The 60948-nt window shown below is 42.9% G+C and overlaps 1 protein-coding gene across 1 annotated transcript; it reads right to left on the bottom strand.

The window, feature by feature from the left end:
• Window positions 1–217: 217 nt before the first annotated feature.
• On the bottom strand, window positions 218–37961 carry LOC124007074 (tumor necrosis factor receptor superfamily member 10A-like). Its single transcript, XM_046317356.1, has 10 exons — window positions 37712–37961; window positions 17704–17875; window positions 16248–16379; window positions 12535–12646; window positions 6978–7111; window positions 5802–5894; window positions 5639–5697; window positions 5035–5340; window positions 4563–4599; window positions 218–3136 (listed from the first exon to the last, which is right to left on the bottom strand). The coding sequence occupies exons 1-10, from the start codon at window positions 37742–37744 to the stop codon at window positions 2835–2837; spliced, it is 1380 nt and encodes a 459-aa protein (XP_046173312.1). The 5' UTR covers window positions 37745–37961; the 3' UTR covers window positions 218–2834.
• Window positions 37962–60948: the final 22987 nt, after the last annotated feature.

Raw genomic sequence — 60948 nt, 5'->3', positions numbered from 1 at the left:
TGCAACAAAAAAAACTGCTAATATCAGTCCAATGACTTGACTGGGATTTGTGCCACAAATGCTAAAATGTTAGCATGGGGAAATATTGCCAGGGAAACTAAACCAAAGCACGAATTGCTGTTATACCTTATGCTTATAGGATAAGGAAACCAACGTGTCACTTTATAATTTGGGTAAACTATCCCTTTAATACAAGATTCAATACATAAGGCAAAGATGGGATATTTGTACAAAATGTTTATTTCAAACGGACATTAAACAAACACAATGGCTTTGACACATTCTGAAATCCAGACGCAAACAATTGTCGAAGGGAGAAAATGACTTAAATAAGAAAAAAGAAGAGTTTTGGAGCTATGCAACTAAATAAACAGAAGTGAGGTGTGAGACCGCACAGCGCAAACATGATATGAACGCCAATGTATAATCCTAACTATTAAAAGTTCATGAAAAAAAGAGCCAAAAGCCGTCTCAAAGGTAATATTATAATGGAAGAGGGGTGTTAAAAAAATGTTGGTAGAAAAGCATTAAGAAGAATTAGAAAAAAATAAAGGTCCATAGAAATTGATGCAGGCTGTTTTTTCCATTGTCCGTCAATAGATGGCAGTGCCAGCACTGTAGCTTCAAATCCGTCAGCTTTAAAAAAAGAAGAATTCTTCGCTCTTTTACATAAGTGTAGCCACTAGACTAGAGGGTAAAAGGGGCTAAACCAAGTTTAATGTGCTCATACTTAGTAATCATATACTAGTATTCCTTCAGCTTTAAGGCTTTTCTTTTTTGTTAATAAAACTCTCTCTCTATATATATATATATATATAATGTGAAGCACATAAAACCACTCTTGGTAATGTATGTACAAAGGATGCTACAGGTAATAACCTTGGACTTTACAGAAATGAAAAAAGAACTTGGACTGAAATATCCAGAAAAGCTTTCCTTCATCTTCTTGACAGAGCCAAACAATGAGAAACAACGTGCTTTGCGTACCTGCATATTCATGTCTTTGTTGACATGTATAAAGGAGTCCAACTTTTTTAGCAATACATTATTACCCTTTTCACACTACTGAGCCCAACCCGAGCAGAGCTATACCGGACAATGTGAAAAGTACAGTGTGAATCAGGCAGAGAGAAAAACGTTTTTCAATAGTCCACAAATGTTGAGTTAAGCATAATTACAAAAGCCCCAACACAAAAGTGACCTTATGATGACCACCTTGACTGAATAAGAAACTCTATGTGCAGAAATGGCATATATACTGTAACTATTGAACTTCTATGTGCACTGACTGAACATAGTCTTTGATCAGTGGGGCGCCATCGAGCAGGACAGGATGAACCCCAAATGCAGGTCAGCCACTCCCGTCTGTCTATTTGATTTCAGTCATGTTGCCCTCTAGATAAATGTAGTCGTGATAACGTAGCAACACATTACTGCCCTATTTAGTTTTCCAGGGTTGCTGTGTTGGTAATTGAATAAATAATGAAACGTAATTATCATCCGTTTAAAATAAATATGTCAATAAATAAAACAGCTATGAAACCTTGAGGGCTCTGAGTGTTTGTGGGAAATGTTTGAGAAACATTGGACGAACAAAAGAAATAGTGACGGAAACTCCTTCCAACAAGTGCTGTGCATCAACGCATTAACACTGAAAAACGAAATAACTAACAACGCAGTCTATAAAACATTCAGTTTAGTCACTTATGCATTTTTAAAAAAAAGAATAATCTTTGCCCTTGCCTGCACTTATACACTTTAAATGAGCCTATGGCACGTTTTAAATCATAAACGAATCCCGAAACTTCAAAAAACAAAACAGTAACAGTAATGGACTACCGTATAACACATATTTACACACAAATATGCAAATATTATGACTCATACCAACTTGCATTTTAAACTAACATAGTACAATATGGTCTGTATTTTACTGTAATTTTTAACAGCATTATGCTTAAATGGCCTATCTCTACCTGTACTTCAAACATATAACCTTCTGCCTAATATGGGCATTTGTTACCTGTATCTCTAAACCCTACACGTGCCAGAGGCAAGTGCATCAAGTAGACGGAGTATCAGTGACATAGTGGTTGCGTTCCCTTGCTCAGACGTTACATGCACCAACCAATGGTTGCGTGCCACGCCATCAACTCTGTCATCGACTGACAGATTGGTATGACATATGTTGTGATTTGCTGATACTTAAAATACCTATCCAGGCATTGTAATATCTGGCAGGCGTCAGCAACGCCTGGGCATAGGAACGCGCAAGCTAATGCCACTCCTACAAACCAGTGTATGTCCCTGTCCCAGGGTTCGGTATTGGCCTATAAGCCTAATAATGTCGGTCGCTCAGAGAGAAGGGGTGGGGCGTAAAATCATGGAGGTCAAAGCTGAGCTCCAGACCTCACCCACTGGAAAACATCAACATCCATCAACAACATCGAACTCTTCTACCATTTTATGTTTTTGAAGACCGGACACACCAGGCCGATAATGCTATCTTCAAAAGAAAACAAGGTTTATCCCCAAATCCTCCATTTTGTTTTTTAGATTTTGTTTTAGAAAGCACAGGCCTTTAGGCCAAATACACCAGACCATATTGGCAGATATTCAAAAGACAACATTGTTTATCTCCAACTCCAACTCCAATTGGTATCTCCAATTGGTATCTCCAATTGGTGTTGTTTTAGAGGCACAGGCATATAGGCAGAATACATCAGGCCAATTCGGCCGATAAGAGTTGAGGTTGTCTTTCATCAATGTTTTTTTATTTCATCTCAATCCACACATGTCTCTGAGGCAGCGCCCCCCCCAGTGGGCTGGGGGTGTCAGGGCATGTCTGCATGTTTGTAGTAGCCCTTCTGGATGGCAGCGAAGGCAATGCTCTCAGCGGAGCGCCTCTGGTCCAGACTGAGAAGGGCCTGGAGCAGGGAGTTGATGTCCGCTTTCAGGCCCTCCTTCTGCATCCAGTTCTTCAGCAGGTCATACACCTTGTCGCCAGGGGGGGCACTCTCCGCCATCTTGATGTGGTTGTCATGGACGCCGATGTAGCGAAAAAACTTGTTGTGGATCCGCACGTCCAGGCACTCATCGAAGAGGTCAAAGCTCTTCTTCAGGGACGTCTCATCCCCTGGGGAGAGAAAGGAGAAATGGTACCTTGGTTCATTGTTGCTGATATCAGAAATAGGGGAGTTTTTCCTCTTTTCCTGACCACCAAGAAAATATGGGCTCTAGTTATAGACACTAACTAAGGTTCAAACTTTTTTCCTGAACCAGTCATCAGGAAAAAAACTCCCACCCATTGTCTTAGAAAACACAACTCTTTATCATGATATTTCCTTTTAATTATTATTGCACTTTAAATAATACATTTAAAAAAAAGGTAAGCAGCAAAAAGAACAATAAGAGAGTTTCTATAGACAAACATGTACAGTCCTGCACTGATTTAATGGTGCTCCGCATCAACTATTATCTATTTAAGAACCTGTGGTGGTCAATAATGTTTGTTGAAATGTATGTAAAGTGGTGGTTTTGTCTTTATTCTTCTTTTTTCTTTATGTTGAAGTTTGGTCCCAGCCAATGTCATGTCTAGTTTTGGGTCTATGTTTTATCTGTACATTTGTGTATTGGGGTCCTGAGTGGCACAGTGGTCGAAGACACTGCATCTTAGTGCTCGAGGCGTCACTACAGACACACTTGTTCAAATCCAGGCTGTATCATAACCAGCTGTGATTGGTAGTCCCATAGGGCGGTGAACAATTGGCTCAGCGTTGTCTGGGTTTGGCCAGTGTAGGCTGTCATTGTAAATAAGAATTTGTTCTTAACTAACTTGCCTAGTTAAATAAAGGTTAAATAAAAACATTTTTTTTATATTTTTTTATCTGTAGGGGTCTGTTCAGGCAGTGTGCTTCCCCTGTCACATTTTGTCCATTTTCTCAGCCTTACAATAGAGCTCCTTGTTAGGGTCCAAATTGTAAATGGTTGCTAACCTTATAGTGCCGGAGAGTTAACTCATAAAGCAATCAACCACTGAACAAGTAACGAGGTTTAAACGTGGAGCCGCCAGTAAATAAGCGCTAGACAGAATTTACTTCAGGGAGAGAAACAAACAAAGCCAAGCTACATTGACCACATATAGTTCAGTAGCACACACTCTACTAGTTAAATACCTTATAGGGGAGTCTCTATTCATCTAATTAAAATCGTAGGATGAAAGGACCACATATAAAATCCAGAATTAAATAATGGATCAAATTCATGATTGTTTTGATTTTCTGAGGCCTGACTTTAACTCAACGGTATTCCATCTCTATGGGGTGTATTCAGTGAGGTGAAACGCTACAAACCTTGCATATAGAAATGTAACTAGTACACCCTATTTACCTGACAATCACACAGTATTTGTTCTACCCAATAGATTTCTATCTGACCGTTCAGTAAAAATTCTCTCTTCTAAACAGACCCCAGTCAGGACAGGACGTGTTGTTTATGGTGTGTGTGGAACCCCTCCCTACTAGGACCCGGCCCACCCTCCAGCTCTGTGTGGGGTCTCTTACCTATCAGGGCCACAAGTCTCTTCTGCAGAGGATCATCCTGAAATGCGACAGAAGGAAAAACAAGAGTTAACCACCCACCAGGGGCCACCAGGAACAAATCTGTTATCCGTTTAGAAATATGTCAAACAGTATTAATATTATGAAAGTCTGCCTTGGTTAAAATACTGAAAACGTTGATAATGTTATTCCACTTCTTAGGACGTGTCTGTTGCAGGAATGCACAACTCCAGTCTCTGCCCTCTAGAACTGAAGTTGTGCTCACATGATCTGGTGCACGTAGGGTTTGTGTGGTTTTGTGTCCTAGGCCAAACCTAGCCCCAGGGTCCCTGCCCTCTGTCCCCCCCTCCTGCTATAACTGTATCCCCTACATTCCCCCCTCTCTGGCTCTGGTCCTCGTCTAACCTCCTCTGCCCCCATATCCCTCAAGCTCTCCTACCTCACAACCCCCAACCATCACCCCTGCCTCACTCACCCTGGCTGTGGGCTGCAGTCTCTGGGCGGAGGGGCTGTGTCGGGGGGAGCTGCCCGACGAGGCTGCCCCGGCGGTGGGCAGGGCCGACAGGCTGGTCTGGGAGGAGCTGGTGGTGTTGGGTAGGCTGTCACCCAGGCCCCGGTCCTCGTCCTCCCCCAATCCCAGGGGAGGGGAGGCCTTAATCAGGCCGCCCTGGGTCTCCTGCAGCAGGGGACGTGACTCGGGACGGACCTCCTCCCCCTCCTCCCCCTCCAGGCCAGCATTCTGGCTGTTCTGTCTCTCCTCTGCTGTGGGTCCACTCTCACCCTGAGGAAGAGATAAATAAAGAGAGGGAGTAAGAGAGAGAGAGAGATATAGAGCACGCGAGAGAGAGCGAAAGAGAGGACGAGACAGAGAGAGGGGTGGTGAGGGAGATAAGGAGATGGCATGGAGAGCGAGTGTGAAGCATGGAAGTTCACTTAGCAGATCAAAGTACACTCTGAGACGACAAATTAAAAATTCACCACCAGAGATTCATATCAATCCAACAGACATATATTGATCTACACTGACGATATATAACATAACCCCAATAGCATAAAGGGATAGAGATGGGAAAACTTACAATGGCAATCTTCACAATGTCACTGGAGTCACAGCGACTGTCTGAACCTGAGAGACAAACTAAAACACAAAGAGAACTATTAGAGAACCAATCTAAAATATTTTGAATCAATATGTATTTCAATACACAGGAGTGGCAAGGGACATTTATTTTGGTTACTCACCTGGCCGAAATGTACATGGCCTCTTGATCCAAAGCCACACACCAATCCCGATGAAGAGGAGGAAGAGCAAGAGCAGAATGACCAATGGCGTAACTTTTGGGAAGGGGAAATGAGGAAACATCCATTTAGAACATTGGTATTCAAATATTTTCAGCGGGGACCCCATTTTTTCCGCCAGAATTCTGGGGACCCCATTTTTTCGCCAAGAATTTCTTGTGACCCCACCCCAAATCTAATGACACAACTTTAAATCTGTATATTCAGGTTTTTAAATCAACAAATGACCTTCAATTCATTGCATTTTTACCTCTTATCAAAATGAAAAGAAAACAATAAATACATTGACTCAATATAATTGGATTTTTCAAATTATCTTTCTCAAAAACGTTTGCATATTATCCCATACAATAATCCGTACTCTTAATTTGGTGTACATAAAATAATACAAATATGTTTGACACCACTGCAATTCCCCCGAGACTCCACTAGTGGTCGCAACCCCGAGTTTGAATACCACCGATTTAGAATCATGTCTCATCATGATGAGCATATGACATCAATTGTATGCTGTTCATTCTCTTTATTTGATTGGTCCTCAATAAAAATGATTCAGAGCCTATAAAACAGAGCGATAAAGACTTATGTACAGTGGAGTAAACTACTTACGTAAAAATACTTTAAAGTACTACTTAAGTAGTTTTTTGGGGTATCTGTACTTTACTTGACTATTTATATTTTTGACAACTTTTACTTTTACTTCACTACATTAATAAAGAAAATAATGTACTCTTTACTGCATATATTTTCCCTAACACCCAAAAGTACTTGTTACATTTTGACAGGAAAACGGTCCAATTCATCCACTTATCAAGAGAACATACCTGGTCATCCCTACTGCCTCTGATCTGGCGGACTCACGAAACACAAATGCTTCATTTGTAAATTAATTTCTTAGTGTTGGAGTGTGCCCCTGGCTATCCGTAAATAAGAAATAAAACACAATTTGTGCTGTCTGGTTTGCATAATATAAGGAATTTGAAATGATTCATACTTTTACGTTTGATACTTAAGTATATTTAAAGCCAAATACTTTAATATTTCATTTTCTATTAATCTTTACTTCAAACTCAAGTATGGCTTTGAGTCCTTTTTCCACCACTGCTTATGTACACCTACCTATGGTCTCTGCAGAGATGGGGGCGGAGGTGGGGATGGCAATCGGGTGGAGGGTAGTGGAGATGTCTCGTTTCCTACACGCAGTGTTGGAGATGGGGGTGCATTTCTTCACCTCCTCCTCCCCCGCTTTACACCTGGGAAGACAAGAAAAGAGATAGAGGAATTAGTATTTTATTCTTTGATGGGGCTAGTGTTACTTCAGTAGAGAATTAGTTCAAATATGACAGTGCTGATCTCAGATCTGTTTGTGTGGTCTTGCCAACACCTATGGTCATGCCAATGACCATAAAGTTGGCTATACAGCACAAACAGATCTGGGACCAGGCTACTGTTAAGTATGCCTAGTGGTGTGATCTCTGGACTGGGGTCTGGAGGTGTAAACAGGGCTCTAAATTGTGACAATTGTGGTTGTATATGCTCCTAAATATTTGTCTGTGCAACCTGGAATTTTTATTTGTCCCTGTACCACTATTTCCAAGTGCCCTAGAGAAAAAAGCGAGCGCAGATTCGTGACCGTCATGATTGCACCATTACTATACTGCAGAGAAAATATGTCTGGGCGATATGGCCAGATATCATATCACAATGTTTTTCTCATTTTTTACGGGATGATGCTATTTGACAGTATTTTATGTTTTTGAATAATACAAGCTCTAAATATGCTTAATGAGTAGTGCATGATCCTAGGGTGGACAACAAATACATTGTAAGTGGTTTAATAGGGTTTTCTCTCTGTGTTTTATACTGTTCAATCAAACTTCAACCCAAAATAACTTTTTACATTTCTGGATTTCCTTCATTCATTTGTTATAATTCCCACACTGTACCACATCTGTTTTGTCTTTGTATGCCTCTATTAGTCACTTTTCTTTCTCCCTTTTTATTATTTATAATTCTCATCTATAACCGTGTATTTTCAATGGATTCAATGGCAGTTGCTACTTTAGCCACAAGGGACTGATTTGTAGCGTGCCAGCGCTGCCTCAAAGGCAATATTCTTCGAAAGAAAAACCCGAAGCTCTTGTCAAATAATTAGCAGTTCTCAACTGTTATCAGTCTAGTACTATTTCAAGTTTCATCACTCAGTGGTCCTTCTGTAGCTCAGTTGGTAGAGCATGGCGCTTGTAATGCCAGGGTAGTGGGTTCGATTCCCGGGACCACCCATACGTAGAATGTATGCACACATGACTGTAAGTCGCTTTGGATAAAAGTGTCTGCTAAATGGCATATATTATTACATCTACAGTGGGGCAAAAAAGTATTTAGTCAGCCACCAATTGTGCAAATACTTATTTTCCACCATAATTTGCAAATAAATTCATTAAAAATCCTACAATGTGATTTTCTGGATTTTTTTTCTCATTTTGTCTGTCATAGTTGAAGTGTACCTATGATGAAAATTACGGGCCTCTCTCATCTTTTTAAATGGGAGAACTTGCACAATTGGTGGCTGACTAAATACTTTCTTGCCCCACTGTATATAATATTAAACAAACCAGACATTTAAATACCGTTATGTAAAGTAAAGTAAAAAAATCTGAACCAGTTCATCATCACCCTTACAAAAAAAGAGTAAATGTGCAGTAATTGCAGAATAACTGAAGTAAAGGTTGACCGATTAATTTGCAGGGCCGATTAATCTGGGCCGATTTCAAGTTTTCATAACAATCGGTAATCGGCCTGGTTGATGATATTACTAGTTTAACTAGCTTGTCCTGTGTTGCATATAATCAATGCGGTGCCTGTTAATTTATAATCGAATCCCAGCCTACTTCAATTTCGCCAAACGGGTGAAGATTTACCAAAAGCGCATTCGCGAAAAAAGCACAATCGTTGCACCAATGTACCTAACCATAAACATCAATGCCTTTCTTAAAATCAATACACAAGTATATATTTTTAAACCTGAATATTTAGTTAAAATAAATTAATGTTAGCAGGCAATATTAACTAGGGAAATTGTGTCCCTTCTCTTGTGCTCACTGCAAGCAGAGTCAGGGTAGGGTATATGCAGCAGTTTGGGCCGCCTGACTTGTTGCGAACTGTGTGAAGACCATTTTTTCCTAACAAAGACCGAAATAAAGTTGCCAGAATTTTACATCATTATGACATAACATTGAAGGTTGTAATGTAACAGCAATATTTAGACTTAGGGTTGCCACCCATTGGATAAAATACGGAGCTGTTCCGTATTTCACTGAAAGAATAAACGTTTTGTTTTCAAAATGATAGTTTCCGGATTTGACCATATTAAATGACCTAAGGCTTGTATTTCCATGTCTTTATTATATTATAATTAAGTCCATGATTTGATATTTGATAGAGCAGTCTGACTGAGAGGTGGTAGGCAGCAGCAGGATCGTAAGCATTCATTCAAACAGCACTTTCCTGCGTTTGTCAGCAGCTCTTAGCAATGCTTGATGCACAGCGCTGTTTATGACTTCAAGCCTATAAACTCCCAAGATTAGGCTAGCAATAATATAGTAATAATATAATATAATATAATAACTACAACCTAAAACTTCTTAACTGGGAATATTGAAGACTCATGTTAAAAGGAACCACCAGCTTTCATATCTTCTCATGTTCTGAGCAAGGAACTTAAACGTGAACATTTTTTACATGGGACATATTGCACTTTTACTTTCTTCTCCAACACTTTGTTTATGCATTATTTAAACCAAATTGAACATGTTTTATTATTTATTTGAGACCAAATAGATTTTATTGCCGTATTATATTAACCTCTCTAGGGGGAGTGCGACGCTACCGTCCCACCTGGCCAACATCCAGTGAAATTGTAGAGCGTCAAATTCAAATTCAAAAACAGAAATAAAAATTCATGAAACATACGTGTTATACATCGTTTAAAGATCAACTTCTTTTAATCCAACCACGGTGTCAGATTTCAAAAAGACTTTACGGTGGAAGCAAACCGTGCGATTATCTGAGAACAGCGCCCAGCAGACAAATCATTACAAACAGTAACCAGCCAAGTAGACGAGTAAAAGTCAGAAATAGCGATACAATTAATCACTTACCTTTGATGATCTTCATATGGTTACACTCACAAAACTTCCAGTTACCCAATAAATGTTTGTTTTGTTCGATTTATTCCCTCTTTATATACAAAAACCTCCGTTTTGTTAGCATGTTTTGTTTAGTAAAACACTGTCAAACAACATCCGGTGAAATTGCAGAGCGTGAAACTCAACAAAACAGAAATTCTCAGAATAAACATACATAAAAGATACAAATGTTATACACCAGCTTAAAGATCTTCTTCTTGTTGATCCAACCGCTGTGTAAGATTTCAAAAAGGCCTTACGGTGAAAGCAAACCATGCAATTATCTGAGAACAGCGCCCAGTAGACAAATCATTACAAACAGTTAGCAGAAATAAGAGGAGTAACAAAGTCAGAAATAGCATTCAAATTCATCACTTACCTTTGATGATCTTCATATGATTGCACTCCCAAGATTCCATATTACACAATAAATGTTAGTTTTGTTCGATCAAGTCCCTCTTTATATTCAAAAACATCCGTTTTGTTGGTGCGTTTTGTTCAGTAACCCATTGGAACAAAGCGCGGTCATAACAGACAGACTAAACATTTAAAAAAGTACCATAAAGGTTTGTTTTTAACATGTCAAACGATATTTTTGTCATAAATAATCAATCATATTTCAATCAGACAAAAGCCAATAGAAAAGAAAAACAAGAAATGTGCGCTCCCGGTCACAATCTGGACTCGTGTCTGGAAATTTCCACAGTCCTTTCATTGAACGTGGTGTTTCGCCCTCATTTTTCATAGTAAAAGCCTGAAACAATGCCTAAAGATTGGCCACATGTAGAAGAAGCCATAGGGATCGTGAACTGCGTCATAAGTCTTTGTATGATGGATAGGATTTCAATGGAAAAACACAATTTCAAAATAAAAGCACTTCATTGCTGGATTTTCCTCAGGTTTTCACCTGCCATATCAGTTCTGTTATACTCACAGGCATTATTTTAACAGTTTTGGAAACTTTAGAGTGTTTTCTATCCAAATCTACCAATTATATGCATATCCTAACTTCTTGGCTTTTCATAAAAAATTCCGAATGCTGCCCCCTACCCTAGTGAGGTTAAGTTAAAATAAAAGTGTTCATTGTTCATTCAGTGTTGTAATCGTCATTATCACAAATATATATATAAAATATTTTTTGGGTCCTCCAATCATCGGTATCGGCATTGAATAATCATAATCGGTCGACCTCTAAACTGAAGTGATACTGCACTGTTTCTGAAGTTACACTGCAAGAAACGTGTTATTTTGGACGCAGTATTTTCAGCAGACACAGCACTCTAACAGCAATCTTTTTTCGTAAGCGCAATACACTGAGTGTACAAAACACTGCTCTTTCCGTGACATCGACTGACCAGGTGAATCCGGGTGAAAGCTATGATCCCTTATTGATGTCACCTGTTAAATCCACTTCAATTAGTGTAGATGAAGGGGAGGAGACAGGTTAAAGAAGGATGTTTAAGCCTTGAGACAATTGAGACATGGATTGTGTATGTGTGCCATTCAGAAGTTGAATGGGCAAGACAAAAGCCTTTGTACGGGGTATGGTAGTAAGTGCCAGGTGCACCAGTTTGAGTGTCTCAAGAACGGCAACGCTGCTGGGTTTTTCACACTCAACAGTTACCTGTGTGTATCAAGAATGATCCACCACCCAAAGGACATCCAGCCAACTTGACACAACTGTGGCAAGCATTGGAGCCAGCATCCCTTCCGACAGCTATTCGAGTTCATGCACCGACAAATGAGGCTGTTCTGAGGGCAAAAAGGGGGTGCAACGCAAAAGTAGGAAAGTGTTCCTAATGTTTTGTACACTCAGTGTATAGTAAAATATGGTTTCTCCGCCCAGCCTGAGAAAACTTCTTGTTTCCTAGCCCAAACCGTTCAAAAGTTCCACCCATATTACCAGCGCTACGTTTTTTTCTTCCATCACGCTTTAGGCGGCCGATATTACATTCATAAACCGATATTCATATATATTTATATATATTCATAGATATTTACATTCATAAACCATGTTATTGGCCGTTCTAAAACTACTCGCGGAACATGAACCATTTGTTTACACCTTGTTCAGTCATGATACCTCATTAGCTAGGTAGCTAACAATCTGGTCATTTACCAGCATATCCAAACATTATGGGGCACAGAAAGAAGCTTCTGACAGATCTTTTGCATGTCTTCACTCACTCCCTAGCTTGACTATCTTAAAGAAACAGTGTACAATCTCAATAGGAAATAGTGCTTTTTTTCACAGTATTCCAAAAATGGTATTTGTATCAACAGCTTTATAATAAACATAGACGTATTCATTTCATATTCGCTTCTAAAACGTGCTTCAAAAAGTAGCTGGAATTCTTATAGGCCCAATATAACCTGTATCTCAATCAATTTTGTACAATTTCATGCGGTCCTAAATGTTATGTTGTGTGCCTAACTTTGATTTGTTTTTATTTAGAGGCCTGGGTGTAAATGTTTAAGCTGGCACTCACTTGGCACATCTCTTGCAGACCTCACAGGCCTGCTCTGGCACACAGAAGGTGCCCGCTTGACACTGGCACTGGGTGTCTGCTGTACTGGTACAGGGCACTGTCTGGCTCTGGTCTGTGAAGGGAGAGAGGGAGAGAGTACTAATATATTCTACATTCAATAATACAGGTAGCAGTTTATTGTCAGTTGGTATACAGTGCCTTCGGAAAGTATTCAGACCCCCTTGACTTTTTACACATCTTGTTACGTTACAGCCTTATTCTGAAATGGATTACATAAAACAATGTCCTCAGCAATCTAAACACAATACCCCATAATGAAAAAGCAAAAACAGGTTTTCAATTTGTATAAAAAAATAAATAAATACCTTATTTACATAAGTATTCTTCTACACCTGCACTGCTTGCTGTTTGGGGTTTTAGGCTGGGTTTCTGTACAGCACTTTGAAATATCAGCTGATGTACGAAGGGCTTTATAAATACAATTTGATTGATTGATTGATTCAGACCCTTTGCTATGACACTCTAAATTGAGCTCAGGTGCATCCTGTTTCTACTCATCTTCCTTGAGATGTTTTTACAACTTTATCGGTTGTAAATTCAATTGATTGGACATGATTTGGAAATGCACACACCTGTCTATATAAGGTCTAACAGTTGACAGTGCACGTCAGAGCAAAAAACAAGCCATGAGGATGAAGGAATTGTCCGTAGAGCTCAGAGACAGGATTGTGTCGAGGTACAGATCTGGGGAAGGGTACCAAAACATTTCTGTAGCATTGAATGTTTCCAAGAACACATTGGCCTCCATCATTCTTAAATGGAAGAAGTTTGGAATCACCAAGACTCTTCCTAGAGCTGGCCGCCCGGCCAAACTGAGCAATCGGGGGAGAAGGGCCTTGGTCAGGGAGGTGACCAAGAACCCGATGGTCACTCTGACAGAGCTCCAGAGTTCCTCTGTGGAGATGGGTGAACCTTCCAGAACGACAGCCGTCTCTGGTGGACTGCTGCAATCAGGCCTTTATGATAGAGTGGCAAGACGGAAGCCACTCCTCAGTAAAATGCACACGACAGCCTGCATGGAGTGACCATGAGAAACAGGAATCTTCCTCCAGACCATGAGAAACAGGATTCTCTGGCCTGAATGCCAATGCCAAGCGTCAAGTCTGGAGGAAACCTGGCACCATCCCTACGGTGAAGCATGGTGGTGGCAGCATCATGCTGCGGGGATGTTTTTTCGCTGCAAGGACTGGGAGACTAGTCAGGATCGAGGCAAAGATGAACAGAGCAAAGTACAGAGAGATCCTTGATGATAACCTGCTCCAGAGCGCTCAGGACCTCAGACTGGGGTGACGGTTCAACCTTCCAACAGGACAGCGACCCTAAGCACACAGCCAAGACAACGTAGGAGTGGCTTTGGGACAAGTCTCTGAATGTCCTTGAGTGGCCCAGCCAGAGCCCCGACGTGAACCCGATTGAACATCTCTGAAAATGTTTGAAAATAGCTATGCAGCAACGCTCCCCATCCAACCTGACAGAGCTTGAGGATCTGCAGAGAAGAATGGGAGAAACTCCCCAAATAGAGGTATGCCAAGCTTGTCGCGTCATACCCAAGAAAACTCGAGGTCATAATCAGCCAAAGGTGCTTCAACAAAGTAATGGCCTCCCGAGTGGCAAAGTGGTTTAAGGCACTGCATCGGAGTGCTAGTTGTGCCACTAGAGATTCTGGGTTCAAGTCCAGGCTCTGTTGCAGCCGGCCGCAACCGGGAGACCCATGGGGTGGGCGCACAATTGGCCCTGCGTCGTCCGGGTTAGGGTAGGGTTTGGCTGGCTTGGATGTCCTTGTCCCATAGCGCACTAGTGGCTCCTGTGGCGGGCCGGGCACAGTGCACGCTGACACAGTTGCCACACGCATGGTGTTTCCTCCGACACATACAGTTCATGGGTTAAGTGGGCACTGTGTCACGAAGCAGTGCAGCTTGGTTGGGTTGTGTTTCGGAGGACGCACGGCTCTCTGCCTCCCCTGAGTCCATACCGGAGTTGCAGCAATGAGACAAGACTGTAACTACCAATAAGAAAAGGGGGTAAAACTAACGATTTAAAAAACATATATTTAAAAACAAAGTACTGAGTAAAGGGTCTGAATACTTATTGATATTTGTGATATTTCAACAACAAAAACGTATTAGCAAAAATTTCTACAAACCTGTTTTTTGCTTTGTCATTATGGGGTTTTGTATATAGATGGATGATGGGGAAAAACTATTTAAGGCCGTAACCTAGCAAAATGTGGAAAAAGTCAAGGGGTCTGAATACTTTTCGAAGGCACTATATATCACTAAGTTATTCTTATGCAATTACCTTGCAATATCCTTATCAGGCATTTTGAAAAATAAACACCAGGTATTTAGGGTATTGTTTTATATGAGTCGGACCAATAAACTAAACCGATAAACTAAACCGATGCCAAGGTCAAAAATAGACTACGTTACTCAAAAGATCATAGTGCGCTCATAAAATCTTTTAAAACAATGACCCAACAAGAACCATAAAAAACTATTTCACAACATGTGAATGATAAGAAAATGAATTCTAAGTAATCCTGCAGAAAGTAACTTTGTAATATAGCTGGCTAAAGAAAAAGACTAACAAGATGATATAGTAGCTGGAGGATACATTTTCTTAGTTTGATTTAAATCGGTCTTTTCTTAGATGCTCTCTCTGTATACGGCGTGAGAGACTATTTGATGAAAGCCTTCTGAAACATCATTTTTTACACCACAACTTAATACAATTGTGCTTTTGAGCGAGAGTTTTAAGACAAAGATTTGTCTGTTTACACAGTGTGGACAGTGTGTATGCACCGATGCACTCGCATAATAATGCTCTTTCTCAACACCTCAGTGACTAGCCACTGGGCACAGACGTCTACTTTTGATTTTTGCATTTGGCTGAGTTGTCAACTAACGTGAATTCAACATGAAATCGACAGACACATACCACGTGATTGGATTTAGGTTCAAAGTTGACTAAATGCCCTTACGTTGATTACTGTTTGCAAATCCAATTCGTTTTCCACACCATCACATTGATTTTTAGCGTTGAAATAACACGGAAACAACGTTGCTTCAACTAGTTTTTGCCCAGTGGGGAAGAACAAAACATGTCAATCTCCTGTAACAGTAGTCGCCATAGTCTCTTTTCTTTGGGTCAGGCCTTTCATTTGGCACAAAGACACACGGTGTGGGGGACAATACAACACAACCACATCCAACTGCTGTGCAAGGTAACGCAACCACACACATGACTCTCCTGAGACAGGTAACAAAAAAATCTGCTTTCAGGGTGTGTGAAACAAAACAACAAAGACCCACCCACATGTAATACCACTGGATCATATTACCATACAGGGAGAAAGCCACAATGTATTATTCTGCCCTCTCTGGAACAAAAGTCTATCAAGTTAAACTGTGATGCTCCATGAAAAGACTTCTGGAATGGTTGTCTACCTTGGTTAATCGTTTATGAATTGGCAACAGACAAAAGAGAGGGTCACTCTGCTTGATTGACCAGAAATAGCTAACTTCATGTGAAATGGATGAGTCTCTTCTTACAACGACACAATCCTTTAAGGACAGCTAAAAGAGGGCAGATAAAAGGTAAAACAACAAACAACAGTTACAGGACTACAAATAAAAGTCAGAGGACTCCATTACCCATGCGACAGTGGGTGCAGGGCAGGCAGCGGTTCATCCCGTTGGAGTGTTCTGTGTAGGAAAAGCCATGTTCGCAGGGCATGCACGTCCCTTGCTCCATGTCCCGGTCGCACGCCCTCAGCATGAATGTACCTGTTGACCAATAATCTAATCAATTCAGAAAAAATGTACACAAATACAAATATACTCTGATATCGCCTTTCTAATTGTTTTATTTAACCTTTAACCAAATTTAGGACACATTTAGCCTGTAGCATTTCTTCGCGTAACACAGAGGGTGGTGTATTTATGTATGTGTGTGTTGAGATGGTAGTGTGTGTGTGTGTGTGTGTGTGTGTGTGTGTGTGTGTGTGTGTGTGTGTGTGTGTGTGTGTGTGTGTGTGTGTGTGTGTGTGTGTGTGTGTGTGTGTGTGTGTGTGTGTGTGTGTGTGTGTGTGTGTGTGTGTTTGCTAACTGCCATGGCATATGTAAACTAAATACTACGGTAGTGGTTTTGTGTCTACTTTCTTGGTTGTAATGTAACATTTGCATTTTTTGTGCTCTGTTCATGCATGCAATGCTTTAGGCACCTTATTATCATGTGTTCAGAGAAAATATACTATCACACCAGAAAGAGAAGGAAAGAGAGTGAAAGAGGGAATGAGGGAGCGTGAGAAATATACAGAGGAAAGAATGAAAAGGTAATTGCCATTTCTGACTAACTAGCTACAGATAGAGGCAGCGCAGTTAGCGACAAAATGCTATCTTATTGCAGCTAATTTACTAGTGTACATATTTAAACTGTGGGTGTATCTCTACACCTAGGCCTGTCTCTTTCTTTCTCTATCTGTCTGTCTGCCTGTTCTTATCTGGCTGACCCAAAAGGTCAAAACAGGTCATCTGAACAGAAAAGTATTCGCTAGCTTGCTAATGCTAGCAATAGTAATAGCTTGTTAGCAGTAGCTTCCTAGCAATAGCAAGAATATAATGTCCTTGGCTCATTCCACAGCGCTGGCAGCAGTAAGGCAGTGGTTCGGTTTTAATGGGACTACTGCCACTTTTAAAACAAACCCTACTCCTTGAATGTTTACTACTGGGTTTAGTTAAAAAGCATGGATTGGGTTCCCAGCTGCTAGCTTGGGCATGGGTTCTGCTTTGCTATCCTCACATATTTGGCATTACTCTGACTCTTTAAGACCCTGTCCTAAGGCACAGACTCTAATAGGAACCATGTTAAAGAAGCTGTAAACCCAGTCCGAGTTACCTTCTCTCTGGAATGCCTGCTTATAATTTATCATAAGGACCGGTTCTATATTGGGTTCTAGGTTCTGTTCATAAGAGGTGGTTCTAGTTCTGGTTCCGGGCTCAGGTTTTAGAAACTGAGATTTGTCTGGCCTTGACTGTTAGCCTGGCAGCGTATAAGACCAACATTCTCACTTGGGTTCTAGATCAGGTTTTGGGACTGGGTTCTCCTTACCAGCCTGGCAGTTGAGACAGCAGAGGCCCTGGTGGAGGTACTGCTGGTTCTCCACACAGTTTTTGTGTTGCAGCGTCCGGTTCCTGTCATCGCCGGACCACTGGGTCGCCACCACGCCATTCAGCTCTGCCCCACAGCACACCAGCCAAGAGCACAGCAGGAACACCACCACCTAGACAGGAGAGGGAGAGAGAAGGGGATTGGGGGAGAAAGAGGTGAATAAGAGATGGAGGGGGGAGACAGGGGAGAATTGTATTTATTTATTTAACCTTTAGTTAACCAGGTAAGTCAATTAAGAACACATTCTTATTTACAATGATGGCCTGGAAAGAGGTGATTGCCAGTGCAGCAAGAGAGAGAGAGAAAGTGAGAGAGAAAGTGAGAGAGATAAAGTGAGAGAGAGAGAAAGAGAGAGAGAACAGGAGGGAGGGACGGGTTCACATTGCCAGGTTCACACTCACCCACCCACCCACATTCAGAGAGAGGGAGGAGAGAGGACTGTCTGTATATGTTCTCGTAAGAACCCTTGTTTGAACTATCTGATCTGAACATCTGTACAGGAAAGCCAATTAGGAGAGCCAGCCGGAGTTAGAAAACAGAGACAAAACAACATAACATGTGTATGTACACAGTAGGGCTGTCCCTGACAACAGAAAACCGTGGGCCACCGAAGTCTTCTGTTCTTTCAACCAATCGATTGGTCTCCATTTTTAAACTTGTATTTTTCCATATATAGACACACCCTATGTGTTTTAATTGAATCAACTATATGCATTGAGCTTATCTAATGCTTTAAGCTACAGTTTGATGAAATAAGACAAATGCCTCAAGACACCGCCAGAGATCTAGATACCTGACCCAACTACTCCTCCCTCTCCTGCTGGCTTTCGCAGATTCTGCCATTACTCTCCTGAAGTTGGCGGTAATAGGCTACACCAGGAGTCGGCGACCTTTCTCATGTGGAATGCCAATTTATCTTACCATTTCTACCGATCTGCGTGTCAGTTATGGTTTTCAAATGCACATTTTCGTGAAAGAGTTTAATTTCATTTAGTATATCTCAAAACCATTGTCATGTGGTTAATCAAAATTCTATCCAAATCTAAATGAAAATGATACAAACCGAAAATGTTACTTCTATTGCCATCTGTGCAAAAATAGCCTACATAAACCCAACAAATAAAAACACTGGCGCCTGCAGGTAGAAAATATCCTGATAAAAATAAATATCCTATAAATCACATTGGCTACACATGGCCTGTCTGCAATGAACTTGAAACATTGTCTCAACTATTACATTGGGTACAGCCAAAGCTTGCCTAGCAAACTTGCAACATTGTATAAAATATTCTGGGCCCTCAAGAGTTTTCCACCCAGTGACCTCGGGACAGACACAGCTGTAGGCTATTTGTGCAAGGAATAAGAAGCGGTGCTTGACTTAGGCAGAAGCTCACTGGAGCTGAGTATCGGCACCTCAAATGTTCTACTGCTTGAGCTCCTGCACCTAAATATTACCAGCACCAGCACACAAAATGAGTACCGGAACCTATTCATGTCCATGTCAAGCACTGATAAGAAGTAATAAGGTAGGCCTATTTTATGACGTTTCCACTGGATCGGGGCATTTTTCCCTTTCACCCCGAGTGGTTATCGAAAGGAAGAGAGCTGGAAAGGTTTTTCAAAAACATTGAGGAGATATTTTAATTCCCAATGAATGTAAAAACAGATATTTTCTTGCAGTTTGAGGTGAAGAAAACCTTACTTGGAGAAGCTCCACAAGTCATTAGTGGTGGTGCGTTAAACCAATCAGAAATACTATCAGATCCCCAAATGGGCACAATTATATACTTACATTTGCACGCAGGCTAGGTAGCCTATAGGTCTACTTCTATACATGCACATCCTTACTCAACATTGACAGGAGTCCTCCAAATAAAACTTGTCTCACAAGTGTAGCATAGGTTGTGCACTCTGCAAAACAACATGTCCACTCATACAATGAGAATGGGAAGACTGGAATTATAATACTGAATGTATTAACATAATTTACCGTAACCAATATAACAAACATTGTAGATTAGAAATTATGTTTATAAAATTTGGGAGGAGCATGGCGATGCGGTACAGAGCTCGATTTGACCTCTGTATGCGTCTGCCTCCAATCCACATTTTCGGATCAAGCATACAATGGCTTTTAGGCCTCCGCAATGGATTAATTTACTGAGATGAGCGCAAATGTGTATATACAGTTGAAGTCGGAAGTTTACATACACCTTAGCCAAATACATTTCAATTCAGTTTTTCACAATTCCTGACATTTAATCATAGTAGAAATTCCCTGTCTTAGGTCAGTTAGGATCACTACTTTATTTTAAGAATGTGAAATGTCAGAATAATAGTAGAGAGAATTATTTATTTCAGCTTTTATTTCTTTCATCACATTCCCAGTGGGTCAGACATTTAAATAATCTATTAGTATTTGGTAGCGTTGCCTTTAAATTGTTTAACTTGGGTCAAACATTTTGGGTAGCCTTTCACAAGCTTCCCACAATAAGTTGGGTGAATTTTGGACCATTCCTCCTGACAGAGCTGGTGTAACTGAGTCAGGTTTGTAGGCCTCCTTGCTCGCACACGTTTTTTTCAGTTCTGCCCACACATTTTCTATGGGATTGAGGGCTTTGTGATGGCCACTCCAATACCTTGACTTTGTTGTCCTTAAGCCATTTTGCCATAACTTTGGAAGTATGCTTGGGGTCATTGTCCATTTGGAAGACCCATTTGCGACCAAGCTTTAACTTCCCGACTGATGTCTTGAGATGTTGCTTCAATATATCCACATAATTTTCCACCCTCATGATGTCATCTATTTTGTGAAGTGCACCAGTCCCTCCTGCAGCAAAGCATCCCCACAACATGATGCTGTCGCCCCCATGCTCCACGGTTGGGATGGTGTTCTTTGGCTTGCAAGCCTCTCCCTTTTTCCTCCAAACATAACGATGGTCATTATGGCCAAACAGTTCTATTTTTGTTTCATCAGACCAGAGGACATTTCTCAAAAAAGTACGATATATGTCCCCATGTGCAGTTGCAAACCGTATTCTGGCTTTTTTATGCCGGTTTTGGAGCAGTGGCTTCTTCCTTGCTGAGCGGCCTTTCAGGTTATGTCGATATAGGACTCGTTTTATTGTGGATATGGATACTTTTGTACCTGTTTCTTACAGCATCTTCACAAGGTCCTTTGGTTGATTGGCTGATTTCTTTTGATTTTCCCATGATGTTAAGCAAAGAGGCACTGAGTTTGAAGGTAGGGCTTGAAATACAGCCACAGGTACACCCCCAATTGACTCAAATGATGTCAATTAGCCTATCAGAAGCTTCTAAAGCCATGACATAATTTTTGGGAATTGTCAAGTCAACTTCTGACCCACTGGAATTATGAAACAGTGAATTATAAGTGGAATAATGTCTGTAAACACTTGCCAAAACTCTAGTTTGTTAACAAGTCATGTGGGGAGTGGTTGAAAAATGAGTTTTAATGACTCCAACCTAAGTGTATGTAAACTTCCGACTTCAACTGTATATTTGTTACAGCTCAATTAAAATAATCTCGGACGACCAACTGCCTAACGACCAAACAGTCGACCAGTTGAAGAATTGGGGTCAGCCCTAGTATACAGGTTTACACCATGTACTGGTCTTAAATTAAGGTGTGGAGTGCGGAGTGCATGAGTCATTCAGTACAGTTGAAATAGGATTCTGGCAATGTTGAATGGCCTGGTGGCATCACTGTTCTGGTGTTCAGAGAAGAAAGACATGAAGGGAGTTAAAAACAGATTGCATTTGTCACAATGTTGCTTCCGTCTCCTTGCACCAATATTTGTCCCCCGCATAGTCAAACAGATGAGAGTTCAAAGCTCATCCAAACCATTTCAACCTATTCAAAATGTCATATTGGTTAAACCTATTGTCTTGGACGACCATGATCCTCCCTAGTAAGGAGATAAGATATCTTATAGCTGAAGCACGTTGCTGCCGATAACAGATTGATTCCCATCATCCCAGTAAATCCATTCATGTGCTAGATAATAACAGGGCATGGATGGAGGGACAGAAAAGAATACGGACTTTAGCGTGTCCCCCGGGCACGGGTGTTTGTTCACACACCTTTTCATCGTGTCATTGTGAGAAGGCCCTATTCACGGCCGAACAACACGCTTTAGTCCCTGTACTTCAAATGACCCACATTCTTAAAGCCGGGCTCTTTGACTGGGCTGACATGCGACACCACCACGAACCGCCTCGGACGTAACGCGAACCTTCCCATGTAAATGAGCGGCCTAGTTTTGGCTCTCTTGTACCCCGCCTTGTCCAACCTCCGACCCCCATACCTCGCACACAGGGCTCAGTTTAATCGAACCCATCAATTTTTACACAATAGCTCTTATTTTTCCCATGGTCAAATTAAATGACAGATATATGGAAGTCACGGAGCACAGATACATGCACCGAATATTGTGGATAGTCAGAATAATCTAATAGTTTGTTTAAAATGTTTACTTTTTAAGAAGAACATTTTCCCTAATAATCCTGTTTACATGGACATGTCTGAAATCAAAAACGTTTGTTAATGCAGAACATTGCCAAATCAAAATAAACACTCTACTACAGTGACCATGTTATTTTTGTGAAGCATATTTGATTCTGAGATCGGACATATAAAGTTTCTGTGTGAAAACTATTTCTAAGATGCACACTTTCAGTTTTTCTAAACTCACTTAATTTGCGCATAACAGAGAGACTTGTGCTGCCGGTGTGGCACAGGTGCAGATCAAATACACCACTGGAATTCCATTTAAACTGTTTATATGTCCTAATTATTTGAACGATTGAATTGAACGATTGTTTTCGAAAACCAGGAGTTTGAATCGGCATGAGCTTACTTTGATTTTGACCGTATGCCGATGAAGATAAGGTATGTGAGGTGTTTTCATGACTATTTCCATTCTCGGCCATCTGCCATAATCAGTTTAATATTGAATTATCAGTGTGCATGTAAACATACAATTTTGGGTACTATAAAAAAAAATGTATAGTACCAATAGTAGGTGGACTTTCCTCAAAAGGTAGAGTTACCGTTTTCTGAATAAGTCTGTGTGTGCACGGGCAGTAACTGGTAAACAAAGATGCTGGAGAAACATAGGGTTCCAAGCTGGTTCTCTGGCTGTCCCCATAGGACAACCCTTTTTGGTTCCATGTTCTACTTGGAACCAACAAGGGTTCTTCAAAGGGTTCTCCTATGGGGACAGCTAAAGAACCCTTCTAGGTGACACGTTTTTTCCTGTGTGTAGCAACGGTTGCAATGGTATTATAAAAACTCCACATTGTCTATGACAACCAACAGAAGCTCATCACAACACACCAATTCTTACACGTGTCTCTTGGGGTCAATCTTCTCCGGGTGAACCAGGGGCATTCCTGGAACACTAGTGGGTTTTGACCCCTGACTAACAGACTGGAGTTGACCCCTGACTAACAGACTGGAGTTGACTTCTGACTAACAGACTGGAGTTGACTTCTGACTAACAGACTGGAGTTGACCCCAGACTAACAGACTGGAGTTGACCCCAGACTAACAGACTGGAGTTGACCCCTGACTAACAGACTGGAGTTGACCCCTGACTAACAGACTGGAGTTGACCCCTGACTAACAGACTGGAGTTGACCCCTGACTAACAGACTGGAGTTGACTTCTGACTAACAGACTGGAGTTGACTTCTGACTAACAGACTGGAGTTGACTTCTGACTAACAGACTGGAGTTGACTTCTGACTAACAGACTGGAGTTGACTTCTGACTAACAGACTGGAGTTGACTTCTGACTAACAGACTGGAGTTGCTTCCTGTCAGACTAAGGTTGACTCCTGACTGACAGGCTGATGTTGACAACAGAGTTGACTCCTGACTAAGCTCCTGTCACTCCTCACTTGGTTCTCTGGAAGGTGGTCATGTCTTGTTGTTCACGGGGAGATTCCTGGCCGGTGCAGCCCTGCTGCGCAGCCATCATGCCTCTTGATGGCTCTCTCCTTCTCCTCCCTTCCACCTCCTCTCCCCGTTCTATCTTTCCACAGGCACAGGGAGGCAGAGCGGAGGGGCCGACGACCGGCAGAGCACTCACAATCACACCATTTAGCTTTATCCAAACACAGAGCCTCTTCACACTTACTACACTTTTCCTATAAATACCGTCAACTGCACATATTACTCAAATGTAAACTTGCATACTTGCTAGGCATCGGTCACTACCTCCGGAGTTTACTTTGGAGCAGGGCACTGCGAACAGAATTGTCTCGTTGAGCCAACACCCCTACAGTATAAATGGTCACAGCAGAGCAATGTTTTTTCAAATAGCTCAAATGTTGACATTTTCCTAACATTCAAGACTTGTTTTATTGAGGTTTTACCTGAAATTGCAGTAACAGTCTGTTACATTCTGAAATGGCCACAGTAGCTGCCGGCTACACTGAGCCACGTAAAACTACGGAAGCCCATCCCCACCAAAAACATGTCAAATGTAGATCATACAAATAGGATATGTTTTAACAATGTATGATGATTTCAGAGGTGGCACCACAGGTCCCAGAGTGGTGGGGGGAATCTCTTTCACCACTCCACTCCACAGACTCTTCTTCATATCTCGCAGTGGGAAAAGGGCGAGAGGGCGAGAGAGCGAGAGGGCGAGAGGGCGAGAGAGATTGCAGGCACAAACAGAGAACGAGCGAGAGGGGGAGAGAGGATTATAACAGCTTGTAAGATTGTATAGAGGGAGTAAAAGAGTTGGGTGTGTGACTGAGGCCGTGTGAAAAAGAAGGCAAGCGGGGGAAATGACAGTGTGCAAGTATGTGTTCATTTTCTGAAATTTGTGAGAGGGAAAGAAGGAAAAAAAGAAGAAAAACACAACCAGGGAAAGGAGAGAGGAGAGCTTGAGCCATGCATTGGAACCACATCATATAAAAATAAGTAGTGAAACCATGGCGAATCCCACAGACAGTAATCAGGCTTGCTTAGAAGGGTAACCATGGTTATGTGCCCAATCAAAAGCCAGGTGGCCTGTCTATACTGGAAAGAACACACACACACACACACAGGGCTGCTGAACGGTGACGTCATTTCCTGTCTGGGTGCATTCTTGGGCCTGTGGATCACTAGATTCCGCCATTCAGCAGCCATCCCATCCTCACAGACAAACCTGTTCTTCTCTCAGCAGTTTATAGGCGCCCCACAGATGGGAAAGTTCACTTTATGGGGAGGAGGAATATCTAACAATGGAATTTTCCCATTGAGCCATGGCCATCAGAGAGTAAGAGTTCCTTGTGTGTCTGATGTGTGCTGCTCAAGTGTTGAATTGGGGAAAAGCAATGGTGGAAAAGGACCCAATTGTCATACTTGAGAAAAAGTAAAGATACCTTAATAGAAAATGCCTTCGGTAAAAGTAAAAGTCACCCAGTAAAATACTAACTGAGTAAAAGTCTATATTTGGTTTAAAATGTACTTAAGTATCAAAAGTAAAAGTAAAAATCATGTTAAATTCAGATGCATTATATTAAGCTAACCAGACGAAGCCATTTTCTTATTTTCTTAATTGACGGATAGCCAGAGTTACGCTCCAACATTACTTACAAATGAAGCATGTGTGCTTAGTGAGTCTGCCAGATCAGAGGCAGTAGGGATGATCTGTTGATAAGTGCGGGAATTATTTTTTTATGTTACCTTTATTTAACCAGGCAAGTCAGTTAAGAACACATTCTTATTTTCAATGACGGCCTGGGAACAGCAGGTTAACTGCCTTGTTCAGCGGCAGAACGACAAGATGTGTACCGTGTCAGCTCAGGGATACGATCTTGCAACTTCTCGGTTACTAGTCCAACGCTCCAACCACTAGGCTACTTGGACCACTTTCATATCCTGCTTAGCATTGCAAATGTAACAAGTACTTTTGGGTGTCAAGGAAAATGGATGGAGTATTCTCTTTATGAATATGTAGTGAAGTAAAAATGAAAGTAGTCAGAAATATAAATAGAAAAGTAGAGATACCCCCAAAAACTAAGTAGTACTTTAAAGTATTTTTAAGTACTTTACACCACTGGAAAACATCTGTATTCTGCACAAAATCACTTCTGTACAAGTACACTAAGCACTTGGTATGAAACTGAGTAGACTGACACATTGTACAGTACATCAAGTCCTAAATGCACCAACATTACAGCTACAAAGCTATTCTTTCCCACAGGCCACTTTACACACATCTTTTCATATCACACTGGTTACTTCCTTGTAGTTACAGTACCCTGGTATAATGACTAAAAATGCTAAGTGCTGCAGAAGACATTATCCCTCACCATACACTTATCTAAACACTAGACAGCAAACACACCAATGACCCCTCCACCACATTCTCTCTCTCTGTCACACACACACACACACACACACACACACACACACACACACACACACACACACACACACACACACACACACACACACACACACACACACACACACACACACACACACACACACACACACACACACACACACACACACACACACACCAGCCGCAATGTGGTATATGTTTCGTAAGGAAGAGGACCAGAGTGGCCACCTCAACCTCAGTGTTGAGAGAGAGCCCTCCAAGTCCTAAAGCCACAATCCCCTGCCTCTGGCAGCCCACCAATACTAAATACTCTAGTGTTGTACAGTACAGCAGACATCCTGCCCTGCACATGGCAGACAGAGCGAGAGAGAGAGAGAGAGAGAGAGAGAGAGAGAGAGAAAATGAATGGACTGTAGCCTATCTGAGCATCATTGAGCCTCACTCTCAACCAGTTCCTGTCACTTCATTCGGGTACTTCCAAATTGCCCTGGCACATTCAACACATGCCGCCGTGAACACTGAGATTGTATTTATTGCTGAATGACAGGACCCCCTTTCAGTGGAGCAAGTTATCAATGTGGCATTTACAGGGGTTTAATTGGGTCGTACAGTGAGCCTCGTTATCTCAGGGAGAGCGAGGGAAAGACACACACGTACGCTCACACACACAAGTGAGCACAGTGTACACACACATGCACTCACAGTAGAAGGGCCAAGGGAGAATGTACTTTATTTGATACAGGACAGATGATTTCAATCATCGCCGTATCTGATATAAGGAGCAGCATGCTGTACCTCATTACGCCCCTGGATCCGGAGAGTGGGAGATTTGGGACCCTGACCCTCCTCCGTATCCCAATCATGCCTTTCCCATTAGCCTTGCCTATTCTCTCATCTATTTATCTGGGAGGGAAATACGTGACAGTGGGAATACGGAACACCCATCCGCTCAGATTAACTGGACAGGCGGATGGAGGAAACAGGCCCTGTTACGGAGGTTCCGATTAGTCAAGGAACGTATTGCTAAGAGGAAGGTAGGCTGAGATGAAGAGACACAGAAAGTGGAGAGACACTTAAAGGGACACTTCGCATGGAAATTATTGTTTGACAGATGTTTCGAAATCGCAAAAGTCGATGTCAAATCAAATCAAATTGTATGGGTCACATACACGTGTTTAGCAAATGTTATTGTGGGTGTAGCAAAATGTTTCTAACAAGTAATTTCTAACAATTTCACAACATATACCCAATACACGCAAATACACGCAAATAAGTAAGTAAGTAAGGAATGGAATTAAGAATGTATAAATATATGGATGAGCAATGTCAGAGCGGCATAGACTAAGATACCGTAGAATAGTATAGAATACAGTATATACATATGAGATGAGTAATGCATAGACTAAGATACAGTAGAATAGTATAGAATACAGTAGATACATATGAGATTAGTAATACATAGACTAAGATACAGTAGAATAGTATAGAATACAGTAGATACATATGAGATGAGTAATACATAGACTAAGATACAGTAGAATAGTATAGAATACAGTATATACATATGAGATGAGTAATACATAGACTAAGATACAGTAGAATAGTATAGAATACAGTATATACATATGAGATGAGTAATACATAGACTAAGATACAGTAGAATAGTATAGAATACAGTAGATACATATGAGATGAGTAATACATAGACTAAGATACAGTAGAATAGTATAGAATACAGAATATACATATGAGATGAGTAATACATAGACTAAGATACAGTAGAATAGTATAGAATACAGTATATACATATGAGATGAGTAATGCATAGACTAAGATACAGTAGAATAGTATAGAATACAGTATATACATATGAGATGAGTAATGCATAGACTAAGATACAGTAGAATAGTATAGAATACAGTATATACATATGAGATGAGTAATACATAGACTAAGATACAGTAGAATAGTATAGAATACAGTATATACATATGAGATGAGTAATGCATAGACTAAGATACAGTAGAATAGTATAGAATACAGTAGATACATATGAGATTAGTAATACATAGACTAAGATACAGTAGAATAGTATAGAATACAGTAGATACATATGAGATGAGTAATACATAGACTAAGATACAGTAGAATAGTATAGAATACAGTATATACATATGAGATGAGTAATACATAGACTAAGATACAGTAGAATAGTATAGAATACAGTATATACATATGAGATGAGTAATACATAGACTAAGATACAGTAGAATAGTATAGAATACAGTAGATACATATGAGATGAGTAATACATAGACTAAGATACAGTAGAATAGTATAGAATACAGTATATACATATGAGATGAGTAATACATAGACTAAGATACAGTAGAATAGTATAGAATACAGTATATACATATGAGCTGAGTAATGCAAGATATGTAAACATTACTAAAGTGACTAGTGTTCCATTTATTCAAGTGGCCAGTGATTTCAAGTCTATGTCCAGGGGGGAGAACAAATATTTGATACACTGCCGATTTTGCAGGTTTTCCAACTTACAAAGCATGTAGAGGTCTGTAATTGTTATCATAGGTACACTTCAACTGCGAGAGACGGAATCTAAAACAAAAATCCAGAAAATCACATTGTATGATTTTTCAGTAATTCATTTGCATGGGCGGTAAAGCAAATGGAAGTGGGTCTAGGGTGACAGGTAAGGTAGAGGTGTCCTGGGTCTAGGGTGACAGGTAAGGTAGAGGTGTCCTGGGTCTAGGGTGACAGGTAAGGTAGAGGTGTCCTGGGTCTAGGGTGACAGGTAAGGTAGAGGTGTCCTGGGTCTAGGGTGACAGGTAAGGTAGAGGTGTCCTGGGTCTAGGGTGACAGGTAAGGTAGAGGTGTCCTGGGTCTAGGGTGACAGGTAAGGTAGAGGTGTCCTGGGTCTCAAGATGTCAAGAGGAGTTTGCGTCCCATGCCATATTTTATGTAGATCTAGCTATGTCCTAATAGCAAACGAATAAGAAATGTCTAAATTCCCTAATTTCATTTAGTGTCTATTTTACCCCCATTTATTTAGGGTTGCGATATAGTTGGACAGAAACAGTCCCTTATCCATTGTAAATGTGCCAATAGATAGATGAGGGATGGTGTCTTGTGGGTCAATTGCTTATAATCACTGTATTAGGCCAGTTTTACAACTTCCTGGGGACCTATATTATAAGTCTTCACATGACACAACGTTCAACTATTACTCATCCCAGTCACCCCTAAACAAAGTACCTGACTAAGAACAAAACCCTTCGTGGTTTGTGTCTTGAATTACTGAAAGACCAAAACTAAAAGACAACAACAAAAAACAAGGTATTTGTTGTGGGTTTTTCAGTTTGACTGTTCTTTAGGACACAAACCACATCTTGTTCTTAGTCTGTTCAGACTACAGGTCGACCAATTAATCGGAATGGCCGATTAATTATGGCCGATTTCAAGTTTTCATAACAAAATCGGTATTTTTGGGCGCCGATTTGACGATTTTAAAATTGATTTTAATATATATTTTTGTATACCTTTATTTAACTAGGCAAGTCAGTTAAGAACACATTCTTATTTTCAATGACGGCCTAGGAATGGTGGGTTAACTGCCTCGTTCAGGAGCAGAACAACAGATTTTCAGCTTGTCGGCTCGGGGGACCCAATCTTGCAGCCTTACAGTTAACTAGTCCAACACAATAACAACCTGCCTCTCTCTCGTTGCACTCCACAAGGAGACTGCCTGTTACGCGAATGCAGTAAGCCAAGGTAAGTTGCTAGGTAGCATTAAACTTAACTTATAAAAAACAATCATAATCACTAGTTAACTACACATGGTTGATGATATTAGTCCTATAATTCCTATAATAACTACAACCTAAAACTTCTTACCTGGGAATATTGAAGACTCATGTTAAAAGGAACCACCAGCTTTCATATGTTCTCATATTCTGAGCAAGGAACTGAAACGTTAGCTTTCTTACATAGCACATATTGCACTTTTACGTTCTTCTCCAACACTTTGTTTATGCATTATTTAAACCAAATTGAACATGTTTCATTATTTATTTGAGGCTAAATTGATTTTATTGATGTATTATATTAAGTTAAAATAAGTGTTCATTCAGTATTGTTGTAATTGTCATTTTTACAAATATCTATTTTTTTAAATCGGCAGATTAATCGGGTATCGGCTTTTTTGGTCTGCCAATAATCAGTATCGGCGTTGAAAAACCATAATCGGTCGACCTCTAGTTCAGACCCTTGCTCTCTTATTTTGTTCTACCTATAAATCCATGGAAACATTAGGTAACCTTCAACACCATTACAAAACACTGCCTTGTAGCCAAATGTACAATACCGTATATCAATTACACGTTTGACTGAGAACACACGTATACGTATAGCAACATTTCTCATGGCAGTGTATAATTAAGAAAGTCATCCATTCATGTTTTGATGACACACCACTCCTTTACTTTAGTTTCTCTCCTCCTTTAAATCTGGAAATTCCTGAATGTGAGTGTATTTAATTGACTCGTGTCACTCTGAGTAAGCTCATACTAAACTACTTTGCCATTCAAACCCACATAGATAACCCTGGCAAGATGCTGAAAGTCAACTGGTCTTCTACTTGAGAGATAAATCCTGCTGTTCTTTTAAAGCTGGGAGGAGAAGACATGCTCTGGTCTTTCAGTACTAAACCAGGTGACATTCTGTATGCGTTACGCATACCTCTTCTGTGGTAGGGGTCTGGGGTATGGTACATCACAGCTTGTATCATTAAGAACAAGTTACTCATCCACCACAGCTATTATTCATCAGACACTTAGAAAACAGGGATCCAAAATGGTTCTTTGACTGTCCCCATAGAAGAACTCGTTTTGGTTCCAGATTGAACTCTTTTGGGTTCCATGTAGAACCGTCGGTGGTTCCATGTAGAACCGGGTTCTTCAAAGGGTTCTCCTATGGGGACAGCCAAAGAACCCTTTTGGGTTCTAGATAGCACCTTTTTCCTAAGAGTGTAACAAAGACATATGGGGGGGGTGAATGTTTGACTTTGTTTTTTTGAGAAACAGCACAGACAAATATGAAGCAGTACATAAAGCTACCAAAAAGATACAACAATAACCACAACACACGCACAGTTGCACACACACACACAAAAAACATTACACGAAGCCGGCAAAATACAATGACACACATTGAGTTTCCCCAGTCACACGCACAGCGTATCAGTAGGGAGCGTGTGAAACGGTGGGGCCCCCTCCTCCCAGGGAGTACAGGAAGGCCCAGACAATGCAGAGGCTTCATGCCGGGTTCAGCTCCTCTCTCTCTCTCTCTCTTTCCATCTTTCTCCCTCTCTCTAGTCCTTCTAGTCAAGGCCGGGCCCGAGAGCCACTGGGCCGTATCCGCTCCGGCAGTTATTTATACTCAGGGAACACACACACACACACACACACACACACACACACACACACACACACACACACACACACACACACACACACACACACACACACACACACACACACACACACACACACACACACACACACACACACACACACACACCTGTACCATAGCACATTGTATTTGTGTGTGCCTGTGTGTGACGCTGGGTGTGTGACGCTGGGTTTACAGTGAGTGACATGTTAGGTTCGTTGGTTAGTTGGCTTTCACCTCAGTGCGAGGTGTAAACAACAACCTTTGTGACGTTAGTTATGACGAAATTCCCGCTCAAAGCCAAACACTTGTGGTTGGTGACATGACTGAACAATGAGACTCTGAGTGACCACAAGAAGTCTGACTCGATGAAGTGTGAGAAAGAAGTGCACTGTAATGTCTAAGAGCTGTGGTAAGGAGACTCAAACAGGTGTTCCATCGAGTTAACTACTCTTTACGGACAAAGAGTTGGACTTTCTGTGCAACTAGCTTCGCGGTAACACCATACTTAGCCAACTCAACCTATTAGACTGAGTTGACCCTTTTTTTTGCCTTCATTTTAGAGCAGAGTTATGTTCTTTTTTAACTCGTTTAATATCACATTTGCCCGAGTTAGAAAGGAATGACACAGATATAGGTGGACTGTTGAAAGTGCGTCGCGCGCGAGAGAGAAAGATTCGAAGACGGAGAGAAAGAGAAGAGTGACTCACTCACAAATCTCTTTAGAGAATCCCGAATCCATTAACTTGTTCCAAAGACAATCACATTAGCTCCTTAACAGGGGTGTCTCCAAGTAAAAAGCTATTCGAAGCCCCTGGACACTTTATAGTCTTCTCCATAAACACATCAGAGGAAAAATTCAGACTATGTGTCTGGGCCAACAGATCTACAGGGTCTAAGTGACTATCTCAACGTGTGATTTATGTCTTTGTAAACACTATCCCAACCTAAGAACAAAGGTTGGGTCTCATTCAACATCCTCTGAACATTTGAGCATTTTTTGGGGGGGGTCTAAGATCTAGGAGGGAAAAATACATAGAGAACTATGGCAGGGTTGCAAGACAACTTTGAGACAGTTTGAACTCACATTTTAAACAGAACTGTGGCCACTATCAATGATAGCATATGCCCTCCCAGTCACGGTTACGGATGTCTGTGTTCAATTCAGACTGGTGATAATTCTGACATCACAAACTGTCTGAGTTTTCTTGAATTCAGCTCTAGTTGAACTAGTAGGCTACTTTACTAGTTCAGTAGATCTATACATTACTAATACAGTCCAGTCAGAGAAATGAGTTATTTACACTGTAAAGCACTGTGATGGTAAATGAATCCCCAAAGAAACAAACCACGTAGTTTCCATTTGACTATGTTATTTATTAATAAATACCTGGTAACTGTACCATGAAATAAAGTACAAGGTTCAATAACTACACTCAGTGGCCAGTTTATTAGGGACACCATCCCGTTCTCAAAAATGGTTCACTACTCGAGATAGTGAGTCACGTGGCCTTGGCTTGCTATATAAAGCAGGCCGACAGGCATTGAGGCATTCAGTTACTATTAGATTGAATGTTAGAATGGGCAAAACTAGTGACCTAAGCGACTATGAGCGTGGCATGATTGTCGGTGCCAGGCTCGCAGGGATCCAGTATCTCAGAAATGGCATCCTGGGTTTTTCACGCATGACAGTGTCTAAGGTTTACTGAGAATGGCGCGACAAACAAAAAACATCCAGTTAGTGGCAGTCCTCTGGGCAAAAACAGCTCGTTGATGAGAGAGGTAGAGAATGGCAAGACGAATCCCGGTTCCTGTTGCGTCATGCTGATGGCAGAATCAGGATTTGGCGTAAGCAGAGTCCATGGCCCCATCCTGCCTGGTGTCAACGGTACAGGCTGGTGGCGGTGGTGTAATGGTATGGGGGAACGTTTTCCTGGCACACGTTAGTTACCTTGATTGAGCAACGTTTCCATGCCCCAAATAATTCAGGTTGTTCTGGAGGCAAAGGGGGTCTGGCCCGGTACTAGATGAGTGTACCTAATAAATTGGCCAGTGTATGTATCCTGAGTAACAGGTCATTGCTGGATGACAACTGCATCAAACAAATCGGTCTACTGTAGTGAAGGCAATTTTAGAATATAAGAGCAACTTCAAATACATCAAACACGTCTTGGCATGTTCCTCAGTTTGAGCAGGTGTCATAAAGTCTGTCTGTCTGTCTGTCTGTCTGTCTGTCTGTCTGTCTGTCTGTCTGTCTGTCTGTCTGTCTGTCTGTCTGTCTGTCTGTCTGTCTGTCTGTCTGTCTGTCTGTCTGTCTGTCTGTCTGTCTGTCTGTCTGTCTGTCTCTCTCCGTCTCTCTCTCTCTCCGTCTCTCTCTCTCCGTCTCTCCCTCTCCGTCTCTCCCTCTCCCTCTCTCTCTCTCTCCGTCTCTCTCTCTCCGTCTCTCTCTCTCCGTCTCTCTCTCTCTCTCTCTCTCTCTCTCTCTCTCTCTCTCTCTCTCTCTCTCTCTCTCTCTCTCTCTCTCTCTCTCTCTCTCTCTCTCTCTCTGTCTTCTCTCCGTCTTTCTCCGTCTTTCTCCGTCTTTCTCTCTGTCTCTGTCTCTGTCTCTGTCTCTCTATGTGTCTACAGGAGCTACAGTACACAGGAAACTGAGTCATACATAAGGTGTGGGCAATAGGTGTATTTCCTGATAAATCTTGTTGAACACATGACGTCAATCTAACATTTACAACAGATAAACAAGTCTTTGTCAAAGGCTATTTAGTGGCTGAGATCTTTGACGGCCTGGAACCCGTGGTTGAGTCAATAAAGGAACATGTCACCTTCACTAATCCTTATCAACAACTTTGAATTAGGAATTTTGAGTAACGTAGAATGAATTTCAAAGTACGTAGAATGTCTCTTCAATGGCGTAAATATTAAAGCATCACTTCCTTTGTTCTGGTTCTCGGTGAAAGAAATTATAGTGTGAAATTACATTTGACACCGTCACAGCTGTTCCCCACATGCTTCCTCTTACTTTCTGAGGTTTGATATGAACTCTAATTGACAACAGAACAGAGAGACGTGTGAGTGAATGTTGACACATGCCTTCTTATTACAATGCTTGCACTGGGGTTGCATTGTAATGTAGGCTGTAGTCTGCATGTGACTTCTCTACTTTATCCATGCAGGTGCTTGCAGTGGAATGTAAGAGGTGCCAGCCTGGTACCATTCTATTTCACTATACCAGAGATGGTATTCAAAAATACAATCCTGAAATGCTTTTGTGTTACCTTCAGAAACACAACCAAATGATTATTTTTGCCACAGTATATATGACATTTATTACACTCTTAGAATTTTCGCAGTCAGAATGACAGCTCATTAGCTTGAAGGGAGGTCCCTCAAGGCCCAGCGGTTCTCGTGTTAAAGAGACATTCTAAAATGCGGTTCTAGTGTTAAAGAGACATTCTAAAATGTGGTTCTCGTGTTAAAGAGACATTCTAAAATGTGGTTCTCGTGTTAAAGAGACATTCTAAAATGCGGTTCTCGTGTTAAAGAGACATATTCTAAAATGTGGTTCTCGTGTTAAAGAGACATTCTAAAATGCGGTTCTCGTGTTAAAGAGACATTCTAAAATGTGGTTCTCATGTTAAAGAGACATTCTAAAATGCGGTTCTCGTGTTAAAGAGACATTCTAAAATGTGGTTCTCGTGTTAAAGAGACATTCTAAAATGTGGTTCTCGTGTTAAAGAGACATTCTAAAAAGCGGTTCTCCTGTTAAAGAGACATTCTAAAATGCAGTTCTCGTGTTAAAGAGACATTCTAAAATGCAGTTCTTGTTAAAGAGACATTCTAAAATGCGGTTCTCGTGTTAAAGAGACATATTCTAAAATGCGGTTCTCGTGTTAAAGAGACATATTCTAAAATGCGGTTCTAGTGTTAAAGAGACATATTCTAAAATGCGGTTCTAGAGAATAGGCCTATGTTTTCCACGTGACCAATATCTACCGTGAAGTAGCAGAAACAATCACTCTGTTGGCCAATAACCTAAGCAACACTTTTAACTTGTTCTTCTACTAATATAGAAGTAGTAGGTAGGCCTATAAATCCTTGATGCTAGTCTTCTTTTGTTGTTGACCTCAGAGATTTCCTGTGTGAACCCACACCAAGATAACATCTCGTGTAAAAGAGTGCGGGCTGGGCACGACTAGATTGATGCCACTGATCATCCGTAAATCGGTATTTACTAAAGGGACATGCACATACACTGCAGTCATTTGCAATGGAGATTAGTTAGGGGTTTTGAAAGTCCTCCGCCATCGTCCCCTAGCAACAAGCACTGACTGGTGAGAAGACTCCAGAAGTTTCTGTAGTTTACAGGAAAGATAAACAATGACATCGCCACACCAGAGAGCAAAGTCATTGTGTCTAAGTAGCGGAGCAATGCATGACTTCAAACTTGGATCTGGTGATTAGGCTATTCTGTCCAAAACAACCCCTGGGGCTGACTTGTAGAAATGGAAAAGTGATGTCCTTTTGTGTTGCCTACCCAACTGACAATAACCATTAACCAACTGACAATAAAATAGCAAATACCTCCAACCAATGGTTGTGTGGCAATAAATGAATCTGTTTGAATGGTATTTCCATGAACATTACACACAAATGGGTTGATCTTCCATATCGTCACACATTTAACAACAATCCCAACGTATTGATGTCTATGAATTTCTCATATTTAGTGTCAAACCCAAATGGTCTTTTATCCAAAGTGTTTCAGGTTTTACTGAGGCCATATTTATAGTGTCAGGCTTTGGCACTGCACAGCTGGGGAAAAAACAACAGCACAGCACTGAATGGCCCTTATTGTGTGGAATAAACTTTACACTGGCAGGACTTACTACCACTCTTACTTAAATATATAGGCATGTGTGTGTGTGTGTGTGTGTGTGTGTGTGTGTGTGTGTGTGTGTGTGCGTGCGTGCGTGCGTGTGTGTGTGTGTGTGTGTGTGTGTGTGTGTGTGTGCGCGCGTCTGTCTGTGTGCATGTGTGACCTAGGAATCTAGGACAGTTCAAATTCATTTTCCGCAATGTATTCATGAATATTGAAGCTGTGGTATTTTGCAGACCACATTTCTCTGCATACCAAGGGCTCTGTATACTTTGAGACTTCTAATAGAGAGGTGCTAAACCATGTTTTGATCGACATGGTGGCTTACATCGAAAGGTAGGCTTCGGCTATACTGTAGTGAGCTGTGTAAGTCGTAAGTAGGCGTACCCCCTAGTGACATCAAGGTAATAACTAGCCGATACATGAATATAAAACATATAATATAAAACATATAATTCAATCATGACAGCCATTTAGCCAATGTTTCAAACTGTTATAAGACACCCATTTAGAAGATGCCAGCAGGGTCTGTTTTTTTTTTGACCCAATGTCCAAGACAGTGCTGATGCCTGGGGGCTGAATTAATAGCGTGGGATCATGTTCAGCACCAGATGGTGACTGTTGTCAATGGGGGAAGGTTTCGAAATTATACACATGTACAGTAGAGTAGACTACAGTATAAACTTCCAATACCGTGTCCCAGTAAACAAACACACACCACTTCAAATGCGCAGCAGTTATCACGCCATGGTGTTCAACTCCACGTGGGCTACAACTTGAGACACTTCCCGAAAGTTATAGTTTAACCAATAAGTCTTGAGAAATGTTATCTAATGGATGGCTGAGATTGCAGTAGCCTATTGCTTCTCTTGATCAGCAGGCGCAGCCGCTGCCTGAGCGTGGCCCCTTGCCCGAGAGCAAGTTATACACTTCGGGTAAACTTAAATCTTCGTTTGTAACAGGTTATATCAATTATTTAATCTTCATAGCATCCATTGGCTACTATTTCAGCCGGAGTAAAAAATAAATTTAAAAAGACTTTGTATCGTTCATACTTTCAACTAATCACTTCAGTTCAACCAGTGGTCTTGACAGGCTGTAGGCTGCAATTATCGGCGACACACATATCGAATAAAGTGATTACACGTCTCACACATTTCGGTGTTATCAAAACATAATAGAACAACATAGTTGACTATGTGGCACGGCACAATATTTTATTTTCTTACCGAACTTTTGATGAACGTCAGATTGAAGTTCATCTTGGAACCCCCGAACTCAAGCGACTATCATCCGAAATTCAACCTCGTTATGAAATCTAAAACTTCCTCTAAAACACGACTACTTACAAAATAAAAACATTGTAAATAAAAAATCCGCTATTAAAACATCCGGTTGTTTCCATGCATTTAGTTATAAATGTTTTCAAAAAGATACCGAAGAGGTGTCAGCCTTGAGCACTCTCACTTGGGACAGTCCCACGACCAATGGCATACTTCTTTCAAAGACAGTCCTCTATACTCATTGACGTCATGCCCATACACCAATCACATAACTTCATTTGGAGTGAAAAAAAAACAAGAATGTCACTCCCAAGAGTTAATTTAGAATTAGGTTGACATCAATAAATATAATATTTTATGCACGTTGGAGTATTTTTTTTACATCTTTACATTTGAGTCATTTGCAGACGCTCCGATCCAGAACAATTTACAGGTGCAATAATGGTTAAGTGCCTGGCTCAAGGGCACATCAACAGATTTTCCCCCAAGTCGGGCTCAGGGATTCAAACCGGCTAACTTTTAATTACTGGCCCAACACTCTTAACCACGAGGGTACCTGCCATGTACTTCATTCATTCCAACATTTTGTGTTAAATATATTGCGGATCACAATGTTTGCCGATAATATCAAGTGTACTACATCTGAACCTTCTGTAACGTAGACCTACCTGAGGATCACCTGATTCATGAGGCGTAAACAATTGCACCCTGGGGAATTCCAACACTTGATTGCTTCTTTAAAGTAACTGTCCAGTGTTTCCAGATTTCTATGAAATATGATCAATAATTAAGTACAATACGAGTGAAATTGTTTTCCTTCCATATTATTTTGATTAAGTACGTGTACGTTAAAAAGCAGCTTTTCTGTTTTGGAATGGTGTGACCGTACCCCAGCAACAATGGTGTGGGCGTATACTGGTCATCAAAAATATTCACGTGTGTCGACCGCTGATTGACCAGCCCATCCTCGTCAGGAGGACGACATTGTCCTCTATGAGGAAGTAGCAAGCATTTTTGAAATGATCTGTTTGAGGTGGGAATTTTAAAAATGAGCTTTTTCTCCAATTCATGCTTTGGCCACAATTACGAGTATAGGATGAGTCAACAACATTAATTGGGTATGAGTTAACAGAATATGAACTTTTGAAAGTGAGATGTTCGCTGGATAGTTCTTTTAAAACGTAGGATCCATTCTGCCAGTGCCAGACAGTGAGGCAACAGTGATACTGTGCAATCAGCAAACCTGTGACTTTACTCAAGTACAGCGTAAAGAATTAGGAATTACTAGGTCAGTTCACTGGCTAGCCTACTTCCCTTTCATCTGTCTGTGAAGTATTTTTGACCATAAAATAAAAGAAGTGAAACTTAACTTACAGTAATTTAAATGAATCTGTTTGAACAGTATTTCCATGAGAAAGACTCTCAAAATTGGTTGATATTGCAAATTGTCACATAGTTAAAAACAATTCCAACCTATTTATGTCTATGAATTTCTCATATGTAGTGTCAATGTAAAGTGTTTTAGGTTTTCTGAGACCATATTTAAAGTGCCAGGCTTTGGCACTGCACAGCTGGGGGAAAAAACAACAGCACAGCACTGAATCGCCCTTTCTGTGGGAAATTAACTTTACACCGGCAGGACTTACTACGACTCTCAATTAAATGTAGATCTACAGTCCATCTCCAGAATGGTATAATTGTATAATTCAATCCCATTGGATAAACTCTGGCTTCCATTGGACATGTGTTTTGGGTGTCAAATAAGGTAAAGGCTTAGTCAAGCAACCCAAGATGCAAATTAGCTGTAGTTCCACAGGTAATGCCACATCTGTAGGTATGATTAGAACACTGTAGGCTCCAAACTTCACTCCTATGTGAATGACCAGACGCAACAGGTCTACAGAGTTCATATTGTTCACATTGACATCCTCCCTTGCTAGGCTAGGTTCTCCATGATAACTCAACCAGATGGTGAACAAGACTATATTGCAGCTTGATCATCGTATTGTGTGTAGCATTTAGTTTTGCCTGAGTTGTGCAGCATATGTATGAGTGTGTCTGGGTCCATGTTGACAACTGGTATGCCAACTATGCTAGGGGATGCTCCATAGACAAAAGACATGGAGAGAGTGAAGGAATGTCCTGCTACCCACTACACAAACTAAGACCACTGACCTCTGACTAAAACGGTTCTCTTTGGTACCTCGCCCTAACTCAGTCTGTTGTCCCCACTTGCTTCAAGATGTCCAGCATTGTTCACGTACCCAAGAAAGCTGAACTAAATGACTACTAGTGCCCGGTTGCACTCACCTCTGTCATCATGAAGTGCTTTGAGAGTCAAGTATCATATCACCGCCCAAACAGATCAATGCAATCGCCTTTGCACTGCACACTGCCCTATCCCACCTGGACAAGAGGAATACCCATGTGAGAATGCTGTTCATCAACTAAAGCTCTGCCTTCAATACCTTAGTGCCCTCCAAGCTTATCACTGGGTCTAAACACATCCCTGTGCAACTGGGTCCTTGACGTCCTGACAGGCTGACCCCAGGTGGTCATGGTAGGCAACAACACTTCCGCCACGCTGATCCTCAACACGTAGGCCCCCAGGGGTGTGTGCTCAGCCCCCTCTTGTACTCCCTTTTAACCATGACAGTGGTAGGCCTGATTACCAACAGCGACGAGACAGCCTACAGGGAGGAGCTTAGAGCCCTGGCAGAGTGGTGCCAGGAAAATAACCTCTCCCTCAATGTAAAATAAACAATGGAACTGACTGTGGACCACAGCAGACAGAAGCTGGAGCCAATCCACATTGATGGGGCTGCAGTGAACAGGGTCAAAAGCTTAAAAAATGTTTGGGCATGGACCCTAAGACCCTCACAAACTTCTACAGATGCACCATTGAGAGCATTCTGTTGAGCTACATCACTGCCTGGTACGGCAACTGCACAGCCCTCAACCGAATGGCTCTACAGAGGGTGTTGCAGTCAGCCCAACGGTGGCATGCTGCCTGTCCTCCAGAACATTTACAGCTCTCAGTGTCACAGGAAGGCCGAGAAGATCATCAAGGACCACCCGAGTCACGGTCTGTTCACTCCACTACCATCTAGCAGAAAGAGAAAGTACAGGTGCATCAATGCCGACACACACACACACACACACACACACACACACACACACACACACACACACACACACACACACACACACACACACACACACACACACACACACACACACACACACACACACACACACACACACACACACACACACACACACACACACACACAGCATGTATATAGAGACATAAAACACTAGACCGTTTCTTTTATACTGTTTTTCACAATGTGTATTTATATACTGTATTCTTCCCATAGCTCATTCTAAAGTACTGTACACTATATATACAAATGTATGTGGACGGACACCCCTTCAAATGACTGGATTTGGCTATTTCAGGTTGCAATACTCTCCACCAAGATCCTAACTGCCTCTGGAAGCAATGTCAGCACAATAACTGTTCGTAGGGAGCTTCATGAAACGGGTTTCCATGGCCGAGTAGCCGCATACAAGCCTAAAATCACCATGCCATATGTCCGCTGGAGTGTTGTAAAGCTCGCCGCCAATGGACCCTGCAGCAGTGAAAACAAGCTCTCTGGAGTGGTGAATCAAGCTTCACCATCTGGTAATCTGACAAACAAATCTGGGTTTGGCGGATTCCAGGAGACCGCTACCTGCCCGGATGTATAGGGCCAACTGTAAAGTTTGGTGGATGAGGAATAATGGTCTGTGGCAGTTTTTCATGGTTCGGGAAATCTTAACGCTCCAGCATACAATGACATTCTAGACAATTCTGCACTTCCAAATTTGTGGCAACAGTTTTGGGAAGGCATTTTCCTGTTTAGCATTACAACACCTCCGTGCACAAAGCGAGGTCCAAACAGAAACGGTTTGTTGAGATCAGTGTGGAAGAACTTGACTGGTCTGCACAGAGCCCTGACCTCAACCCCATCGAAAACCTTTGGGATGAATTGGAGTGCTGACTGCGAGCCAGGCCTAATCCCCCAACATCAGTGCCCGTCCTCACCAATGCTCTTGTGGCTGAACGGAAGCACATCCTGCAGCAATGATCTAGTGGAAAGCCTTCACCGAAGAGTGGAGGCTGTTAGACCAGCAAAGGGGGGACCAACTCCATATTAATGCCCATGTCTTTGAAATGAGATGTTTGACGAGCAGGTGTCCACATACTTTTGGTCATGTAATGTATCTACTACTGTACTTTGCATTTTGGTACACTGTAAATTTATACAATGGATTCTCGACATAGCTCACTGTTATACATCTACTGCTGTACAATACAAGTGTATGTTGTTGGTGTATTTACATACAGATTGCATTTTGGATTGCTGACACATTGTTGTTTGGGTCGTCAACTGTATTCATTCTGACAGTCTTGTTTTCCTGTTTTTGATGATTATTTGTGTACTCGTTTGACATTTTTGCTGCACTGTTAAGAGCTACTAACAAAACATCTGTTTAATCTGTGTACGTGACCAATAACTTTGATTTAATTTTGACCTCTGTTATTTATTTTAGGCAAGTCAGTTAAGAACACGTTCTTATTTTCAATGACGGCCTGGGAACAGTGGGTTAACTGCCTGTTCAGGGGCATAACGACAGATTTGTACCTTGTCAGCTCGGGGGTTTGAACTCGCAACCTTCCGGTTACTAGTCCAATGCTCTAACCACTTGGCTACGCTGCCGCCCAGTAGAAAAACATTTAAGTGCCACTGAGACTTGTGGGTAACCATCAAACTGTAGAGGGCTTGACACGGGACCGTGACTCATTCTTGTGGCTTGCCATTGGAAACCCTAATCCCGGCGAGTTTAAACATCTCATTCTTGTGGCTTGCCATTGGAAACCCTAATCCCGGCGAGTTTAAACATCTCATTCTTGTGGCTTGCCATTGGAAACCCTAATCCCGGCGAGTTTAAAAATCTCATTCTTGTGGCTTGCCATTGGAAACCCTAATCCCGGCGAGTTTAAACATCTCATTCTTGTGGCTTGCCATTGGAAACCCTAATCCTGGTGAGTTTAAACATCTCATTCTTGACATAGAGATGCAGTTTACTCACACTTCATTTGGCTTTAGTAATGAAAACCACACTGCAATTCAGAGGGAAAGAGAAAAGAGTAATAAAGTGCACAGGGTCCATTCACAGCATAATACTAAAAGGAAGTGTTGAAAATAATATTTTTCCATCATTAGTTCTCTTAGGTCTAAACTCTCTGCCAAATCCCTCATGTCTCACTACCATAGTTTGATTAAAGATATAAACATGATGGAACCAAACAATTTTGGCATGGCAAAAGAGTTCAAGTTAAATAACAGATGCATCATCCCCATTCAAAACATTTCACATAAAATAAACATGTGTTTCAGCTTTTGTACTATCTAGGAAATAATTGGCGACCACTTCTTCCACTCGGATCACTTCCTGTGTTGCTTCTGGTGCTGCTGGTGAGGCCATTTGACGACGTGCTCAACAACAGGAAGTGTTGTGATAGAGGCTTGTTTACAAGCCTCTCTGGCCTCTCCTGATAGAGCTTGAAGTTGTTGTTACACAATGACTAGTTTGGCCACAGGAGCAAGAACTGTATGTACTCAATTAATTTTAGCTCTCAAAAACTTGCACTGTTTGCATGTCTGCTCCTATTTTTTAAGAATTCACCCCAAAATCATCCATCACTGTCTGCTATTGAACAGTAATAGACCTTTCCAACCTCTTATCGACCTCAATTTCGTGAATAAATACCATTTTCATACAGTGATTCCATTAGATTCATCAGTTGACGTGGTAACCTTGTGTTTCCTGTGTGGGCGGATGGGAAGTCAGATAGAGGAGGACTCCACTTGGAGGAGGGGAGAGGGGTTGGCTGTTACACCAGCACTGACCTGTGGAGGGAAAGGGGACCAAAAATAAAAGGAAGGAAAACCTTCCTGAGCGTCAACAACTTATCTTGTGACGCCTGCAGCGTATTGTTTCTTCGGGCTGTTGAGCTTGGACGGGAGATGTTGGTATAATGCCCAGTTTGCCTGTTGAGAACGGGGGGGGGGGGGGGGGGCAGTGGTTCTGTTTGCACCTGGCTGGAGGACTCACTTAGAAATTCACTTCCAGGGGAGACCTCATGTGGTTCTGTGCTCTCAGGCGTGAAAGTACTCTGTTTAACTGTGCATGAACTATGTCATGAAAGACTGCATCACATACTCTGTTTTACTGAGCGTTAACTACTACATGAAATGCACGAATTACTGCATTAAATACTTTACTGTGCAGATGGAACGGACAGATATAGAGATGTCTCATGTTGCACTAAACATGATAATGTGGCAGTAATCGCATGTTAATTGCCAGGGTGTGGTACTCTACAGTATCCAAGGGCTAATCAACAACCGGCTGTGCAGTTCTATGAAAATATCATACATCTGCTCTGCTCTTCCAGCAGACAGAGTTGAAAGACAACTTACACAACTGTCTTATCCTCCTGAATGCTAAACATCGGATCACTTCCATCATGTTCTTCGATCGACACATTAGAATTTAGCCCTAGTTTCTAAATCCCCTTTGGATTTATCTTTACAAGACACTAAGTGGTAACGCGTGTGACCGATACAGACATTTTGTTCAAATTATGATGCAACAATCTGCACAAACTAACAGTAACCTTCTCAGAAGTGTAACCACTACTACAGCACCCAAAGCATTAGCTGAATAGACTTGACTTTGTATATATGGTTGTCTCCCTATGCAGCATTGTAATGACCTTATATAGGCACCAGGGAAGGATGACAATGTCGATAAGTAACCTCCGGTTTATCTTGTCAGACTATGTCAGGGTGGGTTGACACTGGGGTGAGAGTGAGTTGTTCAACGACACTAATTGACGGCAGAGACAAACTGACAAAGCAGACAGTGGGATCATGACTTTAGTACACAGCAGTCGTGCACGCCAGCCTCCACCCACATGACCCATGCATTCACAGCATTTCGGCTGTCAACACCCTGACATACACGGAACAATACAGCCATAGAAACTGTACATGTCCCTGCAGTACAGACTACAGAGGTCAGTGTACACACCAGTGGAGGCTGCTGAGGGGAGGACGGCTCAGAATAACACCTGGAACGGAGTATATGGAATGGCATCAAACACATGGAAACCATGATGTATTTGATACCTTTTCACCTATTCCGCTCCAGCCATTACCACGAGACCGTCCTCCCCAATTAAGTTGCCACCAACCTCCTGTGGTACACACACTCCACACTCTAAAAAATGATTTTACCCCTGTTTTCTCCCCAATTTTGTGGTATAAATTTGGTAGTTACAGTTCTTGTCTCATCTCTGCAACTCCCGTACGGACTCGGGAGAGGCAAAGGTCGAGAGCCATGCGTCCTCCGAAACACGACCCAACCAAGCCGCACTGCTTCTTGACGCAATGCCCGCGTAACCCGGAAGCCAGCCGCCACACTCCACACTCCTGTAGTGCTGCAATTCTTGGCAACATTACAACAAGCATTCGGAAGAAGAATTTCATTATCTAACAAACACACATTGGGAATTCAATGTTTAAAGGGATCATTCGTGATTTTGGCAATGAAGCCATTTATCTACTTCCCCAGAATCAAATGTACTAGTGGATAAAAATGTTATGTTTTTATGAAGTTAGAATTGTTTTGCAAGCCAATGCTAACTAGCTTAGCGCAAGACATCAACATTACATTTAGGAGTTCATCTAACCCTGGGGAAGTAGATAATAGGCTTCATTCCCAAAATCTTGAATTATTCCTTTGAAGGGGCCTTTTTCTTGAATATGTAACACACATTTAGGAATTCAATACAACGGTTTTAGAGGAGCTCTTCTCTTGACTATCTCACAAACACTCATTGGGAATTCAACAAAGTGTTTTTTTTAAGGACAGGGGTGCTTTAAGAGCTGCAAGGAGTGCCTGCAGAGTGAGATAGTTTAAGGGCAACAACCGGATAAGCTGACCAGTCTGTTTACAGTCAAAGGTCAGGGATCGTCGGGGTGTGTGTTCTGTTGAGATGGAGGTCAAGGCCGGAAAGGCAGGGGATTACTGCTTATCTTTCTGCTGCTCACCGGGTTAGGGGAAAGCGCGTGCACACACACACACACACACACACACACACACACACACACACACACACACACACACACACACACACACACACACACACACACACACACACACACACACACACACACACACACACACACACACACACACACACACACACAGAAGCGGTAAAACAGGCAAGCGTGCGTAGGTGGGTTGGGGCCTGATAGAAGAAAGAGAGAGAGAGAGAGAGAGAGAGAGAGAGAGAGAGAGAGAGAGAGAGAGAGAGAGAGAGAGAGAGAGAGAGAGAGAGAGCAGGAATGTAAGAGGGAGACTCCTTACTGGTTCAGTCTGGCTGCGGTCGGTTGGTGCAGCACAGTCAGTGTTAACATGGTGAAGGCTCAGATCTGACAGAGAGGAATGTGTCTCTCTTTGTAGGGTCCTGGAGCAGGCCGGTGACATCATGGTGTTTCCCTGGCACCTCTGCAGATTCCATGGAAGGAGCCAGCCAGCCACACACACACACAAACACACACACATACGCTCAGAGCTAGGCAGTCAGGAGGTCATGATCAAACATTATAGTAATGTGGCCTGATTAGTCACCTGACACTTTTTCCCTAACCAAACCTATCAGAGGAGAGGGAGGCTGCCTCAGCTCACCACAGGATTAACACCATGAATATGGTGGGAAATGAGCCTGTTCACGGGTGTTTGTGCATAGTACGTAGATGTACAGTATGTGAGTGTTTATTGGAGAGACAAGAGAACAATTTGGAGAGTGAGAGAGAGAAGGAACAGAGAACGAGGGCAGAGAAAGGGAGAAAGAGAAAAAGAACAAAATGAAACATTTTAAGAGAGGGAGATAACGAGGAAAAGGAAAAATAGGGGAGAGAATGTGAGAAAGTGTGTGAGAGAGAAACAGAGACATTGGAGGAGGAACCATGCGTCAGCCTCTGTCTGATCCAGCGAGAGGCAGTTAGCTCTCTACCAGGCACAAATGTACAGTGATTCAAAGCGTGTGACATTACACCGGTTCTTGGGAGTGGCAGATGTGTGGTTACAAACACGTAACTGCAATTATTTCCATTTCCATAGAATATGCATACTAAAGCTAATTTCCTTACCAATGCTAGGCACCTTGAAGAAAAACAATTTGTTTCAAATGGCTTCACTGACATTTTATATAGCAAATGTATATACACTGCTCAAAAAAAATAAAGGGAACACTAAAATGACACATCCTAGATCTGAATGAATGAAATATTTTTTTCTTTACATATTTGAATGTGCTGACAACAAAATCACACAAAAATGATCAATGGCAATCACATTTATCAACCCATGGAGGTCTGGATTTGGAGTCACACTCAAAATTAAAGTGAAAAACCACACTAAAGGCTGATCCAACTTTGATGTAATGTCCTTAAAACAAGTCAAAATGAGGCTCAGTAGTGTGTGTGGCCTCCACGTGCCTGTATGACCTCCCTACAACGCCTGGGCATGCTCCTGATGAGGTGGCGGATGGTCTCCTGAGGGATCTCCTCCCAGACCAGGACTAAAGCATCCGCCAACTCCTGGACAGTCTGTGGTGCAACGTGGCGTTGGTGGATGGAGCAAGACATGATGTCCCAGATGTGCTCAATTGGATTCAGGTCTGGGGAACGGGCGGTCCAGTCCATAGCATCAATGCCTTCCTCTTGCAGGAACAAGAACTGCTGACACACTCCAGCCACATGAGGTCTAGCATTGTCTTGCATTAGGAGGAACCCAGGGCCAACCGCACCAGCATATGGTCTCACAAGGGGTCTGAGGATCTCATCTCGGTACCTAATGGCAGTCAGGCTACCTCTGGCGAGCACATGGTGGGCTGTGCGGCCCCCCCAAAGAAATGCCACCCCACACCATGACTGACCCACCGCCAAACTGGTCATGCTGGAGGATGTTGTAGGCAGCAGAACGTTCTCCATGGCTTCTCCAGACTCTGTCACGTCTGTCACATGTGCTCAGTGTGAACCTGCTTTCATCTGTGAAGAGCACAGGGTGCCAGTGGCGAATTTGCCAATCTTGGTGTTCTCTGGCAAATGCAAAACGTCCTGCACGGTGTTGGGCTGCAAGCACAACCCCCACCTGTGGACATCGGGCCCTCATACCACCCTCATGGAGTCTGTTTCTGACCATTTGAGAAGACACATGCACATTTGTGCCCTGCTGGAGGTCATTTTGCAGGGCTCTGGCAGTGCTCCTCCTGCTCCTCCTTGCACAAAGGCGGAGGTAGCGGTCCTGCTGCTGGGTTGTTGCCCTCCTACGGCCTCCTCCACGCCTTCAATTCTAAATAAATCCCAGACAGTGTTACCAGCAAAGCACCCCCACACCTCCTCCTCCATGCTTCACGGGGGAATGACACATGCAGAGATCATTCGTTCACGTACTCTGCCTCTCACAAAGAATCTCAAATTTGGACTCATCAGACCAAAGGACAAATTTCCACCAGCCTAATGTCCATTTCTCATGTTTCTTGACCCAAACAAGTCTCTTCTTATTATTGGTGTCCTTTAGTGGTGGTTTCTTTGCAGCAATTCGACAATGAAGGCCTGATTCACACAATGTCCTCTGAACAGTTGACATGTGTCTGTTACTTGAACTCTGTAAAGTATTTATTTGGGCTACAATATGAGGTGCAGTTAACTCTAGTGAACTTATCCTCTGCAGCAGATGTAACTCTGGGTCTTCCTGTCCTTTGGCGGTCCTCATGAGAGCCAGTTTAGTCATATCGCGTGATGGTTTTTGCGACTGCACTTGAAGAAACTTTCAAAGTTCTTGACATTTTCTGGATTGACTGACCTTCATGTCTTAAAGTAATGACAGACTGTAATTTCTCTTTGATTATTTGAACTGTTCTTGAAATCATATGGACTTGGTCTTTTTCCAAATAGGGCTGTCTTCTGACACAACACAACTGATTGGCTCAAACTCATCAAGGAGGAAAGAAATGGTTGAGAAAATGACAATAGTGTGCAAAGCTATCATCAAGGATAAGGGTGGCTACTTTGAAGAATCTCAAATATAAATATATTTTGATTTGTTTAACACTTTTTTGGTTACTAAATGATTCCATATGTGTTATTTAATAGTTTTGATGTCTTCACTATTATCCTATAATGTAGAAAATAGTAAAATATAGAAAAACCCTTTAATGTGTCATGTTTTGTCTTATATTGTCTTGTCATTTTGCTTTTCCTTCTGTTCGTTTTCCCCCTGCTGGTCTTTTTAGGTTCGTTCCCTTTTTTCTCTCTCCCTCCCTCTCTCTCTTCTCTCTATCGTTCCGTTCCTGCTGCCAGCTGTTCCTATTCCCCTAATCAATCATTTAGTCTTTCCACACCTGTTCCCTATCTTTTCCCCTGATTAGAGTCCCTATTTCTCCCCTTGTTTTCCGTTTCTGTCCTGTCGGATCCTTGTATATTGTTCACCGTGCTGTGTCTTTGTATCGCCCTGTCGTGTCGTGTTTCCCTCAGATGCTGCGTGGTGAGCAGGTGTCTGAGTCTGCTACGGTCAAGTGCCTTCCCGAGGCAACCTACAGTTTATGATCGAGTCTCCAGTCTGTTCTCGTCATTACGAGTGGAATTGTTTTTTATGCTTTATTTACCGCTCCGATTTGTCTAGGAGTATTGCATATTTCCTTTACTGGATTAAAGACTCTGTTTTCGCCAAGTCGCTTTTGGGTCCTCATTCACCTGCATAACAGAAGGATCCGACCAAAGAATGGACCCAGCGACTACAGACGCTCGTAACACTGCCGTCGAGATCCAAGGAGCCATGCTCGGCAGACACGAGCAGGAATTGTCTGCTGCTCGTCATGCCGTGGAGAACCTGGCCGCTCAGGTTTCCGACCTCTCTGGACAGTTCCAGAGTCTTCGTCTCGTGACACCTGTTACTTCCTGGACTGCCGAGCCTCCGGAACCTAGGGTTAATAACCCACCTTGTTACTCCGGGCAGCCCACGGAGTGCCGCTCCTTTCTCACCCAGTGTGATATTGTGTTCTCTCTCCAACCCAACACATACTCTAGAGAGAGAGCTCGGGTTGCTTACGTCATATCACTCCTTACTGGCCGGGCTCGAGAGTGGGGCACAGCTATCTGGGAGGCAAGGGCTGATTGTTCTAACAATTACCAGAACTTTAAAGAGGAGATGATTCGGGTTTTTGACCGTTCAGTTTTTGGTAGGGAGGCTTCTAGGGCCCTGGCTTCCCTATGCCAAGGTGATCGATCCATAACGGATTACTCTATAGAGTTTCGCACTCTTGCTGCCTCTAGTGACTGGAACGAGCCGGCGCTGCTCGCTCGTTTTCTGGAGGGACTCCACGCAGTGGATAAAGATGAGATTCTCTCCCGGGAGGTTCCTTCCAGTGTGGACTCTTTGATTGCTCTCGCCATCCGCATAGAACGACGGGTAGATCTTCGTCACCAAGCTCGTGGAAGAGAGCTCGCGTCAACGGTGTTTCCCTGCTCCGCATCGCAACCATCTCCCTCCTCTGGCTCAGAGACTGAGCCCATGCAGCTGGGAGGTATTCGCATCTCGACTAAGGAGAGGGAACGGAGGATCACCAACCGCCTGTGCCTCTATTGCGGACTTGCTGGACATTTTGTCAATTCATGTCCAGTAAAGCCAGAGCTCATCAGTAAGCGGAGGGCTACTGGTGAGCGCTACTACTCAGGTCTCTCCATCTAGATCCTGTACTACTATGTCGGTCCATCTACGCTGGACCGGTTCGGGTGCTACTTGCAGTGCCTTGATAGACTCTGGGGCTGAGGGTTGTTTCATGGACGAAGCATGGGCTCGGAAACATGACATTCCTTTCAGACAGTTAGACAAGCCTACGCCCATGTTCGCCTTAGATGGTAGTCATCTTCCCAGTATCAGATTTGAGACACTACCTTTAACCCTCACAGTATCTGGTAACTACAGTGAGACTATTTCTTTTTTGATTTTTCATTCACCTTTTACACCTGTTGTTTTGGGTCATCCCTGGCTAGTATGTCATAATCCTTCTATTAATTGGTCTAGTAATTCTATCCTATCCTGGAACGTTTCTTGTCATGTGAAGTGTTTAATGTCTGCCATCCCTCCCGTTTCTTCTGTCCCCACTTCTCAGGAGGAACCTGGCGATTTGACAGGAGTGCCGGAGGAATATCATGATCTGCGCACGGTCTTCAGTCGGTCCCGAGCCAACTCCCTTCCTCCTCACCGGTCGTATGATTGTAGTATTGATCTCCTTCCGGGGACCACTCCTCCTCGGGGTAGACTATACTCTCTGTCGGCTCCCGAACGTAAGGCTCTCGAGGATTATTTGTCTGTGTCTCTTGACGCCGGTACCATAGTGCCTTCTTCCTCTCCGGCCGGGGCGGGGTTTTTTTTTAAGAAAAAGGACGGTACTCTGCGCCCCTCCGTGGATTATCGAGGGCTGAATGACATAACGGTTAAGAATCGTTATCCGCTTCCCCTTATGTCATCAGCCTTCGAGATTCTGCAGGGAGCCAGGTGCTTTACTAAGTTGGACCTTCGTAACGCTTACCATCTCGTGCGCATCAGAGAGGGGGACGAGTGGAAAACGGCGTTTAACACTCCGTTAGGGCATTTTGAGTACCGGGTTCTGCCGTTTGGTCTCGCCAATGCGCCAGCTGTTTTTCAGGCATTAGTTAATGATGTTCTGAGAGACATGCTGAACATCTTTGTTTTTGTCTACCTTGACGATATCCTGATTTTTTCACCGTCACTCAAGATTCATGTTCAGCACGTTCGACGTGTTCTCCAGCGCCTTTTAGAGAATTGTCTCTACGTGAAGGCTGAGAAGTGTTCTTTTCATGTCTCCTCCGTTACTTTTCTCGGTTCCGTTATTTCCGCTGAAGGCATTCAGATGGATTCCGCTAAGGTCCAAGCTGTCAGTGAGTGGCCCGTTCCAAGGTCACGTGTCGAGTTGCAGCGCTTTCTAGGTTTCGCTAATTTCTATCGGCGTTTCATTCGTAATTTCGGTCAAGTTGCTGCCCCTCTCACAGCTCTTACTTCTCTCAAGACGTGTTTTAAGTGGTCCGGTTCCGCCCAGGGAGCTTTTGATCTTCTAAAAGAACGTTTTACGTCCGCTCCTATCCTCGTTACTCCTGACGTCACTAGACAATTCATTGTCGAGGTTGACGCTTCAGAGGTAGGCGTGGGAGCCATTCTATCCCAGCGCTTCCAGTCTGACGATAAGGTTCATCCTTGCGCTTATTTTTCTCATCGCCTGTCGCCATCTGAACGCAACTATGATGTGGGTAACCGCGAACTGCTCGCCATCCGCTTAGCCCTAGGCGAATGGCGACAGTGGTTGGAGGGGGCGACCGTTCCTTTTGTCGTTTGGACAGACCATAAGAACCTTGAGTACATCCGTTCTGCCAAACGACTTAATGCTCGTCAAGCTCGTTGGGCGTTGTTTTTCGCTCGTTTCGAGTTTGTGATTTCTTACCGTCCGGGTAGCAAGAACACCAAGCCTGATGCCTTATCCCGTCTTTTTAGTTCTTCTGTGGCTTCTACTGATCCCGAGGGGATTCTTCCTTATGGGCGTGTTGTCGGGTTGACAGTCTGGGGAATTGAAAGACAGGTTAAGCAAGCACTCACGCACACTGCGTCGCCGCGCGCTTGTCCTAGTAACCTTCTTTTCGTTCCTGTTTCTACTCGTCTGGCTGTTCTTCAGTGGGCTCACTCTGCCAAGTTAGCTGGTCATCCCGGCGTTCGAGGCACTCTTGCTTCTATTCGCCAGCGCTTTTGGTGGCCGACTCAGGAGCGTGACACGCGCCGTTTCGTGGCTGCTTGTTCGGACTGCGCGCAGACTAAGTCAGGTAACTCTCCTCCTGCCGGTCGTCTCAGACCGCTTCCCATTCCTTCTCGACCATGGTCTCACATCGCCCTAGACTTCATTACCGGTCTGCCTTTGTCTGCGGGGAAGACTGTGATTCTTACGGTTGTCGATAGGTTCTCTAAGGCGGCACATTTCATTCCCCTCGCTAAACTTCCTTCCGCTAAGGAGACGGCACAAATCATCATCGAGAATGTGTTCAGAATTCATGGCCTCCCGTTAGACGCCGTTTCAGACAGAGGCCCGCAATTCACGTCACAGTTTTGGAGGGAGTTCTGTCGTTTGATTGGTGCGTCCGTCAGTCTCTCTTCCGGGTTTCATCCCCAGTCTAACGTCAAGCAGAGAGGGCCAATCAGACGATTGGTCGCATACTACGCAGCCTTTCTTTCAGAAACCCTGCGTCTTGGGCAGAACAGCTCCCCTGGGCAGAATGCGCTCACAACTCGCTTCCTTCGTCTGCTACCGGGTTATCTCCGTTTCAGAGTAGTCTGGGTTACCAGCCTCCTCTGTTCTCATCCCAGCTTGCCGAGTCCAGCATTCCCTCCGCTCAAGCGTTTGTCCAACGTTGTGAGCGCACCTGGAGGAGGGTGAGGTCTGCACTTTGCCGTTACAGGGCACAGACTGTGAGAGCCGCCAATAAACGTAGGATTAAGAGTCCAAGGTATTGTTGCGGCCAGAGAGTGTGGCTTTCCACTCGCAACCTTCCTCTTACGACAGCTTCTCGTAAGTTGACTCCGCGGTTCATTGGTCCGTTCCGTGTCTCCCAGGTCGTCAATCCTGTCGCTGTGCGACTGCTTCTTCCGCGACATCTTCGTCGCGTCCATCCTGTCTTCCATGTCTCCTGTGTCAAGCCCTTTCTTCGCACCCCGTTCGTCTTCCCTCCCCCTCCCGTCCTTGTCGAGAGCGCACCTATTTACAAGGTACGTAGGATCATGGACATGCGTTCTCGGGGACGGGGTCACCAATACTTAGTGGATTGGGAGGGTTACGGTCCTGAGGAGAGGAGTTGGGTTCCGTCTCGGGACGTGCTGGACCGTTCACTGATTGATGATTTCCTCCGTTGCCGCCAGGATTCCTCCTCGAGTGCGCCAGGAGGCGCTCGGTGAGTGGGGGGTACTGTCATGTTTTGTCTTATATTGTCTTGTCATTTTGCTTTTCCTTCTGTTCGTTTTCCCCCTGCTGGTCTTTTTAGGTTTGTTCCCTTTTTTCTCTCTCCCTCCCTCTCTCTCTTCTCTCTATCGTTCCGTTCCTGCTCCCAGCTGTTCCTATTCCCCTAATCAATCATTTAGTCTTTCCACACCTGTTCCCTATCTTTTCCCCTGATTAGAGTCCCTATTTCTCCCCTTGTTTTCCGTTTCTGTCCTGTCGGATCCTTGTATATTGTTCACCGTGCTGTGTCTTTGTATCGCCCTGTCGTGTCGTGTTTCCCTCAGATGCTGCGTGGTGAGCAGGTGTCTGAGTCTGCTACGGTCAAGTGCCTTCCCGAGGCAACCTCCAGTTTATGATCGAGTCTCCAGTCTGTTCTCGTCATTACGAGTGGAATTGTTTTTTATGCTTTATTTACCGCTCCGATTTGTCTAGGAGCATTGCATATTTCCTTTACTGGATTAAAGACTCTGTTTTCGCCAAGTCGCTTTTGGGTCCTCATTCACCTGCATAACATAATGAGTAGGTGTGAGTAGGTGTGAGTAGGTGTGAGTAGGTGTGAGGTGTGAGTAGGTGTGTCCAAACGTTTTGAGTGGTCCTATAGCTGTACTATCTGCTGCATCCACAAAATCCCAAGGATCCTCAGAGAGACAACATTATGATGCTATCATGTACTACCCAGACTCATTTTCATTTTGTACTTGTTTATTTCAACCTGATTTAAAACTAGTCAAGTCAGTTAAGAACAAATTCTTATTTACAATGACGGCCAACCAAGAGGCAAAAGGCCTCCTGCAGGGACGGGGCTGGGATGAAAAATAAAAATGTAAGACAAAACACACGTCACGACAACAACACAGCATGGTAGCAACACATGACAGCAGCACAAACATGTTCCTACATCGTAAAGATGGGACTACAAAATATGGCAGTAGTGTGCAAATCAGATTTAACATTTAACGTTTCAATTAGTGTTTGATGAGCAACACAACAGCAATACTGGTTCAATACACTCAGGAAAGAGTGAGCTGTTTTGTTCAAAATTCCAAGTCAATTAAAGACAGGCCTACATATCTGATTGTACGCAGGAACATATAGCAATATTGGCTGGGCTCCCTGCCTGTGCCATTAAACCCCTACAACTCATCCAGAACGCCGCAGCCCGTCTGGTGTTCAACCTTCCCAAGTTCTCTCACGTCACCCCGCTCCTCCGCTCTCTCCACTGGCTTCCAGTTGAAGCTCGCATCCGCTACAAGACCATGGTGCTTGCCTACGGAGCTGTGAGGGGAACGGCACATCAGTACCTCCAGGCTCTGATCAGGCCCTACACCCAAACAAGGGCACTGCGTTTATCCACCTCTGGCCTGCTCGCCTCCCTACCACTGAGGAAGTACAGCTCCCGCTCAGCCCAGTCAAAACTGTTCGCTGCTCTGGCCCCCCCAATGGTGGAACAAACTCCCTCACGACGCCAGGACAGCGGAGTCAATCACCACCTTCCGGAGACACCTGAAACCACACCTCTTTAAGGAATACCTAGGATAGGATAAAGTAATCCTTCTCACCCCCCCCCCTTAAAAGATTTAGATGCACTATTGTAAAGTGGCTGCTCCACTGGATGTCATAAGGTGAACGCACCAATTTGTAAGTCGCTCTGGATAAGAGCGTCTGCTAAATGACTTAAATGTAAATGTAAATGTAGGTCAACTCAACAAACACAAATGAGTTTGGTCCCAACTACAACACACAACAGCATAAAGTGAAAGAGTGAAAGACAGTGAGAAAAGAAGGGTAATAAAAGATTGCATTCCAAAACAAGCCCAGTTGGTGAGCGAGAAAACAAAATTTTGACTTTTGTAAAAGTTTGCGCTCATGAGGTTCACATGACTTGCATTTACCCCTCTCTCTCTAGTCCCCCTCTCTCTCTATTTACTCTCCCACTTTCTCCCTCTGTACTCTCTTCCCCCTCCCCCTCCCGAACCCCCCCCCCTCCCCTCCTGACCCCTCCCCTCTGTGCAGCAGTGAGCACACAGACTTCCTGTGTGTCCCGGCCCGAATGGTATGCGTATGGAGTGGGTGTCTGGGAGCCCTTTCATCCGGCATGGAAAGAAAAGAAAAGTCAAGAGAGAGAATGAAAAAAGAGAGAGAGAAGAGAGTCATCTTTAATCCGATGATTGAGTCAGAGCAGTTGTTCAGGGGCAGGCAGGCCGGGGGGGGGGGTGGGTGATGTGGGAGAGAGTATTAGGGTATGTTGGGGGGGAAGGAGGGGGTAGATGTCTGGGTTTACCAATGGATGTGTAGCGTCTGGAAGGGTAGGAGGCATGGTCTGGCTGGCCTCACTGTAGCTGGCCCTGGGACACATAAGGTCTGCCTGCCTGGGAGAGAGAGAGACACTTCATATTTATTTAACTAGGCGTGTCGGTTAAGAACAAATTCTTATTTTCAATGACAGCCTAAGAACAGTGGGTTAACTGACTTGTTCAGGGGATGAACAACATATTTTTACCTTGTCAGCTCAGGGATTCAAACTCGCAACTCTCTAACCACCAGGCTACCTGCCGCCCCGTGGCATGGCTAGTATGTAGAGTTTGTCATTGTTGCATCATGTGTAGAGAGCTGTCTGAGAAAGGCATTCGATTCTGAGAGAAGGCGTGATAAGTATACAATTTTAAATCTTAATCCAAATTTTTGAAATTCTAAGTCTGTTGCTATAAGCATAAACCCAATATATCTGTAGGTCATAAAACTGGGAAAGTACTGCATTTTAGCATCATTTATTATGATTCTGTGTACAGAACATGCAAGCCTGTTTGTATCTCCAGTCAATAAATCATCAGGTCTATGCAGAAACAGAGTGCTTCTTTTTCTGTCATTTCCTGGACAGTCACCCGTTGAAGTGTCCTGGGGTAAGGAATATTTTGGGGAAGTTCCTTAGCCCGATTCCCTTTTTGTTCAAGCTGGGTTGAAGCACATTTGGGAGCACTTTTCTTTCCATTGCACAAAACATTTTTTGAATGGGAATGTTCGTCCTACTCATTCTAATTCTATGAGCGGTTGGGGATGTTTGTTGTTCTTTTAATTGTACTTCTATGAGCGGTTGGGGATGTTTGTTGTTCTTTTAATTGTACTTCTATGAGCGGTCCCCTGTTCATGTGCTGAGAGGCTTCAGTCATGATCTGACAGGGTGTAGTTAGCTGCACATGGTGCCATGGTAAACTGAGACACTACACAGAGATTTAAATGGCTACACATACTGTACCAGAATGTGAGGCTGCATTATATGTCCTGGAAACTACGTACCATATAAAGCTTAATAACATGAAGATTTTCGACTGGGGAAAACATAGGTATTGCATATACTGCCATCTAGTGGTCGATTACATATACTGCACTCTATGGCACATTTGATTTGATTTATTTGACTGAGAACACGTTCTCATTTGCAGCAACAACCTGGGGAATAGTTACAGGGGAGAGGAGGGGTATAAAGTGGCTTCAGAAGGTAGTCACACCCCTTGACTTTTTTTCATATTTAGTTGTGTTGCAGCCTGAATTTAAAATGAATTAAATTGAGATTTTTTTTGTCACTTGCCTACACACAATACCCCATTATGTCAATTCATAAAAAATGAAAAGCTGAAATGTCTTGAGTCAATACCTATTCAACATTTTTCTTATGGCAATCCTAAATTCAGGAGTAAAAATGTGCTTAACAAGCACTTATAAGTTGCATGGACTCACTCTGTGTGCAATAATAATGTATAACATGATTTTTGAAAGACTACCTCATCTCTGTACCCCACACGTACAATTATCTGTAAGGCCCCTTTGTCGAGTAGTGAATTTCAAACATAGATTCAACCTCAAAGACCAGGGAGGGTTTCCAATGCCTCGCAAAGAAAGGCACCTATTGGTATCCCTTTGAGCATCGTGAAGTTATTAATTACACTTCGGATGGTGTATCAATACATCCAGTCACTACAAAGATAAAGGCATCCTTCCTAACTCAGTTGGCGAAGAGGAAGGAAACTGCTGTGATGGGAGAAACATTTGGATGGATCAACAACATTGTAGTTACTGCGAAATACTAACCCAAATGACAGAGTGAAAAGAAGGATGTTTGTACAGAAGAAAAAATATTCCAAAACATGTATCCTGTTTGCAACAAGGCGCTAAAGTTATACTGCAAAATAAACGTGGCAAAGCAATTCAGTTTTTGTCCAAAATACAAAGTGTTGGACAAATCCAACTAAACATATTACTGAGTTCCATTCTCCATATGTTCAATCATAGTGGTGGCTGCATCACGTTATGGGTATGCTTGTCATTGTTCAGGACTGCAGAGTTTTTCAGGATATAAAAGGAAAGGAATTAAGCTAAACACAGGCATAATCCTAGAGGAAAACTTGGTTCAGCTTTCCATCAGACACTGGGAGATGAATTCACCTTTCAGAAAAACAGTAACCTAAAACAAATCTACATTGGAGCTGCTTACCAAGAATACAGTGAATGTTCCTGAGTGGCCAAGTTCCAGTTTTGACTTAAGAAAAAAAATCAATTGCAAGACCTGAAAAATGGTTGTCTACCAGTGATCAATAACCAATTTGACAGAGCTTGAATAATTCTGAAAAGAACAATGGGCAAATGGTGCACAATTGAGGTGTGGAAAGCTCTTAAGAGACTTGCCCAGAAAGACTGTAATCACTGTAATAGCTGCCAAAGGTGTTCAACCTTCCCAATGTCACCCCACTCCTCTGCACACTCCACCATCCACTACAAGACCAAGAGGAACTGCCCTCGCTACCTTCAGGCTTTACTCAAACCCTACACCCCAACCCTGTATATAGCCTCGTTATTGTTATTTTATTCAACCTCAAGTTTGCGGACGACACAACAGTGGTAGGCTTGATTACCAACAACGACGAGACGGCCTACAGGGAGGAGGTGAGGGCCCTCGGAGTGTGGTGTCAGGAAAATAACCTCACACTCAACGTCAACAAAACTAAGGAGATGATTGTGGACTTCAGGAAACAGCAGAGGGAACACCCCCTATCCACATCGATGGAACAGTAGTGGAGAGGGTATTAAGTTTTAAGTTCCTCGGCATACACATCACAGACAAACTGAATTGGTCCACTCACACAGACAGCATCGTGAAGAAGGCACAGCAGCGCCTCTTCAACCTCAGGAGGCTGAAGAAATTTGGCATGTCACCAAAAGCACTCACAAACTTCTACAGATGCACAATCGAGAGCATCCTGGCGGGCTGTATCACCGCCTGGTACGGCAACTGCTCAACCCACAACCGTAAGGCTCGCCAGAGGGTAGTGAGGTCTGCACAACGCATCACTGGGGGCAAACTACCTGCCCTCCAGGACACCTACACCACCCGATGTTACAGGAAGGCCATAAAGATCATCAACCACCAACCACCCGAGCCACTGCCTGTTCAACCCGCTATCATCCAGAAGGCGAGGTCAGTACAGGTGCATCAAAGCTGGGACCGAGAGACTGAAAAACAGCTTCTATCTCAACGCCATCAGACTGTTAAACAGCCACGACTAACATTGAGTGGCTGCTGCCAACACACTGACACTGACTCAACTCCAGCCACTTTAATAATGGGAATTGATGGGATATGATGTAAAATATATCACTAGCCACTTTAAACAATGCTACCTAATATAATGTTACATACCCTACATTATTAATCTCATATGTATACGTATATACTGTACTCTATATCATCTACTGCATCCTTACGTAATACATGTATCACTAGCCACTTTAACTATGCCACTTTGTTTACATACTCATTTCATATGTATATACTGTACTCGATACCATCTACTGTATCTTGCCTATGCTGCTCTGTACCATCACTCATTCATATATCTTTATGTACATATTTTTTATCCCCTTACACTGTGTATAAGACAGTAGTTTTGGAATTGTTAGTTAGATTACTTGTTGGTTATTACTGCATTGTCAGAACTAGAAGCACAAGCATTTCGCTACACCCGCATTAACATCTGCTAACCATGTGTATGGGACAAATACAATTTGATTTGATTGGTTACTCTTTAATTTTGTTTTTCTTAAAACTGCTTTGTTGGTTAAGGGCTTGTAAGTAAGCATTTCATGGTAAGGTCCCCTGTTGTATTTGGTGCATGTGACAAATCAATTGAGTACTCTGTTCTGCCACCTCTGGTCTCTTGGATATCCCACCCCTATTGGAGGGCAGCTCCCGCAAAGCCCAGTCCTAGCTCTTCTCTGTCCTGGCAGCCCAGTGGTGGAACCATCTTCCCCCTGAAGCTAGGACAGCAGAGTCCCTGTCCATCTTCCCCCTGAAACTAGGACATCAGAGTCACTGCCCATCTTCCCCCTGAAGCTAGGATATCAGAGTCCCTGTCCATCTTCCACCTGAAGATAGGACATCAGAGTCACTGCCCATCTTCCCCCTGAAGCTAGGACATCAGAGTCACTGCCCATCTTCCCCCTGAAGCTAGGACGTCAGAGTCACTGCCCATCTTCCCCCTGAAGCTAGGACATCAGAGTCCCTGCCCATCTTCCCCCTGAAGATAGGACGTCAGAGTCACTGCCCATCTTCCCCCTGAAGCTAGGACAGCAGAGTCCCTGTCCATCTTCCCCCTGAAGCTAGGACATCAGAGTCACTGCCCATCTTCCCCCTGAAGCTAGGACATCAGAGTCACTGCCCATCTTCCCCCTGAAGATAGGACGTCAGAGTCACTGCCCATCTTCCCCCTGAAGCTAGGACATCAGAGTCACTGCCCATCTTCCCCCTGAAGCTAGGACGTCAGAGTCACTGCCCATCTTCCCCCTGAAACTAGGATGTCAGAGTCACTGCCCATCTTCCCCCTGAAGCTAGGACATCAGAGTCACTGCCCATCTTCCCCCTGAAGCTAGGACGTCAGAGTCACTGCCCATCTTCCCCCTGAAACTAGGACGTCAGAGTCACTGCCCATCTTCCCCCTGAAGCTAGGAC

Source organism: Oncorhynchus gorbuscha, linkage group LG20 (genome assembly GCF_021184085.1).
Source record: "Oncorhynchus gorbuscha isolate QuinsamMale2020 ecotype Even-year linkage group LG20, OgorEven_v1.0, whole genome shotgun sequence".
NCBI lineage: Eukaryota > Metazoa > Chordata > Actinopteri > Salmoniformes > Salmonidae > Oncorhynchus > Oncorhynchus gorbuscha.
Note: the sequence above shows the minus strand (reverse complement) of the source record. Positions and strands in the feature narration are given on the sequence as shown.

What these genes read in the sequence shown, in the direction of transcription:
- LOC124007074 (XM_046317356.1), bottom strand. Translation starts at nt 37,744, where the DNA reads ATGAACTTCAATCTGACGTTCATCAAAAGTTCG. An exon ending in GTCTGCAAGAGATGTGCCAA is followed by an intron (nt 7,112 to 12,534) that starts GTGAGTGCCAGC and finishes TTGTCTTCCCAG; the next exon opens with GTGTAAAGCGGGGGAGGAGG. An exon ending in GAGACTTGTGGCCCTGATAG is followed by an intron (nt 3,137 to 4,562) that starts GTAAGAGACCCC and finishes TTCTCTCCCCAG; the next exon opens with GGGATGAGACGTCCCTGAAG.